Source organism: Neoarius graeffei, chromosome 3 (assembly GCF_027579695.1).
Source record: "Neoarius graeffei isolate fNeoGra1 chromosome 3, fNeoGra1.pri, whole genome shotgun sequence".
Taxonomy (NCBI): Eukaryota; Metazoa; Chordata; class Actinopteri; order Siluriformes; family Ariidae; genus Neoarius; species Neoarius graeffei.
This window is the reverse complement of record NC_083571.1, coordinates 28,769,707-28,841,795: the sequence shown is the minus strand read 5'-3', so window position 1 is coordinate 28,841,795 and position 72,089 is coordinate 28,769,707.

Here is a 72,089-nt window from a genome sequence, read left to right as displayed (position 1 = left end):
ACATGTAAAGGTGTCTGTAGCGCTCCTGTGGATCCTGCAGCTGTGACGGACGTCTGTGCTTTTGACTGGGCCCGTTTTGAGGATCAGATGTGAGACTTGCTGCTTTTGCATAAACAGCTTTAAAAGCCTCCTCTGATCTCCTCTCTTTTGCAAATGCAAGAAGAACTTCAATTCGCTGTTTGCAGTACAGCACATCCATTACCCTCTGCTGCACGATGTCAAAGACCACATCAGTTTCTGAAAAGATCTGTTCATATGTACTGTATGCAATATGAAAACAGTCTCAAAATCCTCCAGTGTCCTGATGTAGCCTTTGGCAGCGCTCAGTGTGTCCTGGTCTACAGTGTGGTCCGCTACAATGCTTTCAAAAGTCTGCAGGAGCTCATCATAATTATTGGCCACGGTGCTCACAAACCGGGATATAAAGTTCCACCTGGTAGGAGCATTTCTTGGTAAACAGGAGCATCCTGCAGACTCAAGAAATGCTACCCTCTTTGTGGATTTTGAAAAAAATGTGGCTAATCCAGAAAGAGAAGCGAAGAACACCCTGCATTCAGTCAAGCAGTTGGCCCCCTGAGACAAAACCAGGTTTAGTCTGTGTGCATAACAGTGAACAAACACTGCACTTGGAGCCACTTCCTTAACTTTAGCCTGAAGCCCATTAAGGCAGGAAGCCATCACAGCAGCCCCATCATATGTTTGAGCCATAAGTTTGTTTTTGTAGTTGTAGTGTTGCATCTCTTTATGTAACGTATCAAACACGGACTGGGCATCCCGCCCTCCGAAACATCAAAGAACCCGATAAATCGCTCCTGGATTTGCCCTGCTGTGTCGACAAAGCGAACTATCACTGACAGTTGAGCATGACATGAAATATCAGTTGTCTCATCGACTTGCCATGAAAAAAATGGAGCAGACTGAACTTCATTTTTAATCTCATCAGTGACAGTGGCTGAAATCGCACAAATTAAGTCATTTTGGATGGTATGGGACATTCCAGAAAACACAGAAGATGACTGGAACTGTGTTTCAACTACAGAATCATATTTGGATAACGTCGCTATGAACTCTCTGTAATTGCCCTTATTCGCAGATTCACTGCTCTCATCATGCCCTCTGAAGGACAGCTCTTGACGGCCGAGCAGTGAAGTGACATCGATAAGCTGGTTTAAGAATGCCCTGTTCTTTTGTACAACTTCATTGTGCTTCGCGACCTGGATCTGAACACCCTCATTCACGGCATGCTCAACTCTGACTCTGCCGAGACAGCTTAGGCGGGCGCACGAATTCACATGCTCATTGCTGATCTCGTGTCTTTTATATGCCCTTGTGAAATTGTGCAGGTCATCAAAGCCCACGTTTGACCAAATCACGGATCCGGGTTTAATCAAGAGGCATGGCCAACAATACATTTTCCTCATCACTGAACTTGCTGTTAGCCAATTCACTTTCTCGTACCAGGAGAGCTGAAAGGAATGAGTATTATTCCCTACCTTTTTCACCAAGTCAATTTGAGGCATTGGTCTACCCTGCTCTTTAATTTTAATTTTTTCCTCGAAAGGAAGACTGGCAAATGGCTTCGCCAAAATTAAATCAACAATGCTTGCCATCCGTGGGCAGCTTTCTTGCTAGCTGACTAGCCCCCTCAACTTCAGTCACTCAAATAAACGAAATTTCTGGAACTAAGAAAGCAAACTTGACAACACTATATTTACACTTTATTTACAATGAAGATATATACAAACTAAAAAAGCTGGTAGAAACCGTATGTAATGAATGAAATGGAAATGTAAGCTGATCTCTTACAATACACCACAGCACTTGCGAATCCGCATGGGACTGAACTGAAATTCACCGCTGCCTGTCTATAGTTGAAATGAGCTGTCAATCAAAGAAAATATCCGTCCGCCTTCACCAATCACCAGTCTCCTCGCGGAAACTGCCATGTCCCTCCCACTGTGAGGCTCGGAGTCCGTGGGCAGGCATTTTCGCAGTATTTGTCCAATAACCGTCTTGCATTTTGAGATTGACAAGCGCATAGCTCCCAAATGCTGTTGAAGTACATTGAGGCTGGGAGTCCGTGGGACTCCGTGGGCGGGCATTTTCGCAGTATTTGTCCAATAACCGTCTTGCATTTTGAGATTGACAAGCACATAGCTCCCAAATGCCATTGAAGTGCACTGAGGCTGGGCTGCATCGCGCTGTCACGAGGGGGAAAAACTCACGCACACATTAGGCGAACTGGGGAAAGTTATAACGGAATTATTTCGCACTGTAGTTGGGTTGAGCATATATTTCTATGATTCTGGATCTGAAATAGCAATGTTATAAGGTCGGCTATAACATAAGCCTAGGGCAATTCATCCTACACGATGTGCGTCATTTTTAGAGGAGGCTGAGCCTCCCTCGTTGTCTTAGAGCAATCGCCCTTGGGGTTGCATTAGTGCATGTGGCATGGGCAGCTAACATCTGGAAAGACACCATCAATGCTGAAAGGTATATCCAGGCTCTAGAGCAACATATGCTCCCATCCAGACGACGTCTCTTTCAGGGAAGACCTTGCATTTTCCAACATGACAATGCCAAACCACATACTGCATCAATTACAGCATCATGGCTGCGTAGAAGAAGGGTCCAGGTACTGAACTGGCCAGGCTGCAGTCCAGATCTTTCACCCATAGAAAACATTTGGCGCATCATAAAACGGAAGATACGACAAAAAAGACCTAAGACAGTTGAGCAACTAGAATCCTACATTAGACAAGAATGGGTTAACATTCCTATCCCTAAACTTGAGCAACTTGTCTCCTCAGTCCCCAGACGTTTACAGACTGTTGTAAAGAGAAAAGGGGATGTCTCACAGTGATAAACATGGCCTTGTCCCAACTTTTTTGAGATGTGTTGTCATGAAATTTAAAATCACCTAATTTTTCTCTTTAAATGATACATTTTCTCAGTTTAAACATTTGATATGTCATCTATGTTCTATTCTGAATAAAATATGGAATTTTGAAACTTCCACATCATTGCATTCCGTTTTTATTTGCAATTTGTACTTTGTCCCAACTTTTTTGGAATCGGGGTTGTACATATTGTGTGATATTATATGGACACAAGTGTTTTACTGGGAAATACAACACTCATATTTTTCATATGTGCTACATCCAGAACATGGAGATTCAGAACCATGACATAAATCTCTACATGTCACCTGTGAGGAAATCGATTAATTATTTTGATAAATTTGGGTACTTTTGGTTTGTGAATGTGTCTATATAATAAAAAGAAAATTACACGTTGGCTTGAAGATATGAAGTTTATCTTCTCGTGTTAAAAAACTTGCATTTTTCATACAAAATACATTGTGGATCCAAGTGACATATTTCCCGATATTTCATGCCGATGACGTCACTCCCAGTGTTTTCCGACTGATTAGACACGCGTTGTCAAAATGGCGAACCAGTTCAAAATTAAAATTCTTTTGATTAACTTGCTTTTTTTTGTTGATGTGTCCAAATAATATAAAGAATATTACACTGTGGTGCAAATATATGAAGTTTATCTTCTGTTGAAAAATATATTGCACATATCTGTGTAGATACTCAGTCATCCAGGTACATAGTAATTGTCACTTTATTCACTCGTGATATATACATTCACCGTACAAAGATAAACTTCATATCTTCGTGCAACCATGTAATATTCTGTATGTATCTGTTCATAAGAACATTGCAGACCCTGTAGACTTGGTAGATGTAGTAATGTACTGTAGAGTAATCTCTTGTGAGTTATGTTATAGTGCTTTACAACATTAGTATCTGCATTATAACTGTATTTAAAAGGCAACTCGAGGTACTGTATATGCATTTTCAACAGAGGGGGCGGAGTCTGTTGGGTGGGCATTGAAGGCTTCTGTAATGAAACTCTTGTTACTCTATTATTTTTAATATGATTGTTATTAGTTATGGAGATCATTGCATGTACTTTATGACTAATCAGAATCAGAATTACTTTATTAATCCCCAGAGGGAAATTCAAATTTGCTACCAAGCTCCTGAATCAGAGAAGAAGTAAACGTGTCTAAAAAAAGAAGATAAAATCATCTGAAAAAAGAATAAATAAAATAAAATAAATTTAAATAAGTTCAATAACTTAAGTAAAAGCAAAATGAAGTGATTTTATATACAATGATTCCTATATACATATATTGCACCTGAGTTAAGGATACAGTATACATGGTAAGACAGTGTACCACAGTTATACAGTGGCATGTATATGGATGTAGCTTTGCTGTGCATTGCCTCTTACATGCCACATTTAATTGCTGTTCTTCCAAATAACATCTTGCACATGCTTCTGGTTGATTGACTGACTTATTCTTAGTTGATTGACTGACTTAGACTGACTTAGTTCTTCAAACAGCTCACTTGCAAGCATCATAAAGCTTTATGAAAACAGGCTTGACAGAACCTGTTACTGAAATGTCTTATTTCTCCAACTCCTGCTAAGGAGCAGCATCTTTGTAAATGGAAGGAAGCCTTTCAGGAATACTTGCACAGATTTTCCAGAACATCACACATGTATTTCTTGGCCATTGAGTCCAGGTGGGGAGCTCATTTTCAGCAACTCACACACACACACACACACACACGCACGCACGCACGCACCTTCTGATCTCTTACATTTTTTTACAGGATACTTATCAAATTCCGAGACTTGCCATACCAATATGACCTTGCTCTGGGCGTCCGTACTTTTCCGAGCAGAAGCACTTGGGAAAGTCCATTCGGAACTTTCAAGCCCAATGGATTGCAGCACAGTCTTGACTAATACACCATTAATAATTATTAAATTGCCTTAAATTTGAATGATGATGATATGATTATTCGTAAGAGAATGCATCCGCTGTTTTTAAACCTAATCTATATTAATCTATATTAACCAACGGGTCTGGTTGGTTTCCATGGACAACAATTTAGTTACCTGGTAACTATAAGATATCAAACCCCAGAGATGCAAGCTACACACACTCCTTTGTTCATCAACATGGCTTTTTAAACTACTACAATTTCAATCACTGCTTTTTTTTTTTATTTGCATTTTCTATACCATCCCAACGTTTTCTGATTTGGGGTTGTAGTTCAGAATGTGTTTGGGAGGTTTGGTTGCCATGGAGAAACATTTCACATGTTCAAATTCTGTAATTGTAGCATGATAGATAGATAGATAGATAGATAGATAGATAGATAGATAGATAGATAGATAGATAGATAGATAGATAGATAGATAGACAATGTGATTGCAGCTTTCCCTCCTTGAGGACATTTTACACAATCAACTAACTGCTGTCTAAAGATGACCACCGAACTTTTGAGGGTATAAATAATTAAAAACTATGCAAATCACAGGACTTAACACACATTCCAGATGAGATGGCAGAACATGCCATCAAAACACATCGTGCAAGACTGTCGCATGGCAACTACATAAAGCACCTCACAAGTACATTAATGCTAAATCCAACTGTTCACTGAGATATATTTGGCTCTTTGGGAGAGAAACTCAAACCAGATGACACTGGAAAAAAAAAACTTAATTTACTGTACATGTGAGAGAAAGGAAACATCAATGAGTGCGATATTTAAAATAATAATAATAATAATAATAATAATAATAATAATAATAATAATAATAAATACAATTTATGGATGTATGGAAAACACTTATGGAATTATTTTGCTCCAGTCTTTGATCTTTGTTCCACTGAAATGCAATATTTATTTTTCCCTCACTAAATATAACAGCTAGAGCGGCGGCTGCAATTATTGACACCTTAACGATCTTTTGGCCATTGCAATAGCAGAAAAGACTTTCAATACATAAATTGTGCATGAATAATCACTCAAACTTCCACTGGAAAAAAAATGAGTTGATTCCCGATTACTTAGCGTATCAGATCACGTGACACCATTCCACAAGTATCAACACCTTTGTCCACAGTTATTGACATCGTTCCACAATTATCAACATCCAGATAATTATTTATAAAAAAAAAATCGGTATGTAGTATTAAATTAACAAAACATAGTTTTTATTGAAAATTTGTTTTACATAGACTTATATTTAGTACAAAATATCTTTTATATAAATATATCGATGTCAGTGTTTATGTAAATGAGGAAGTAATTCTAATGTTTGTAAATAAATTAACTGATAATGTTTAACCTGTGTCAGAAAATATTTTTGTTCCACTTTCTACCCACTTTCTAAGTATTTTTGTAGATCACATTTTGTTAATCATTCATTGTTGTTTGTATTGATTTCTAGTTTTGTAGTTTATCAATAAATGTCAACAGGCAATTGACATTGTAACTACATGAAAATCCAGGTCAAAGATCACATGTCATTCCTTGAACCAAAATATAAAATGTCTACTGATATTATAATATGTGGTAGATATTTACAACAAACTGAAAAAAAAAATTCTCAATGGAATAGAAAAATCTGAATAATTCAAGCTTGTAATTTTTTATATGCTCGGGATTTAATTCTGGTCTAATTCTATTTATTGCAATAGGATTCCAAATACTCTACAAGCATTCCATTCTGTTATGAATCAGAAAAAATATATATAAATCACGGCACTTTTATTTTGTTAAAGTATTTCATCTACTTCAACAATGTTACACAAAAATCGATACACGACAGCTGTAGATGTCACTTAATTCCACAGGGTGTTGATAATGGTGGACACCGGTGAAAGTGATCACTATTATCGACACCTCAATTCCTCAAATACACGTTTAGATACAAAATGGTGACTGCCAAATGAAAGAGTAAGAAACAAAGTAGGTTTCGACAAGGAGATCATGAAATATCAGTGAATCTGATCAGTAAAAACATGTCCATTTCCACCATCCTTACCTGTGATGATAGCGTCTGGGTTTTTCTCAAATTACTGATCGTGCTAAAAAAAATCAGACGACAAGATCAAAGGGCGAGGGGGGATCTTCCGGTTGATTAATTAACCAATAATAACTGTTGTAACTGAAACTCACCTTTTAAAATTGTTTTTTATTGGTAAATCTGAAAAGGTGTCGATAATTATGGACTGTCGATAATTATAGCCACCGTTCTAGTTCAAAGACAGTGTAAGTTCTGGTGAACGGGGAAAGGGTTTTCTAACTAAAATATAAACTTACATTGAAGGAAAAACTGTTACTTTGCTAAAATATAAGCTTATGTTGAAGGAGAATATGTTAGCTTGCTAAAATATAAGGAGAAAGGGTTAGCTAACAAGCTTAGGTTCAAGAAGAAAGGGTTAGCTTGCTAAAATATAAGCTAAGCTTGAAGGATAACATGTTTTCTAGCTAAAAATATAAGCTTATGTTGAAAGAGAAAGTGTTAGCTAGCTAAAATATAAGCTAAGGTTGAAGGAAAAGTGTTAGCTTGCTAAAAATATAAGCTTACATTGAAGGAAAAAGTGTTGGGTAGCTAAAATATAAGCTTAGGTTCAAGAAGAAAGGGTTAGCTAGCTAAAATATAAGCTGCAGTTGAAGGAGCACATGTTAGCCTGCTAAGATATAAGCTGTGATTGAAGGAGAACATGTTAGTTTGCTAAAATATAAGCTTGCATTGAAGGAGAAAGGTTAGCTTGATAAAATCTAAGCTTAGGTTCAAGAAGAAGGGGTTAGCTAGCTAAAATATAAGCTAAGCTTGAAGGATAACATGTTCGCTAGCTAAAAATATAAGCTTACATTGAAGGAAAAAGTGTTGGGTAGCTAAAACATAAGCTTAGGTTCAAGAAGAAAGGGTTAGCTATCTAAAATATAAGCTGTGGTCGAAGGAGAACATGTTAGCTTGCTAAAATATGAGGAGAAAGGGTTAGCTAACAAATATATAAGCTTAGGTTCAAGAAGAAAGGGTTAGCTTGCTAAATTATAAGCTAAGCTTGAAGGATAACATGTTTGCTAGCTAAAAATATAAGCTTATGTTGAAGGAGAAAGTGTTAGCCAGCTAAAATATAAGTTAAGTTTGAAGGAAAAGTGTTAGCTTGCTAAAAATATAAGCTTACATTGAAGGAAAAAGTGTTGGGTAGCTAAAATATAAGCTTAGGTTCAAGAAGAAAGTGTTAGCTAGCTAAAATATAAGCTAAGGTTGAAGGAAAAGTGTTAGCTTGCTAAAAATATAAGCTTACATTGAAGGAAAAAGTGTTGGGTAGCTAAAATATAAGCTTAGGTTCAAGAAGAAAGGGTTAGCTAGCTAAAATATAAGCTGCAGTTGAAGGAGCACATGTTAGCCTGCTAAGATATAAGCTGTGATTGAAGGAGAACATGTTAGTTTGCTAAAATATAAGCTTGCATTGAAGGAGAAAGGTTAGTTTGATAAAATCTAAGCTTAGGTTCAAGAAGAAGGGGTTAGCTAGCTAAAATATAAGCTAAGCTTGAAGGATAACATGTTCGCTAGCTAAAAATATAAGCTTACATTGAAGGAAAAAGTGTTGGGTAGCTAAAACATAAGCTTAGGTTCAAGAAGAAAGGGTTAGCTATCTAAAATATAAGCTGTGGTTGAAGGAGAACATGCTAGCTTGCTAAAATATGAGGAGAAAGGGTTAGCTAACAAATATATAAGCTTAGGTTCAAGAAGAAAGGGTTAGCTTGCTAAATTATAAGCTAAGCTTGAAGGATAACATGTTTGCTAGCTAAAAATATACGCTTATGTTGAAGGAGAAAGTGTTAGCCAGCTAAAATATAAGTTAAGGTTGAAGGAAAAGTGTTAGCTTGCTAAAAATATAAGCTTACATTGAAGGAAAAAGTATTGGGTAGCTAAAATATAAGCTTATGTTCAAGAAGAAAGGGTTAGCTAGCTAAAATATAAGCTGCGGTTGAAGGAGCACATGTTAGCCTGCTAAGATATAAGCTGCGATTGAAGGAGAACATGTTAGTTTGCTAAAATATAAGCTTGCATTGAAGGAGAAAGGTTTGCTTGATTAAAATCTAAGCTTAGGTTCAAGAAGAAGGGGTTAGCTAGCTAAAATATAAGCTAAGCTTGAAGGATAACATGTTCGCTAGCTAAAAATATAAGCTTACATTGAAGGAAAAAGTGTTGGGTAGCTAAAACATAAGCTTAGGTTCAAGAAGAAAGGGTTAGCTATCTAAAATATAAGCTGTGGTCGAAGGAGAACATGTTAGCTTGCTAAAATATGAGGAGAAAGGGTTAGCTAACAAATATATAAGCTTAGGTTCAAGAAGAAAGGGTTAGCTTGCTAAATTATAAGCTAAGCTTGAAGGATAACATGTTTGCTAGCTAAAAATATAAGCTTATGTTGAAGGAGAACGTGTTAGCCAGCTAAAATATAAGTTAAGTTTGAAGGAAAAGTGTTAGCTTGCTAAAAATATAAGCTTACATTGAAGGAAAAAGTGTTGGGTAGCTAAAATATAAGCTTAGGTTCAAGAAGAAAGTGTTAGCTAGCTAAAATATAAGCTAAGGTTGAAGGAAAAGTGTTAGCTTGCTAAAAATATAAGCTTACATTGAAGGAAAAAGTGTTGGGTAGCTAAAATATAAGCTTAGGTTCAAGAAGAAAGGGTTAGCTAGCTAAAATATAAGCTGCAGTTGAAGGAGCACATGTTAGCCTGCTAAGATATAAGCTGCGATTGAAGGAGAACATGTTAGTTTGCTAAAATATAAGCTTGCATTGAAGGAGAAAGGTTAGTTTGATAAAATCTAAGCTTAGGTTCAAGAAGAAGGGGTTAGCTAGCTAAAATATAAGCTAAGCTTGAAGGATAACATGTTCGCTAGCTAAAAATATAAGCTTACATTGAAGGAAAAAGTGTTGGGTAGCTAAAACATAAGCTTAGGTTCAAGAAGAAAGGGTTAGCTATCTAAAATATAAGCTGTGGTTGAAGGAGAACATGTTAGCTTGCTAAAATATGAGGAGAAAGGGTTAGCTAACAAATATATAAGCTTAGGTTCAAGAAGAAAGGGTTAGCTTGCTAAATTATAAGCTAAGCTTGAAGGATAACATGTTTGCTAGCTAAAAATATACGCTTATGTTGAAGGAGAAAGTGTTAGCCAGCTAAAATATAAGTTAAGGTTGAAGGAAAAGTGTTAGCTTGCTAAAAATATAAGCTTACATTGAAGGAAAAAGTATTGGGTAGCTAAAATATAAGCTTATGTTCAAGAAGAAAGGGTTAGCTAGCTAAAATATAAGCTGCGGTTGAAGGAGCACATGTTAGCCTGCTAAGATATAAGCTGCGATTGAAGGAGAACATGTTAGTTTGCTAAAATATAAGCTTGCATTGAAGGAGAAAGGTTTGCTTGATTAAAATCTAAGCTTAGGTTCAAGAAGAAGGGGTTAGCTAGCTAAAATATAAGCTAAGCTTGAAGGATAACATGTTCGCTAGCTAAAAATATAAGCTTACATTGAAGGAGAATGTGTTAGCTAGCTAAAATATAAGCTAAAGTTGAAGGAAAACGTTAGCTTGCTAAAATATGTGCTGGTTGAATCAAATTAGATTAATATTGTTTAAATCAGAATCATACACTGTTCAAAGTCCATCTGAAATGTTAGCAATAAAATGGAAAACAATAAAATGTAATGTGAGCAATAAAATTTTCCCTCACTGCAGCTAGCACTTTCCATCTTCTATAGATGTGCTAATTTTCCCCATCTGCTTTCGGAAAGTGTAGTCTGTGAAAAACACTGAAACAGCTTGCAACAGAAATGGGGGAAATTGTGCAATAAAAATCCTAGTTTTAAAAATCTTCACTCTGTTATGTTCTCAATATATGTGCTATAAAATACAAGTGCTGGCTGAATGGGGGAAGTTAGCTAGCAAGCTAAAATGTCAAGCTCTGTTGAATGGTAAAAGATTAGCTAACTAGCTAAAATATAATCTCTGTTGAATGGTATAAAATTAGCTAGCTAGCTAATATATAAACTCTGTCAAATGGTATAAGATGAACTAACTAGCTAAATTATAAGCTTTGATTAAATGGGAAAAATTAGCTAACCTATACATTTGGGTTAAAGGGGAAAGAGTTAGCTAGTTAGCTGAAACATAAGTTCTGGAAGGAAAGTGTCAGCTAGTTACAGTGGTGCTTGAAAGTTTGTGAAGCCTTTAGAATTTTCTATATTTCTGCATAAATATGACCTAAAACATCATCAGATTTTCACACAAGTCCTAAAAGTAGATAAAGAGAACCCAGTTAAACAAATGACACAAAAATATTATACTTGGTCATTTATTTATTCAGGAAAATGATCCAACATTACATATCTGTGAATGGCAAAAGTATGTGAACCTCTAAGATTAGCAGTTAATTTGAAGGTGAAATTAGAGTCAGCTGTTTTCAATCAATGGGATGACAATCAGGTGTGAGAGGGCACCCTGTTTTATTTAAAGAACAGGGATCTATGAAAGTCTGATCTTCACAACACATGTTTGTGGAAGTGTATCATGGCACGAACAAAGGAGGTTTCTGAGGACCTCAGAAAAAGCATTGTTGATGCTCATAAGGCTGGACAAGGTTACAAAGCCATCTCTAAAGAATGTGGACTCCACCAATCCACAGTCAGACAGACTGCGTACAAATGGAGGAAATTCAAGACCATTGTTACCCTCCCCAGGAGTGGTCGACCAACAAAGAGCACTCCAAGAGCAAGGCGTGTAATAGTTGGCGAGGTCACAAAGGACCCCAGGGTAACTTCTAAGCAACTGAAGACCTCTCTCAAATTGGCTAATGTTAATGTTCATGAGTCCACCATCAGGAGAACACTGAACAACAATGGTGTGCATGGCAGGGTTGCAAGGAGAAAGCCACTGCCCTCCAAAAATAACATTGCTGCTCATCTGCAGTTTGCTAAAGATCATGTGGACAAGCCAGAAAGCTATTGGAAAAATGTTTTGTGGATGGATGAGTCCAAAATAGAACTTTTTGGTTTAAATGAGAAGCGTTATGTTTGGAGAAAGGAAAACACTGCATTCCAGCATAAGAACCTTATCCCATCTGTGAAACATGGTGGTGGTAGTATCATGGTATGGGCCTGTTTTGCTGCATCTTGGCCAGGATGGCTTGCCATCATTGATGGAACAATGAATTCTGAATTATACCAGTGAATTCTAAAGGAAAATGTCAGGACATCTGTCCATGGACTGAATCTCAAGAGAAGGTGGGTCTTGCAGCAATTCAATGGCCCTAAGCACACAAGTCATTTTACCAAAGAATGGTTAAAGAAGAATAAAGTTAATATTTTGGAATGGCCAAGTCAAAGTCCTGACCTTAATCCAATGGAAATGTTCTGGAAGGACCTGAAGTGAGCAGTTCATGTGAGGAAACCCACCAACATCCCAGAGTTGAAGCTGTTCTGTATAGAGGAATGGGCTAAAATTCCTCCAAGCCGATGTGCAGGACTGATCAACAGTTACTAGAAATGTTTAGTTGCAGTTATTGCTGCAGGGGGGGGGGGTCACACTAGATACTGAAAGTAAAGGTTCACATACTTTTGCCACTCACAGATATGTAATATTGGATCATTTTCCTCAATAAATAAATGACCAAGAATAATATTTTGTCTCATTTGTTTAACTGGGTTCTCTTTATCTACTTTTAGGACTTGTGTGAAAATCTGATGATGTTTTAGGTCATATTTATGCAGAAATACAGAAAATTCTAAAGGGTTCACAAACTTTCAAGCACCACTATAGCTGAAATAAGCTCTGGTTTAAAGATAAACGGTTAAGGCCTGGTCCCACTGGCCGATGGACACAAAACATATGCAAAAAGGACACAGCGGACCAGCAAAATTTCGGGGATGGCTCTATCCGTTTTCATCCGCTCCAGAAATGGACAAAATTGGCGAAAACAGAACGGAAAAGAACGGACGTGGGTAGTATATAGCGGGGATGTTAAACGCATGTTCATAGGAAGCCTAGCGGATGAAAGCGGATGGAAGTGGATGACAGCTCCGAAGGGGTTACCAGTGATAACTGAGAAGCGGACGCATAGCAGAAAGAGCGGATGCATAGCGGGTGAAGGGGCTGCATCACGTACGCCTAACGGAAACAAAGGGGATGCTGCGCGGATGTATATCGGATGCAGACCGTTCACTGCGCTAGGTGTCCTTCTACATACTCTAGACATACTCCAGACATCCTAAATATACGAGATACATCCCAGATATAAACGCTTTGTCCGTTTTGAATACTTTATATACGAGATGCATACGCTTACATCCTTTCTATTTCCGTGCTACTAACGATGAATAGACGTTTCATGTACCTTATCTTTCCTCCCTCTTTCCATTTTCAGCTGCAGCGGATGTGAGTTGCGAGGATGCCCAGAGGATGCAGAGAGGATACAGCAGACGTTTAACGGATGATAACGGACATAGAACGTTTGTTGCTCGTATATGTCGTGGATTTACATCGTACACGGCGGAAAGTTCATCCGTTCTAAAAGTTTTGTGCAGCTCAAAACTTTTTGCGCGGATGAAATCACAGTGGACGGATGCTCGATGGATAGAGCGTATGAAGCATGTATGCAATGAGTACACAACGGATGCATAGCGTTTTCCAACGGATGGCAAAGATTTTTTTACGTTTTACATCCTCTTTGCATCCATAAGTGCAGTGGGACCGGGCCTTTAGCTACTTCACTAAAATATAAGCTGTGAAGTGTAAGGGTTAGCTAGTTAGTTAGCTAGCTTGCTAAAATTTAAGCTCTGTGGAGAAAGAGTTAGCCAGTGACATAAAGTATAAGCTCTGGTCAAAAGATGAAGGTTTCTGCATTTTTATTTGCACATTATAGTTCCAGACTAAAAGCTGGTAAATGCATCAGAACAATAAAAACACATATGTAGAATTATATAGTGGCAAAAAAAAGTGAAACTAATTAACAGTATATTATATTTTAAATTTTTCCAAGGACACTTGTTGACAGATTAGCACACTCCTGGCAACCTCTCAGCAACTTCATGATAAATCCATCTGGGACACTTTTACAACAGTCTGGAAGAATTTTCTCCATATGCTGAGTGCAGGCTGCTTTTCCTTCACTCTCCAGAACAAGTCTTCCAAAATGATCTGTTTTGGGTTTGGGTCAGGTGACTATGCAGCTCTGGATAATGCTTCGCCTTCATATAAGACCTTCTTTAGAAGAACTTCATAAATCATCATCACTGCCCAACTGAACAACTGAACAAGTAGGCAAGGTAAGAAATGGTATTTCCAGTTCTCTCCAGAATTATTGGCACCCCTTCATATGAAAAATAACATATAAAAAGAATATCATAGTAACTTTTTTTTTTCAAAAACAATATAGTAGTGGGACAGCATGGTGGTGTAGTGGTTAGCGCTGTCGCCTCACAGCAAGAAGGTCCAGGTTCGAACCCCGTGGCCGGCAAGGGCCTTTCTGTGCGGAGTTTGCATGTTCTCCCCGTGTCCATGTGGGTTTCCTCCGGGTGCTCCGGGTTCCCCCACAGTCCAAAGACATGCAGGTTAGGTTAACTGGTGACTCTAAATTGACTGTAGGTGTGAGTGTGAATGGTTGTCTGTGTCTATGTGTCAGCCCTGTGATGACCTGGCGACTTGTCCAGGGTGTACCCCGCCTTTCGCCCGTAGTCAGCTGGGATAGGCTCCAGCTTGCCTGTGACCCTGTAGAACAGGATAAAGCGGCTAGAGATAATGAGATGAGATGAGATTGTGTGCTGTGGAACAGTGAGAGAAATTCATCACTGAGTCTCTTGCTGTAATGTCCAACATGGACGGAAATGCTTGTCATAAATTATAAACACTTCCACACAGAACTTCTTTGTATTCTTAAATTTGTGCATGTGGATAGCCCTCTTCAAATCAGCCATCTGAACTTGTGATTTGTGACATGACCCTGGATCCTCCAAAAGGGGTGGAGCCTAAAGGAGTGGAGACTTCAACCCAACCCCCTCCCCCCAAAATAAAAGAAAGTTTTACTCAAAGTTACACCCTTGTGTGAAGTTGTTTTAAAGAGAAAATGATATGGCTAGTCAATTACATTGTCCTCCCATCTGTGTCTTTTAGGCTCCAGTCACATTACAGCTCACGATGGGTTTGTGAATACTTGGCAATGAAAACTTGGCAGCATCACCACCAATCACGCGATGCACAACGAATGTTCTCTGAGCTTCATGTGTTGTTTTTCAGTGTGTCTCCACCTTGCCAGTGGCCAAAAACATCATGGAAAAAGTTCAATGCATGCATTGAAATTTGGTGGTGATGTTTTCATCAGCAAACTACCGGTAAAGGCCCCGTCACACTTATTTGGAATTAGCAGGAATCAAGTAGAACCAGCCGGAATGAATATTTTTTCAAAATTCGTGCCACATTCAGGTGGGAATTTCAAACTGACCAACATTCTTACAGCTTTGTAAGAATGCCATTCAAATACTTAGAATGCGCTTTGAGCCCGCCTCGAATGATTCTTGCACATTCCAGGTGTATTAGCTTTCGAATACAGTTCAAATGTAGTTGGAACACAGTAGGAATACCTAGAATGCTGTTAGAATGCAGTAAGAATATTAAGAATGCACTTCGAATGCCATACGAGTGCGGTTCAATTGCTGCCCGAATACCACCCGAAGTCTGGTCGGAAGGTGCCTCGAATGCTGTACGAATTCACCTCAAATGCAGTCAGAACGCTCCCGGAATAGCTCCCGAATATGTTTCAAACGGGGCAAGTTAGCTGTCCATTATTTATCATTGGAATTATTTTTTTGAAGTGTATGTTTTATGTTTGTGGGCTAAATTACTGTAACTTTATTCTAAAATAATAATAGGAAATATTACTGGGCAAATTATTCACACAAACAACATGTTAGATTTCAGTGGCACATCTTTATTTGTTAATGGAAGACAGGCAACAAACCACACAAATCCTGTACAAAGTATCTGTCCTGAACAAACACTATCCACATAATGCCAAAATTTCACAAAAATAAAACTACTCCTGGCCTCCATCACCCTGTTCTGACTGCTCAGACTGCTGGGTAGGTGTGGGAGAGTGCACAACTGAACGAGGGGTGTTGAGTTCTTGGTTGCCATCATCCTGATTGGTGTTGAGTAGCTGGGTGAAGCTGTTGTAGGAACCACTGCTGAAGCCATTCAGGCCTCTGAAGTTCCCCATGCCCTGGCTCTGGATGGATGTTGATGACGTCTAGCAGTGGGGTGCTGGAGCACTCTGTGGTCTGATGGGAGGCTCTTGATGGAACTGTTGCTGCACCCAGCTTGCCTCCTGGGAGCCCAAGACAGAAGTCAGTCGGTGGTTCTGTGCTGGCCATAGTGGCAGATGAGGCTGCCAGCCCATTGAAGGACACTGTTGGCTGCTGGGCCCTGGGATAGGTGCAGGAGCATAGGGTCGACGACGATGATGATGATGATGGTACACCAGTTAAAAGTTTGGAAACACCTTCAAATTCGATGTTTTTATTTTTTAAAAATTTTTTCCTACATTGTAGAACAATACTGAACTCATCAAAACTATGAAATAACATATGGAACATATGGAATTATATGGTAAACAAAAAAGTGTTAAAAAACAACATGTTTCATCTTTTAAATTCTTCAAAGTCATCACTATTTACCTTGATAACAGCTTTGCACAATATTGGCATTATCTGAACCAGCTTCATGAGGTAGTCACCTGGAATGCTTCTCAATTAACAGGTGTGTCTTGTCAAAAATGGAATTTCTTGCCTTCTTAATGCATTTGACACCATCAACCAGTAAAGAGTAAATAATAAAAATACAGTAAATAGCCCTGTTCGACAACTGTAGTAATCCATATTATGTCAAGAACCACTCAACTAAGTAAAGAGAAATAACAGTCAATCATTACTTTAAGACACAAAGTGTCTTTTAGTTAATTAAAATAAAGAAAAAACATCAAATTTGAAGGTGTTTCCAAACTTTTGACTGGTACTGTATGTCTACGTGGGAGGTGCCTGGTGAAACTCAAACTGGTACTTCTGCAATAGGCTTCTGACTTCACTCTGGAACCTCAGCCACATGGGGGGAAGGAATGTGTAGGTGACCTCCTTCATGAATTCAGCAAAGGTGTCTTTCTGGTGTTGCAGGGGTGACTTCTCAGCTTTGGAGAGCTTGTTCAGCAGCTGTCTTTGCAGTTCAGCAATGTTGCTCCTGGTAGCCTCAGTGTCATCAGTAGCCCTGGACCCCCCAGGAAGTGTCTGCATCAGACTGAATGGCTGTAGGGGGATGATGATCAGCGGCATCAGACTCACACTCAGACTGGGGAGCTCCTGCTGTTGCAGCCAGAGCTGCCCTGGCTTGGACCTTGGCCTTCATCTGGGGAAGAAACAATCATATAAGTAAAATGTGAAAATATGTGGACAATTGTTGCAATTTCATCATCAAAATGAAAACATGAAATAATGAAATAAAATACTTACACTGACAGTGACCCTCTTTTTGACTTGGATGATGAGGTGGGGCCTGAGAAATTAGCAGTCCCTTGCAGTCAATTCAATATTTCCAGAACCTGAGGGAGTCTGCTTCAGCTTGCCAAACCTTGATCTCATGTTGGCGTACCACTTCTTCAGCAGGTCACTGGTCTTGCCCATCTCCCTGGCCTTCTGCTCCCACAGTGCATCCTTCAGGCCCTTCTTGATGTAGTTGGGGTGCTTTTTGTTGAGGATGCAATCTTGCTCAGGGGCCTTGAGCCAGTCAACCATTTCCTGCTCCTGCTCCTCAGTGAAGCCAGCTATCACTGGCTCCCTCTTGCGCTTCTTCTGGGACTTGGCAGCTTCACTGGGAGGAAGCTCATCATCACTGTCAGAGGAGGACTGTTCTGCTGGCTGATGGACCTCTGCAACTGTGTCTGTCTGGGAAGCAGGGGGAGGGGCTGTGGACTCAGCTTCAGACTCTGAAGCTGCTGGGGCATATTCAACAACAGGAGCTGGCTTTTCAGGGGCTTCTTGGGCTGCAGCACCTGTGCCCCGTCTATGGCCACGGCCAGTGGTGGAGTTCTTGACCTTGGCTCCCTTCTTCCTTGGTGGCATGACATTTGAAACTTGGGAAACTTTTTAATTAAACTTTTTAAAACAATGAACAAAAGGTTGCTGTTGAACAGGCGGCTCCTCAATGCAGACTGAAGCTCCAGCGGCAGCTAGCTGCGTTTTTATGCGATTCGGTGGCGTTCTTAATTACTTCTGGACTCATTCGAGGGCCAATCAGGATGTTCCGACTGCATTCGAGATGTATTCGAGCGGCGATCGAAATATTCAGATGGCATTTGAAGTGCATTCTAGCTGAACGATTTTAATATCGAAATAGATTCCGGCAGCAATCGAGATGCACTTGAGGTGCATTCTGGCTCATTCGCGGCACATTCGGGACATTCTGGCAGGATTTGAAGTGGCTTGCCATTTCGATTTTTCCCTCGAATGTGATCAGAATGTTTGGGATGCCATAAGAATATTTAGAATGCAGCCAGAATGCAATTAGAATACACTTCGAATGTCGTTTGATATTTCTCCTCTTTGAATGCACCTCAAATGTTTTGAGCATGAGCAAAACATTCGGGCTGGCCACAAGAATGGGCCTGAATGTTTGGAATGCACTCAGAATGCAGTCAGAATTTTTAGAATGCACTTCGAATATCCCGGAATATACGAAGAATTTTCATTCCTACGGCATTCCGGCTCATTCCGCCTCTAGTGTGACTGCCCTATTAATGGCACATACTTGCAGATGGGTTTAAGCATATTTCCCGAAGCTTGCAGAAGCATTGCCACCACATACCTCATTTTCATCGCTAACCCATTGCAAAGCATCACAAGTTGTAGTGTGACCATAGCCTTAGCAACCAGATATGCTAGTTTTGTTCTCTACACTACGTTTTAGCTAGCTAGCTAGCTAGCTAAAGTTAGCAAACTGTCCTCATACCTTTTGCTTTAAGTGAAACCCAGCACCAGCAGTGCACTGTATAACTGTAAAATTATACTGGAGAAATGCTTTCCCATTCAAAATATACAAAATATAAGGTCTGGCTGAAGGGAAAGGGATAATGTTAGCATTGGTATTAACTAGCTAGATAAAATATGAGATAGTTTCATGAGGAAAGTGCATGGACCACGGAATACATTTCAAATTGGTGAACACACAAAAAGTACAAAATGTCTCATCTCATCTCATTATCTCTAGCCGCTTTATCCTGTTCTACAGGGTCGCAGGCAAGCTGGAGCCTATCCCAGCTGACTACGGGCGAAAGGCGGGGTACACCCTGGACAAGTCGCCAGGTCATCACAGGGCTGACACATAGACACAGACAACCATTCACACTCATGCCTACGGTCAATTTAGAGTCACCAGTTAACCTAACCTGCATGTCTTTGGACTGTGGGGGAAACCGGAGCACCCAGAGAAAACCCACGCGGACACGGGGAGAACATGCAAACTCCACACAGAAAGGCCCTCGCCGGCCACAGGGCTCGAACCCAGACCTTCTTGCTATGAGGCGACAGCGCTAACCACTACACCACCGTGCAGCCCCAGTACAAAATGTGTATTTTCTTACTCTGATGTGGACAGGACATACAATTTAAAGGAGAACTGAAGTCATTTTTAAACTTGCTTTATTTCTTAATTAACGTGTTATTCAATTACGTTTTCAGTTTTAGTAACCTTATATCGTGACTCATATTGGCAACTAATTGCAATTAAATATTATACTTATCAGCCTATTCAGTTTTTAGACATGTTGAATTTAATTTGTTTGGTCCATGGCAGGCGTCACTTATCCACGCGATCTTCACGAGACTTGTGCAAGACTTCGAAACGTGAAATGTCAGACAGGTGTTAGTGCCGGCATTTTGAAAACTGTTTTCCAAACGAAATATTGCACAAAAATGATTTAAGTGATGATTACTGCTTACTTTTTTCAAACATTCCTGATTGCTATCAAAACAAGCAAAACTTCCAGCTTGATTACATCAGCATTCGAAAGAGGGTGCACATGTCTTTTGACAACGTTGGCAGATGTTGGTCACTTTGATTTCCACTGTACATTTTACTTCCATCCTATGATGTCTCACACAGGTCTCAACGAATCTCGTTTACGGCCATTGCTTTGACATATACAATGATGCTCTGAACACTTACAGTAATGCTCTTATAGCTGAGGACTACAGTTGACTTGCTAACTTTAGGACTGCAGTTGTCATGAACAGTTTTGCACTAAGGTTTCCATCAGTTGAAGAGTTAGAACATCAACAAAACTGACTTCATGTTAAAACTGTTAATGTTATAATCATGTTGTCTGTTGTCGCCCAAATGAGTATGGGTTCTCTTTTGAGTTTGGTTCCTCTCGAGGTTTCTTCCTCATGTCGTCTGAGGGAGTTTTTCCTATCCACCGTCACCACATACTTGCTCATTGGGGATAGATTAGGGATAAAATTAGCTTATGTTTAAAGTCATTCAAATTCTCTAAAGCTGCTTTGCGACAATGTCTATTGTTAAAAGCACTATAGAAATAAACTTGACTTGACATATGAACTGATATATTACTGTACATAGCATATTTCAAACAGTCATAACTTGCTATAGCAGTGACAAAATAACTATCAAAAATGCATTCCTATATTTAATAAAATGAGATAAATAGAATTTTGATAATAAAAAATTTGCCTTCAGTTCTCCTTTAATAAATTTTTTTAAATGTGCTCGTGTTAAAACCCTTTCCAAAATGAATGGAGTGAGGAAGGGACTGTTTAAAGTGTATGACATGGGCAACTATGTAAGCCTATGGTCATACTATGTAAGCCTATGGTCATTCTCTCCCCCCCCCCAATCTGTCCCTCTGAGTTACATGTTGATCCTGGGGTTGAGATGCTGGCCTCTTCTGCCCCTCGGACCTGCTTGATCCATCCTGGTGCCCTGTGTCTGGTCGGAGTTTTATCGCCCCACTCCTGTGAAGGACGGCCCCATGAGGACAGTTGAGGGTTATACCTGTTAAAACTGTTAATATTATAGTCAGGCTGTCTGTTGTTGCCCAAATGAGGATGGGTTCCCTTTTGAGTCTGGTTCCTCTCAAGGTTTCTTCCTCATGTCGTCTGAGGGAGTTTTTCCTTGCCACCGTCGCCACAGGCTTGCTCATTGGGGATAGATTAGAGATAAAATTAGCTCATGTTTTAAGTCGTTCAAATTCTGTAAAGCTGCTTTGCGACAATGTTTATTGTTAAAAGCGCTGTACAAATAAACTTGATTTGATTTTGATTTGATACTACAGCTCGTGATGCTTTGCGGTGGGTTATCGATGAAAATGAGGTCTTTGGTGGTGATTTTGGTGATATTCCCAAACCCATCTGTGAGTATTCATGGCTTAGTTTGCCAAAGAAAACATTGCCACCAAATTTCCAACTGAAAATTTTTGCAACGTTTTTGGCAACTCATGAGGCGGAGATACACCAAAAAACAACTTGCAAAGCTCAGAGAACATTTGCCATGTATCGCACGATTGGTGGTGATCCTACCAATTCTTCATTGTCCAGGAATTCGTAAACCCATCATGAGCTGTAGTGTGACCAGGGCCTAAGATTCTACCAAGATTATAGTCATATATTTGCAGGATATCTAATGTATTGCAGTTTTAGGATACAGTATGGATACATTTATTTCTATAGCATATATTTTACTATGCAGTGTATGATAATATGTAGCTACTGATGGATTCACAGTTTTTTAGATTTAAAGAAGTTCAAAAGGAAGTACAGCCTGAGCCCCACCAGGCCTACTGGTACCATGGCCCATGGGAAAGGGTTAGATAAAATACAAGCTCTGGTTGAAAGGAAAGGCATTAGTTAGCTAGCTAGTAAGTGCTGGTTGAAGGGGAAAGGGTCACCTAGCTAGCTAAACTACTAGGTCTGGTTGAAAGAAAAAGCATTAGCTAGTTAGTCATGATGCAAGTCCTGGTTGATGGTAAAAGATCAGTTTGAAAGGAAACTCATAAGCAAATAAGAAATATAAGTTAAACTAAAAAATATAAATGCTGGTTGAGCTCACAGTGTGGTTTGGGACCCAGGAATGACTTCTCTCTCTCTCTCTCTCTCTGCGTGGTGTGTGTGCATGAGAGAGATGGTAAACTGAGTCAGTGTCCTTGCCTGTGTGCTCTGGAGATTGCTAAAGTGCTCTTATTTTAGACAAGAGCGCTCTCTGAAGACTCACAGCTCTGCTATCTGAAACCTTGCTAATGGACAGCACATTGTGTGTGTGTGTGTGTGTGTGTGTGTGTAGGAACGTACTTGCACATGCCTTCATTTCTTTCAAGTATTTCTACATTGTTCCAAATATAAACCGGTTATCTGAGCACCAACATCCAATTAAATATTTGTTGCAGGGTTGTAAAGCAATGACACAATCCATATCTATTTCTGTCTCTGATTAATCCTCTAAAGATCTGTATTTGGATTTAAACTTGAAGCAGGCATGGCCCAAACTAGAGGAAGTTTTATAAATGAACTATTACACTACGCCCTTGGAAATTGCAAACAGTTCCTCGACCTCTGCTACCGGTACATCACTCAAATTCATGTTTGTTTTTAATGATTTTTGTTTGTATCTACGTGTATTATTTTCTAACAAATTTAGTTGGTTCTATTTCTGAAAATTTAAACAAACTAGAGTAGTAACCTAATTTAGCCTATGGCAATCCTGACCAGATGGCGGCGCCATGGGGCAGTGGTTAGCACTGTCGCCTCACAACAAGAAGGTTCCATGTCGGACCTTGACCAACAAGGGGCGGAGTGTGGAGTGGAGTTTGGAATTTGCATGTTCTCCCCGCCTGGCGACTTGTCCAGGGTGTACCCCACCTTTCGCCCATAGTCAGCTGGGATAGGCTCCAGCTTGCCTGCGACCCTGTAGAACAGGATAAAGCGGCTAGAGATAATGAGATGAGATGAGATGTTCTCCCTGTGTCTGCGTGGGTTTCCTCCGGGTGCTCCGATTTCCCCCGCAGTCCAAAGACATGCAGTTAGGTCAACTGGCTACTCTAAATTGTTCATTGATCAAGCTTGGAGAGGGATGGGCTCCACTAAGGTGGGGTTTACATTAGACCGTATCAGCGGATCATCAGATTAACGTTTTTAAAACGAGTAGCATGCACACAGCAACGCCAATACACGATTCGCGTGCACACAGCAACGCCAATACACGGATACGCTCGGCTCCGCAGGCATCCTGCGCTCCAAATCACTCCGCCCTGAACAGCGAGTGCCCTCTGGAGGGTGCGTACTCCGGCCCTGCACAGCTCACAGAGCGCGCGAGTGGAGTGCACGAGCAGTAATTTGGGACTGAGCCGCTGTGTGTGTGATCTCAGTGCATGTCGGGCATGCGCGTCACTTACCACTTGCAAGTGGAAGGATGGCAAGCCTAAAGACAATCATAACTACACAATGGGCAGTATTTGCATCAGTATTTGCAGTATTTTTGTACTTTTATACTCTTCAATGAAAGGTGATACAAGGCAGAAGTCCACGCCGTTTTTCAGCAGTCGTGTCACATGACCAATGCCAGTGAATCAGGAAGGTGAATGTCACAGTGACATTGTCCAATGACGACGCCAGCTAGAGCTCAGCACAGCGTATCCGCGTATTCTCAATGTTTACACAGCACCGGACCAGACACGATCTGGATTGAATACGTGGACCCTGGCGGATTCCGGTTTCCCGGCATTTCCAGGCGTTTTAATGTAAACGGACAGTGCATCCGCGAAGAAAATGAGACAGATACGGTCTAATGTAAACTTGGCCTAAGTTTAAATGTCCTAGACATACACCAATGATGGACTGTTAAAATGTCATCAGTGGTGCCTTTACAGCCCTTGCTGGCTATGGGGAAGAAGAAGAGCCCTGACCAGGCAGTTACTGAGGATGAGTGAATGCCGTAAACATATTGCTAAGTGCTGCATGTTCATGTTAATAAGCATGGTCTTTGTTTTTTTCAGAAAAGCTTCATATCTGAATGACTCAACTAAGCTTTCCAAAAGTGGTGCAAGGGTTTGTTTAGAACATCTGATCATTCCAAATAATGTATGTATATTCATTACATCACAGGCATTTAGCAGACATTCTTATCCAGAGTTCCAGATGGATGTACAACATACCCAGAGCAGCCTGAGGAGCAGTTTGGGGTTAGGTTTCTTGCTCAAGGGCACTTCAGGGCACATCCAGGGCATCAAACCACATCCAGGGCATCAAACCAGCAACCGTTTGGTCCCAAAGCTGCTTCTCTAACCATTAGGCCATGACTTCCCATATTAGTCCTGTATTCATATTCGTATGTTGCATTCCTAATTCATACACTATGCATATTATACAAATGTATGTAAATTAGATGTAATACTGAGTTATTGCTTCCTACTAGCATGACACACACAATATACTGTACAAAATCTATTGAAAAGAAAATTCCGGCAAAGAATTATGAAGGTCACGAAGAACAATTGAACTACCGTATGACATCTGAGGAGTCTAGGTGACAGACAGCTTTATAGAGTGTGTGTGTGTGTGTGTGTGTGTGTGTGTGTGTGTGTGTGTGTGTGTGTGTGTGTGTGTGTGACATTAAGACAGAGCTAGGCCATCTGTTGTTGTTCCGGAGCTGACTGGGGGCCAATCTCACACAACTGTAATTTGCTGATGCCTTCAGACATATGGTGGACATTATAACATTACCTCTGGTAGTACTCCTGCACGCACGCACGCACACACACACACACACACACACACACACACACACACACACACACACACTGCTGGCTACAATAAACAAAATAAATATGTATGAATATGAAAGCTGACACATCTGTCTTCTCGCTCTCTTACACGCACACGCACACACACACACACACACACACACACACACTGAATGTAGACTTGTACTTGAGTCCCTGAAAAATCCATTTAAATACAGCATGTATGCCTGTGTACTGAGTGTGTAGAATTTACATCACTGCTGCAGTCTCAAAGCCATCCAGTAATACTCCTCATTCATCTCCATAGCAACCTGGGATGCTAAATCAAGTGCACAGACTGGGAATTTAGTCGAGGATTAAATGCGTTTTGAATTTGAATAATGACTTTCGAGTGAGATCTCATATTCCCTCCTTTGTGCTCATACTAATGCAGCAAAAATGTGACATTCTACTCAGCCACTATGTAACTATATATAATAATCAATAAGCAGATTTCAGATCCTGCTAATTATTGCCATTTGGCGTTATATGGAAGGTTAAAGAAAAAAATTCAACACTAAGAAGATCAACAATATACATATAAAAGCTGGGAAACACCACTTGGCCTTAACAAGAGAATAAATTGATGAAAAGACTTCCACAGATAAAGTGACAGGGTATAAACAGACAAAGGACTCAACACAGAACAGGTGAACACCATAGACAAGCCAATGAAAGAACAGGACCAAAACAGAAACAAAAACATGGAAATGTAAACAAAAGCATATAATTTGAACATTAAAACTAATATTTGTCACTCTGGGAGCGATAATGTATGATAAGAAAGGAAATTCATAACTAAATACTTTTATAAAATAAATAACGCACACATTAATAAAAAAAAAACCCACCCAAATTATAAAGAAAAAACATTTTGCCTTTGATCTTACATCTAATTATCATTTGAACAAAACAAGAAATGTTATTTTCTCTTCAAGAATTACTGACATCCCTCAGGAATATTTGAAAGAAATTCAAACTAAATGTCATTATTACTTCCAGCAACTGTGTTGGAGGAGGTTATGTTTTCACCTTTGTTTGTTTGTTTGTTTATTTGTTTGTTTGTTTGTTTGTTTGTTTGTTTGTTCCCAATGTAACTCAAAAAGTAGTGAACAGATTTGGATGAAATTTGGTGGAAAGGTGGGCCATGGGCCAAGGAACAGTTGTTTAAATTTTAATGCAAATCCAGATATGTATGTGGATCCAGGATTTTTTTTTGTCTGTTTTCAATGTAACTCAAAAAGCAGTGAACAGATTTTTGATAGAATTTGGTGGACAGCTTTAGTATTATTTGAGGTTCAGGTGATTTGATTTTGATGTTGATCCACATCCCTGATTAGTAAACATCTGGCTATTCTAATATGTGGCTTGGTGGAGGTATGCACTCTACTGAGTGCCCTTCTAGTTTCAAGTGTTGTCATTTGCTCTTAACCATTTCCTGTTTTCTGGGGGTACAGATACAAGGTTGCACACATTTTAAAAAACATTTTTTTAATCCATTACCATGGGGAAAAGGCATAGAAAGAAATAATAGAATACAAAAGAGACAGTTGCTGGCCTGCACAATTCAGGTGATGAATATAAAATTTTTTAAGCATTTAAGCAGTTAAAATGACCATTAAGCACAATTAGGGCTATATGAAAATGTTTGGCTGTCTGAAAATAGTAAATTTGCCATGGATTGGATTCATGAACACGTGGTTCCCCCAAACAGTAATGAGGATGTTGAAAGAAGAAAAAAAAAATAGGCCAAAGATCTGATAACATTATTACAACACTATAAAATATTGAGACAGACATTTGGGGTTATTCTGTGGCTTGTGTTTCAGGGTGTAACACCAGGACCCCAAGACACCACTTTAATTTAGCAACAACCCAACACAAAATCCAAAATCATTGTCATAAGGAGAGTAAAACACAAACATACCAGACAATGTAGTCAGAAACAACACCGTGATCAAAACATATTGGCAATCACTACATACAAGGCTAAGAACTTATGCATGTGCAAAAGTTGGCAAGATTTCACAATGAATATTAGTTTGAGTGTGTTTTATATACTGTGTAACCATTAAGTGTATGTGAAGTAGTTTGGCACTTAGCTGGGGTGAAGATGTTAATGTCTCAGCCTGGTATAACACGTGGAATCTTGTGAAGATTGATGACATCATGAATTCTACTAAGAACCAGGATATTACAGCTTATATTGCTTGCTTCTGTCAAGAGATTCTGACTTGGTCAAAGGAAGTGCTTTCAACAAAATCTTTCCAAATCAGCGCAGAAATGGTAAAAGAATCATAAAGTCAATAGTTTGCAAAGACCAACTCAGGCTCTTAACCAGTCCCCCCAGGATTTCGCGGGCCTTTTTTGTGATTGTTGCGGGCTAAAATGTCTGATGTTGCGGGGGTTTTTCCAAAAAATTGCGGTGAAAGTTGCGGTGTTTTTTAGGTTTTTGTTGCGATTACATTGCAGGAGGAAGTAAAAGTTGCGAGAAATTGTTGCGATTTTCTATTTTTGTGATTAAAATTGAGTGATATGTTAAATATTAAGTTATTACTGAAAAACTATTGATTAAAAAAACAAAGACACTGAGAAATTGTCCTATAAACATCTTTACCAATATAAAAGATTACCAGGACTACAAAAATGCAGAAAAATAGGCTTTACTTATCCAAATGCACCTGTTGGTTCAAAAGTTAAAGTGCATAGAGCCTCACAGCACAACATGAAGTTACCTTAAAATATAATATAAATGCCTCAGCTTTCATGTAAGAAAAAAAAACTATTAATACTAGTACTGTGTGCAGGCAGTCTCTCTTGAAGACTAAATTAAACAATAATTATAAACTAATAAAATAAATGGCTCAGGCTTCATAGAAGAAAAAAAAAACAATTTGAACAGAATCTCACAGTATGATGCTGAAGCTGCCTAAACAATGGAAAATAAAATACCATTTTGGCAAAAATGTTGGCATCCATTAATTTCTTGTATTAAGTAAAAAAATAATGTAAAGTGCACAAAGTCCTTCACTGTAAACATAACACACTTTCAGTAACTGAATTTAAGCCTATATAAACACTGACTCACACATGCTGCTTCTCTTGAACGTATACACGGAAGTAAGGCGAAAGGTAGTTTGTCAACGTCACCCAGTGGCGATCCTAGAGTGATTTACTCCCCGGGTGAAACCCCCTGCTGGCGCCCCCCCACCCATCTTGTTTTTTTTTTCGGGGTTTTTTTTGGGGGGGACCTTTTTTTTGGAACCTTTTTTTTTTCACGCCCGCGCTCGTGCCGCCCCGCGTTGGGCTCTGTAATTAGCCAACAGAATGTTAACAGCTTTACATGGTTGTTTAAACATTTATCGTCGTGTGTTGTACGTCGCGGACATGGCCCGTTATAAATTTGCTGTTACCAGAATGGCAATGATCAAGTCGTAATGTATTACTTAAGACTCTGTGTAATGTCATAGTAGTGTAGTACTATGGTAGTAAAGTCTTTTTGATGACTAGTGCAACATTCCGCTGGCGGGATTGTGCATATTATGGGGCTACGACAAGCACACACACTGATGACGTCACCTGCGCAACTTTGGTATTGGGCTTCCCTATCCAAAATGTTCACCCCCCCCGCCCGTCTTGGTTTTTTTCGGGGGTTTTTTTGGGGGGCCCTTTTTTTTGGGACCTTTTTTTTTTTCGCGCCCGCGCTCGTGCCGCCCCCACCGTGATGCCGCCCCGGGCGGCTGCCCGGTCGGACCGCCCCCAGGACCGCCCCTGACGTCACCTCAAGACGACGCCAATGATTGGTCAAATTTGCGGGAAAGTTGCGGTGATTGGATATAATTGCAACAACGCCCTGAATTCGCGGGGATTGGTTGAATTTGCATTGAAGTTGCAAATCGCAACATCGCGAAATCCTGGAGGGTCTGCTTAACCATTTTAGAATCAAGAAGTTACTTGTATTGCTGGCACCATTACACGGTGATAGAAAAGCAAATTCAGTATTCTTAGACTTTCAGGATGTTGTCCAAAGTCACCAAGTGAAGGATAAATCTGAATGTAAGCATAATGTTTTTGATGACTTTAGGTGGATTTGACTGATAAACTTGCAGCAGTTAACAGGTTTAAAGTCGGTTATGTCAGTCCTGCACGCTGTGGCGTTTGCACCTGAAGAACTCTCAGGTGTGCCCCGGGCTGTGTGTGCATCGAGCAGACTCTTGCATGTGTGCCATGAACAATGGACACCTGAACATAATTAAGGAGCTATATGTGCACCTATATAAGGACTGTTTAGATGCACTACTGGTGTGAAGTATTACGCTACGTCAGTACACATTATCGAGCCTTTATGGCTGTGTTTGATTTCCTGATTCCTGTTACTCGTTCTTGTTTTCTCGCTGCCTGTGATATCCTGCTTATGCCTCGCCCAACCCTTTGCTTGTTTCTTGTTTCGGATTTTGCCTGCCAATTTGGACTGTTTGCCTGTGTGTGTGTGTGTGTGTGTGTGTGTGTGTGTGTGTGTGTGTGTGTGTGTGTGTGTGTGTTTTTCACTGTAAATAAACCACTTCTGCACATACTGTACATCTGCCTCCTACCTCATACCTGACAGAATACTTCGCCAACAATGGATGTAGTGGAAGTAATACAGTTTGTCATTCCATGCATCTACGGGGTTCCCTTATCTCAGCCCCTCACCTCATATTTCCAGCAACATTATGGAATGGAAATCCCTGCACCATACTATAGAATATATCACCCTAGGGCAGGGGTTCTCAACCTTTTGCAACCTGGGCCCCACCAAAGCTGGTTCATTGCAGTTGGGGGCCCCTCTTCTCGCCCTGCCCCCATCCCCCCCCCCAAACACACTCACCCGCAGTGACGCCACCCGACCTACAGCACCTTATATCGACCGATAGATAGATAGATAGATAGATAGATAGATAGATAGATAGATAGATAGATAGATAGATAGATAGCCCTGGGCTAGATTATTATTATTATTATTATTATTATTATTATTATTATTAGTAGTAGTAGTAGTAGCAGTAGCAGCAGTAGTAGCATTATCCATAGTAGACTAGCAGTAAGAAAACAACAAAAACAACAAATTATTTGGGTAGAGCTGAAATGGGGAAAGCAAAAATACAGTGTGGGATAGTAGTCTTTAAAAAGACTGTTTGGGTTTTGCGCTGTATCGATGGATTGATGATAGTAGACTAGCAAGAGTCGGCACGAGTTAACTCGGCAAGAAACCAGACTAGTGTGTGTGTGGCAAGCACTCACACGGTGACCACGGTATGCAGACTCACTCACGTGACGTTGCGTCATGTTCACGTCACGGGCTTAAAATAACCTACACACAAGATTTTATGATAGATTGATGATAGATTTTATAATAGTATTGATTTGTATGTAATAGTCCAATGTCCTGCATTTTGACATGGGTAAATGTGTTGCATCTGCTTAGCTACTATAGCCTGTTAGCCCCAGATTTTTTTTTTCCTCCATACATGAAGCCTACTCGCGACCCCCCTGGAGTACCTCCATGCCCCACCAGGGGGGCACGACCCCCCGGTTGAGAACCACTGCCCTAGGGGATTCAGCCTGCAGTGTAATCTGTTCTATGAGGCCTTCAAAGAACCCAAACCATCATAACCAATCTGGGTGAGTCTCATGCTCAAGTGGACAGCTGGATGAGCTCACCAATGGGCGGAGTACCTCAGCAGAGTAGAGCACCCGTGCCAGTGGAGCTCACAGACTTTCTTAGCCATGCTCCAGTTCATCTTTGAATATTTAGAAGAGGAGGACTCCCATGATTTTTTTTTTTTTTTTTGGGGGGGGATCACGCCTATGGCCGACGCAGTGGCAGTGGGGGAAGCCGGTGCTCCAGAGCTCCCTCTAGTGGCTGATGCAGTGGCAGCGGAGGAGGCCGTTGCTCCAGAGCTCCCTCCAGTGGCCAATGCAGTGGCAGTAGAGGAGGCCATTATTTCAGAGCTCCTTCCAGTGGCCTTTGCAGAGACAGCAGAGGAGGCTGTTGCTCCAGAGCCCCTCCTAGAGGCTGTTGTTCCAGAGCTGGTTTCTCAGCTTGCATCAGAGCCAGCACCTGAACCAATGCCAGAACCAGAGCCTGCATCAGAATCAGTGCCTGAACCAGAACAAGCACCTGAGCCAGAGCCAGAGTCTGAACCAGCGCCTGAGTCTGAGTCAGCCCCAGTGCCAGAGCCAATGCCAGCATATGTTCCAATGCCAGAGCCAGCATCAGAGCCAGCGCCAGCTCCAGAACCAGTGCCAGCACCAGAGTCAGAGTCATCACCAGTGTCTGCTCCAGAACCAGATGATGGAACTGCCTCAGCTGGTAATGAGGACGTCGTCATCCCACTGCCACCCAGCCATAAAGTCATCATCATCCTGCTGCCGCCCGGCCATGAAGGCGCCATTGTCCCGCTGCTGCCTGGCCAAGAAGGCATCATTGTTGTCCCACCACAGGTCCTGACCAGGACCATAGCAATGTGCTGACAGAGCTCAAGCCCATGCCTGAGTTCAGTTCAGAGTCCAAGTCAAGTCCAGAGTTCGAACTACAGTGAAGTCCAGAGTCTAAGTCAAGTCCAGAACTCAAGCCAAGTCCAGAGTTTGAACTAGAGTCAAGTCCAGAGTCCAAGCCAGAGTCCAGCCCAGAGCTTGAGTCATCCTCAGAGCCCGAGTCCAGTCCAGAGCTCAAGTCATCTCCAGAGCTCAAGTCCAGCCCAGAGCTTGAGCCCACTTTCAGTCCTGGATCTGAGCCAAGTCCAGGGTCCAAGTCAAGTCCAGAGTCTGAGCGTGCTTCCTGCCCACAGCCCAAGTCCAGCCCACAGCCAGAGTCATCTCCACAGCTTGAGCCCAAGTCCAGTACAGAGCTCAAGCCCAAGTCCAGTCCAGAGCCAGAGTCATCTCCAGAGCTCAAGCCCGAGCCATTCCAGAGCCCGAGACCAGTGCAAGTCAGGAGTCGAAGTTTTGTCCTGAGCCTGAACCCAAGCCCCCACCGGAGCCAAGAAGGATGGATTTTCGCTCCCGGAGGGAGCTCTTTTTTTGTGTGTGTATGTGTGTGTGTGTGTGTGTGTGTGGGGGGGGGGTGTTCTGTCAGTCCTGTGTGCTGTGGTGTGTGCAACTGAAGAACTCTCAGACACACCCTGGGCTGAGCGCACATCAAGTGGACTCTTGCATGCATGCTGTTAATGACACACACCTGAACATAATTAACCCCTTGACTGCCATCCATAATTAATTGTGATGTGCCGGGCATATAGGACAAAAATAGGTCAAAATTAGGATATTTTGATAATCTTTCTCTAACTTGTTCAGAACTTTATATTTTTAATATTTGTATAGAAAAATCACAAAAAACACTGTTGTAGAGTAAAAATAACTTTAGTAATCAAAAACAACTTCAAAAACATCCCCCAAAAAACAAGACAACGGGTCTTGTCAATGAGAACCTGTCCATAAACATGAATTACTAGTACTTGAAAACACAATGTACACCAAGGGTCCATGTATTCCAAGCAACTGGGTATCATTTTTATGATGGTCTTTGGTATGACCCAACTGTGAATAGAACCATACATGTCAAGTTATATGGTTTCCCCATATTTTGTATGGGAAAATGCAATTTTTTTGGCTAATATGGCGTGCACTGATTTTCATATGGGAAAATTACGTTTTGTATCAGAGATTTTTCCGTTACTCTGAGAATTTTCTTAGCATCCACCATTTATTTTTTCAAACACGCATGCCGGACTATTTTCAATTTATGTGGTTTTATAGTTGCACGTGGTTTTCTCTGTCATTTAAGTCCATCAGCTCAGACTGCCCAGACTTCTGTGACGGCTGCAGAAGTTATGTTCTGCCAATTTCTCGTGGCACACAACATCCCCCCGACTGTGGTAGTCCATTTTTCGCAGGTAGCGAAAAAAAAAATGTTTCTCGATTCAAAGACTGCACAGGTAAGCATTTGTTTTTATTTATTTATTTTTAAAGTTTTTACTGTTTGCATGTAGGAAAGCTTCCTCCATTATGATGATAATTTAGGGAGGCGATACTGGGAGTCGCCGTTTATACAATGACAACTGTAGTTACCCGGCAATTTCTGGTTTCGCTTCCCTAAACATTTTAATTGCTGATAGACATTATATGTAGGCACAGATGACCAACACCCATTACTACCATAAGTTGTCAGTAAACTGGAAAAGTATTGAATGAGGAGTAATGGTGGTAATGACCGTTGGTAACCTGTCTCCAAAATGTGTAGTAGGGGATGGAAGCAATTTAACACCATCTACATGTTTGCCATGCTCTGATTTTCTTTTATTGACCAGGAAAATAATAGATGTATACTGGGGAAAGGTCTTCAATATAAAAACTGCTCTGGGTGTTGCCAGATTTCCAATGCTGAAACAACTTTTTACTGCTTTGCTGTGCCTCCCACATAGCAATGCAGATAGTGAGAGGGCTTTTTCATTGGTTAGGAAAATTCATACTGAGGACAGAAAAAATATGGCTGCAGACACATTAACTGCATATTTGCAAATTACTGTAAAATGAACTGTAATGAGGAGCTACAACTGCTACCCAAGCAGTGATATTATATCTAGTGCCAAATCTGCAACATCTTTGTACAACAAAAAACACTCCAAAAAGGAATAAGATTTAAATTCTTGTCATAAATTACTGGGAAGATTTTCAATTTAATTTCATAATTTATTAATATTTTCACTTATCCTTGTTTACATAATATACTTGATGTGGTTCAGTCATCTTTAGTTGGATCTAACACTGCTTGTGGTGTCAACGCTTTTTTATTAAATGGAACTTTTACTAACCTTCATTTACTGTTTGACATGATTATATATAATTTATTACATGTAACCTAGGCGGCACGGTGGTGTAGTGGTTAGCACTGTCGCCTCACAGCAAGAAGGTCCGGGTTCGAGCCCCGTGGCCGGCAAGGGCCTTTCTGTGTGGAGTTTGCATGTTCTCCCCGTGTCCGCGTGGGTTTCCTCCGGGTGCTCTGGTTTCCCCCACAGTCCAAAGACATGCAGGTTAGGTTAACTGGTGACTCTAAATTGACCGTAGGTGTGAATGTGAGTGTGAATGGTTGTCTGTGTCTATGTGTCAGCCCTGTGATGACCTGGCGACTTGTCCAGGGTGTACCCTGCCTTTCTCCCGTAGTCAGCTGGGATAGGCTCCAGCTTGCCTGCGACCCTGTAGAACAGGATAAAGCGGCTAGAGATAATGAGATGAGATGAGACATGTAACCTACTATTTTAATTAACATTCCTACTTAGTACTGCTGTTATATTTCAAGTAATTTTCTTTGGTGGAATGCAATATTGTAGGTGATGTCAACACTTGTCAAATATAACTTTGTGTAATTTTTATGAACTATTTAATATTAATACATTTTATTTGCAAAATTTAAATCAATAATTCTGGCATTACTGATACAATGTATATTAAATAATTAAGTTTATAGTTTATAGTTTCAGTCATTCTCTTTACACTGCAAAAAATGATATTTTAGCAAGTGAAAATATCTTGAAAATAGTTGAAACTATCTAACATTTCCTATTAGAAGAATACAAGACACCAATTCTGAGATTATTAAACTTAGTTCTAGATTGCAACCAATTTATTCTAAGATGTCTTATCAAGTAAAAATATCTGTCAATGCAGCAAGATAATTTCACTAGTATTAAGTAATTTTCTCGTCAAATTCAGTTTTCAATGTTTTGCAGTGTACTAGATAATTGTTTACTTGACTGTACATATAGTCCTTTTTAATTCAGTTTTCTCTGGGATCTAAAATTACTTTTTTAGTCAGTACATGCTTATTTGATCCCTTTAACTTGATTCAGTGTGATAAATATGCCTATTATAATAGGAGTGTATAATGTGGAATAAAACAATCAGTGCTTTGGATTATATATTGGAATTTTTTTCTCATTTATAAGGGCTCATGGGTGTATGTAAGGGAAAAGTACAGATTTTGTAAGGGCATGGGTAACTAAAGGTTGACATGTATGTAGAACTCTTGATCTTCCGATCAAGAGGTGGACACGCTAACCACTAGGCCAACGCACAGTAATGTGCCACTGTGAAGTAAAAGTAATGTGCCATGTAAGGTACATAAAAGGAGGTGTTTATGACGAGTAGCGTACGTCATAAGGCACAGCGGTAAAAGATTTCATGACATACGTGACTCGTCCAAGGGCACTGAAGGGGTTAAGGAGCTACAACCCTGATTCCAAAAAAGTTGGGACAAAGTACAAATTGTAAATTAAAGCCGTTAGCGGCCTTGACGGGCCCTCGCACGTGTGGTTCTGCAACCCAGGACATTCCGCCACCCAACAAAACAGTCACGTCATATATTCATCAAATGTTCAAAGGTGATGTGCATGTTGCAAATGCCATGACTGCTTGATGGATGAGAGATAGACAGACAAAGACTGTGTGTGTGTGTGTGTGTGTGTGTGTGTGTGTGTGTGTGTGTGTGGTGGGAAAATGTAGATTTATATATGTACAAAACTATACATGTGTCTCCTCCTTATCTCTATCTCATGCTGTAATTTACAGTTACAGGCCATCAGGCTTTTGAACCACGAATTATAATCACCATCTACGGTACCTCTATATTTCCATCAGGCTTTTGAACCATGGATTATAATCACCATCTACCTCTATATTTCCATCAGGCTTTGAACCACGGATTATAGTAGCAATTTTGCACAAGACATTGCACAGTATATCTACCTCTATGTTTGCACATTGTTTATTTGGCTCTCCTTTTTTAAAAAGACATTGCACAGTATATCTACCTCTATATTTGCACACTGTTTTGTTTGCCTCTCTCTTTTTTTAAAATGTTATCTTCATTTTTCACTCTACCTTTATATTTTGCATTCCATATGCACTTTATATTTTATATTTCATATATTCCTTTTTATATTGGTAAGCGTAGTTTGGTCGGGCAGTTGCAAAATAAGAATTTCATTACCCAATAATAAACCGCTGTGTCTGTTATTGTGTATATGACAAATAAAAAATCTTGAATCTTGAATCTTAAGTCATCTTAGCTTTCCTGTGTCTGCAGTGTGTGTGTGTGTGTGTGTGTGTGTGTGTGTGTGTGTGTGTGCATGTAGAGTTTTCATATGTCTGCAACAAAATGCACAATGATGGCAGGTCACTAATATATAAATTTAGGCACTGCCTAAAAGCGGAGATCCCATCTGTTTCTGGGTTGTAGAATTTTCTTATAGCCTAGCCAGCCTCTTTTGTTTTATTTCTTTACTGGCTAGCACTGGCCACTAGGCGGTGTGTGTGACTGGTAATTACTAACACTGGCCACTAGGCGGTGTGTCTCATCTCATCTCATCTCATTATCTCTAGCCGCTTTATCCTGTTCTACAGGGTCGCAGGCAAGCTGGAGCTTATCCCAGCTGACTACGGGCGAAAGGCAGGGTACACCCTGGACAAGTCGCCAGGTCATCACAGGGCTGACACATAGACACAGACAACCATTCACACTCACATTCACACCTACGGTCAATTTAGAGTCACCAGTTAACCTAACCTGCATGTCTTTGGACTGTGGGGGAAACCGGAGCACCCGGAGGAAACCCACGCGGACACGGGGAGAACATGCAAACTCCGCACAGAAAGGCCCTCACCAGCCACGGGGCTCGAACCCGGACCTTCTTGCTGTGAGGCGACAGCGCTAACCACTACACCACCGTGTACGCGGTGTGTATGACTGGTAATTACTAACACTGACCACTAGGCGGTGTGTATGACTGGTAATTACTAATACTGACCACTAGGCAGTGTGTATAACTGGTGGTACATGTACATGGACAAACCACAAAAAATCGACTTGATGGGTTTACCATTTTTTCTTAGGTATGGTGCTCCGCTGGAGCTCCACTATTTTTGTGTGTGCGTGTGTGTGTGTGTGTGTGTGTGTGTCTGTTTGTCAGAGGGAGAGAGAGAGAGAGAGAGAGAAAGTGTGTGTGTGAGTGTGCTCATGTTGCGTGTGCATGTGAGTGCATACTTGTGAGAGAGTGTGTGTATGCATAAATATGCATATGACTGTGTGTGTATGAGTGTGCACAGAATTTTATATGTTATATCATCAGACTCATGATATCCAATATTTTGTAAAGTTTCAGATCAATCCATCAATGAATTGTACATTTTCCCCATTTCCTGCTTGGCCAGATGGTGGCGCTGTGCTAGGCATCTGAATTACACATGTGAATATCATCACAATCATAACACACAATATTTTGTAAAGTGTCAGATCAATCAGTTAAGGCATTGCCAATTTCTGGCACATTTTCTGCTTGGCCAGGTGGTGGCGCTATAACAGGCAGGCCCATTGGGCATCAGGTTATCATCTCTCATCTCATCTCATTATCTCTAGCCACTTTATCCTGTTCTACAGGGTCGCAGGCAAGCTGGAGCCTATCCCAGCTGACTACGGGTGAAAGGCAAGGTACACCCTGGACAAGTCGCCAGGTCATCACAGGGCTGACACATAGATACAGACAACCATTCACACTCACATTCACACCTACGGTCAATTTAGAGTCACCAGTTAACCTAACCTGCATGTCTTTGGACTGTGGGGGAAACCGGAGCACCCGGAGGAAACCCACGCGGACACGAGGAGAACATGCATACTCCGCACAGAAAGGCCCTCGCTGGCCACGGGGCTCGAACCTGGACCTTCTTGCTGTGAGGCGACAGTGCTAACCACTACACCACCGTGCCGCCCTGTCAGGTTATCATAATAATCATCATATCTATTGAAGTAAGAAGTGTCCGACCAAACAGTCAATGCACTGTGGCTTTCTGACATGTTTCCTGTTTATGTGGCAAGATATTAAAATCATAAGGCCATTTCAACATATTACAAGATATCAAAAATCCCTTCGCAATTTAATATCAGCAACATCTTGGCATCACGTATAACAAATTTCAAATGAATCTCATGAACTGTCTAGGAGGAGCATGTTAAAATTCATCATGTGTCAAAACACACATATTCAAAACCCTATTCTTTCCTTGGCCAGTTGGTGGCGCTATACCAGACAAGCCCATAACGGCTAAAGAGTATCAGAATCAGAATCATATTACAAGATATCAAGTTCAACATTCAGCAATATCTTGGCATATTATATGTTATAATATTTCTACATATTACATATATCTTGGCATCATGTTTGCCAAGTTTGACATGAATTTGATGAACTGTCTAGGAGGAGTACGTAAAAAGTGACCATGTGTAATTTCACTCCAAATGGCCTTATGACATCATCATTCCAAAGTTCTACCCATTCATTTCAATGGGAAATAGAAAAAGGGGCGCTATGAAGTCCCTGGGCCATGCCCGGGGCCAAAAGTCTGTGGCTGAGTAGCGGTGACAATGACTGATGTGTGTATCAAATTTCATGAGTTTTCGTGCATGGGAAATGCTTCAAATAAGGCCAAACGTGACAGAAAAATAATAAAAATAAAAATAATAATAATAATCCTTTGATAAACAATAGGATCTTCACACCGAACGGTGCTCGGGCCCTAATAAAAACGGAATGCAATGATGTGGAAGTTTCAAAATTCCATATTTTATTCAGAATAGAACATAGATGACATATCAAATGTTTAAACTGAGAAAATGTATCATTTAAAGAGAAAAATTAGGTGATTTTAAATTTCATGACAACACCACATCTCAAAAAAGTTGGGACAAGGCCATGTTTACCACTGTGAGACATCCCCTTTTCTCTTTACAACAGTCTGTAAACGTTTGGGGACTGAGGAGACAAGTTGCTCAAGTTTAGGGATAGGAATGTTAACCCATTCTTGTCTAATGTAGGATTCTAGTTGCTCAACTGTCTTAGGTCTTTTTTGTCGTATCTTCCGTTTTATGATGCGCCAAATGTTTTCTATGGGTGAAAGATCTTGACTGCAGGCTGGCCAGTTCAGTACCCGGACCCTTCTTCTACGCAGCCATGATGCTGTAATTGATGCAGTATGTGGTTTGGCATTGTCATGTTGGAAAATGCAAGGTCTTCCCTGAAAGAGACGTCGTCTGGATGGGAGCATATGTTGCTCTAGAACCTGGATATACATTTCAGCATTGATGGTGTCTTTCCAGATATGTAAGCTGCCCATGCCACACGCACTAATGCAACCCCATACCATCAGAGATGCAGGCTTCTGAACTGAGCGCTGATAACAACTTGGGTCGTCCTTCTCCTCTTTAGTCCGAATGACACGGCATCCCTGATTTCCATAAAGAACTTCAAATTTTGATTCATCTGACCACAGAACAGTTTTCCAATTTGCCACAGTCCATTTTAAATGAGCCTTGGCCCAGAGAAGACGTCTGCGCTTCTGGATCATGTTTAGATATGGCTTCTTCTTTGAACTATAGAGTTTTAGCTAGCAACAGCGGATGGCACGGTGAATTGTGTTCACAGATAATGTTCTCTGGAAATATTCCTGAGCCCATTTTGTGATTTCCAATACAGAAGCATGCCTGTATGTGATGCAGTGCCGTCTAAGGGCCCGAAGATCACTGGCACCCAGTATGGTTTTCCGGCCTTGACCCTTACGCACAGAGATTCTTCCAGATTCTCTGAATCTTTTGATGATATTATGCACTGTAGATGATGATGTGTTCAAACTCTTTGCAATTTTACACTGTCGAACTCCTTTCTGATATTGCTCCACTATTTGTCGGCACAGAATTAGGGGGATTGGTCATCCTCTTCCCATCTTTACTTCTGAGAGCCGCTGCCATTCCAAGATGCTCTTTTTATACCCAGTCATGTTAATGACCTATTGCCAATTGACCTAATGAGTTGCAATTTGGTCCTCCAGCTGTTCCTTTTTTGTACCTTTAACTTTTCCAGCCTCTTATTGCCTGTCCCAACTTTTTTGAGATGTGTTGCTGTCATGAAATTTCAAATGAGCCAATATTTGGCATGAAATTTCAAAATGTCTCACTTTCGACATTTGATATGTTGTCTATGTTCTATTGTGAATACAATATCAGTTTTTGAGATTTGTAAATTATTGCATTCCGTTTTTATTTACAATTTGTACTTTGTCCCAACTTTTTTGGAATCGGGGTTGTATATGTGCACCTAAGGACTGCTTTGACGCACTATTGGTGCGAAGTATTACGCTACGTCAGTACATATTACCGAGGCTTTACTCCCAAGTTTGATTTCCTGATTCCTGTACCTGTTCCTGAATGTTTTCTCACTGCCTGTGATATCCTGTTTGTGCCTCGCCTGACCCTTTGCTTGCTTCTTGTTTTGGATTTTGCCTGCCAATTTGGATTGTTTGCCTGTGTGTGTGTTTTTCACTGTAAATAAACATCACGTCTGCACATACAACCACCTCCTACCTCATACCTGACAGGTTATTAGTACAAACCTTGCTTTTTTTTTTTTTTAATTTAGCCCTTGTTGGCCTTTTTAAAAAGTTCAGTGAAGTTCAATGAAGTGAAAATGCATGCAGAAGCACGTCACATTTAGCCATCAATGATGTTTTGAAAAAGAGATATTTTAATTTGCAGTCACCACCGGCAATGGTGACAATGCATGAGTGGACACATAGTTCAAAAAATTTAAACCTATCAACTACATGATTAATCATGGAGGCACTTGTGGTGCCCAACCAAATTTCACTGAGGGCCAGGGCCACCCCAGGCCCCAGCCCAGACACTTCTCTTCATAACTGAACACAAGAATGAACAAAAAGACCAAAGGTATGTTCAGTTTTCATGGTCCATTTTTTTCATCATCCTTATCATCCTATAGAACTGTACATACATTATTTATTTATTTCAGGCTACTAGTGGTGTCATGTGAGTGCCAGAACCATGGAATACTAAAGAAACCTGCTTATGATGTAATGAAGATTGGCGACCTGCCCAGGATGAAACCCACCTCTCACCTGAAGTCAGCTGGGATTGGATCCAGCTTCCCCTGTGACCCTGATGGATAAGTGGTATAGATAATGGATGGATGGATGGATTGATGGATGGATGATGTCACTGATCGGTAGATACTGTTTATGTAGACTGAAACTGTGATGACACTGTGCAAGCTCAGGATAAAGTGCACTAGTATTCATAAACACACACACACAACTTGCCATTCTTGCTTTGCTATCATAGCAGTGTAGAAGTTGCCAGATTCAGTGGTCAATCGATGGAGCAAGCATCGTATTATGTTTTCTTTTTTTTTGTGAGCAAGCTGAGGGAAGCCAGAGATACTCACACAATTCTGGAACTTGCTGTCTGCCTGAGAACGAGGAACTCATTCGAATGAATAATGCATCAGCCCGCTACTGGATTGTGTTTCCTTCTCTGGAGTTTAAAGATACAAAGCTTTACAACTTAGTCTCAATGCAAGAAGAAAGTGAGAATAAAGAGAAGCTTTACCCTCTATGGGATTTTGCCATATACAACATAAATGATGCAAAGTGTTTTTTACCCATGTTTTTCAAAATAATCATTACATTACCAGATCTATTAAGAGTTTTCTCGATACTCATCACTCGATTATGAAATTATGGGAAAATATTTTTACAGGCCTCATACATGTATGTCATTTGACACATTGTGTACCTATTTTAAAAGGCAACCATGTCTCTAGAGTGATGTAAAGGCTACAGTGATTTTCTATGCATTCTTCTAATTCATCAAAACTGAAAATGTCGGCATTCTTTGTCAGAGAGACGGATTGAATTCTCTGCTCAAACTGTGATAGCCTTCTTTTTTCTAAATTTCTATAAAACCATCATTAAAAAAACATAACTATTCAAGACTGACGAGATGTTTTAAAATAAATCTAGTAAACAGTAATGCAATTGAACAGCTTTTCAAATTCTGGATTCTGATTGGTCGAGAAAGTGTTGATTAATTTTCTATAACTTTCTATAACCAGCTACAAGGCAAACATGTTTATACTGTATCAATGTGCTTGTTCTAATAGGTCATCATTTCTATTGTAACAGGGACTTGTACAGCAGATGCTCCACATAAACAACAACAAAAAACACGTCGTCATTGACATTATAATGGTCCCTGTGTGGAGAAGTTTATTTAGTATTTATGAAAGGAATATTTAGTGTCAGTGCTTTGAATAGTCAGAAGTACAGCTAGAACTTTAAATAAGTTTCTTCTTAACTGTTAGCTGTTATAACTGGAATTAACTTTTGCTAAACATTAAACATAACTATCAACAGATCAACTGTGAATCTAGTTTGTATACAAGTACAATCAGGTTCAATGTGCAGTTCTCCATCAGGTAATGGAATATACATTTCACAAAAGAAAGAGCTAGAATAATAAATGTATGATGTATTGCTATGGTACAAGAGGAATAAATATTACACTTTGGGGCTTGCTGTTGTAGGAAAATAATCTTCTGTTGATAGTAGTAATCATTAGACTTCATTTAGTTTTGGAGTTTTGGAATCAACTTTTTTTTTTAGCTCCACCAACTTTGTTGGAGGAGGTTATAGTTTTGCTTACATTTGTTTGTTTGTCTATTCCCAATGTAACTCAAAAAGTAGTAAACAGATTTTTGATGAAATTTGGTGGAAAGATGGGCCATGGGACAAGGAACAATTGATTAGATTTTGATGCAAATCCAGATATGTCTGTGGATCCAGGATCCAAATAAGTATGCAGAGCCAGGATTTTTTTTTTGTCTGTTCCCCGTGTAACTCAAAAAGTAGTGAACGGATTTTGATGATATTAGGTGAAAAGGTGGGCCATGGGCCAAGGAACAATTGATTAAATTTTGATGCAATACTAGATATGTATGTAGATCTAGGACTTTTTCGCCTTTTCCCAACGTAACTTAAAAAATGGTGAACATTTAGTGAACACATTTGGATGAAATTTGGTGTACAGCTGTAGTATTATCCTAGGTTCAAGTGATTTGATTTTGATGTTGATAATACGATATGTGGCTTGGCAGAGATATCCACTCTACCGAGTGCCCTTCTAGTTTCATTCTTTTTTCAGTACAAGGGAAAAGTAAATTCATGTTTATGGGAATTTTGAAAGCTTGGGTTCAAAAATATCAGCGTATTCCTTTAATTCCTGATACAGTAATAAATATGTGTATTCTTAACTGTATTTGATATCATTTTGCCTGTTTGAATTAATTACATTGTTTTCAGCACTGTATATATTCGGCCTTGGAAGTGAGAAAGACAGTATGCAAATTAAAGTTTAAATATTTATTCAAAACCTTCCTATCTTAAAAAAATACAACAGTAGATTCCAGAAAAGATGCTAAACAGAAATATATAGCATGAGGATGTTTGGAGCTGTGCATATTCATCACTGTCTTGGATATCTCAGAGGAAATACTGAGTGTGTCTTCCCTCCTGCATCTTCTTTTCACCTTGACTGGCTGGCTAGGACGAAGCAAGCCTCTAAGCCCTAGAGGACACCTAACTTGTGTATGTATGTGTGTGTGTGTGTGTGTGTGTGTGTGTGTGGGGGGGGGTTAGGAGGGCGATGGTGGAGCTGCGTTATTGGCAGCTGAAGGGGACTTGTCGCTTCCTGCGGGCCTTTGACGTCTTCATCTTGATATTTTCAAATCTCTAGCTCAAATCCCAGACAAGGACAGAGACGGATTAGCTCCCCGACATGCTTGCACACACACACACACACACTTGGGCTGCACAGAGGGGGGGGATAGTATTCCTGTAGTTTATGACTATAGGTGACATTCACAGAGTAATGAAATGAATTACGAAATAAGGCGATGCTTCACAAAGCTGTAGATCTAATTAGATGCAGGTGAAGCATTACATTAGTCACAGGTGTGCTCAGTTCTATTATCGGATCAGAAAACTAATCTCGTGCCGCGCAAGATGCAGATGAAGCATTTCACAGCTGAAAATCCTCTGTTGTGGTTCTTTAAATGCAATTTTATGAAATTACACTACTAAAGGTCTTGAAAAAGGAATGCAACACCAGAATGCAATATAATGTGCCTTTTTTTAGTCTCACTGAGGCAATTTGTTCCACTGTAGTACCTTGACACTACACCAGCATAATATATCAGTATATACATGACAGTATAGTGTACTTTTTAAACTTTTTAAACAACTGTTTACACTTTTTGAACTTTTCACTGCTGGTAGATTCTCCATTTTCCAATTAAAATAGAGCCTTGCTCATTGCTCCCATTAAAACAAAACAAGGGAGTCGAGGTGGAGGCTGTAGATTCCTAAAAGTACCTCAGGCTGTGGCTGGACAGCAAGCTGGACTGGACTTGCAACACCAATTACTTATACAGGAAGGGACAGAGCAGGCTATACTTCCTTAGGAGGTTGCGGTCCTTTAACATCTGCAGGAAACTCCTGTGGATGTTCTATCAGTCTGTGGTCGCCAGTGTCCTGTTTTACACCGTGGTGTGCTGGGGGGCAACACATCCAAGAAGGACACATTGAGGCTGGACAAACTGATCAGGCGGGCCAGCTCTGTGGTCGGCATGAAGCTGGACTCTCTGGTGACGGTGGCAGAGAAGAGGTCTATGGACAAACTATTGAACATCATGGACGATGCCAGTCACCCTCTGCACACTGTCATCAGCAACCAGAGGAGCCTGTTCAGTGACAGAATGCTCCTTCGCAAGTGCAGGACGAACAGACTCAAAAACTCCTTTGTCCCTCATGCCATCAGACTGTACAACTCCTCTCTGGGGGGGGAGGAGGGGTAACAGGAGGACAGAGGACGGGAAGGAGCAGTAGCCTAGCCTAACAATAAGCAATACTGGACAATGTGCAATATAATGTGCAATACAGTATCTTTCCTGCTTCCCCCCCCCACACACACACTTACCCTAACCCCACTTCTCCCCCCTTCCTCTCTTCCCCATATCTTCATCTCATCTCATTATCTCTAGCCGCTTTATCCTTCTACAGGGTTGCAGGCAAGCTGGAGCCTATCCCAGCTGACTACGGGCGAAAGGCGGGGTACACCCTGGACAAGTCGCCAGGTCATCACAGGGCTGACACATAGACACAGACAACCATTCACACTCACGGTCAATTTAGAGTCACCAGTTAACCTAACCTGCATGTCTTTGGACTGTGGGGGAAACCAGAGCACCCGGAGGAAACCCACGCGGACACGGGGAGAACATGCAAACTCCGCACAGAAAGGCCCTCGCCGGCCATGGGGCTCGAACCCGGACCTTCTTGCTGTGAGGCGACAGCACTAACCACTACACCACCGTGCCGCCTTATCTAGAAGTTTTTCTCTATTTCTTTTCTCTGTTTATCTGTAATGATGCTGCTGGAATCTTAATTTCCCTGAGGGAACCCTCCCAAAGGGATCAATAAAGTTTTATCTAATCTAATCTATCTAATCTAAAACAAACAAAATGATTTTTATGAGGTCAGTTTGCAGTCACATCATGATACACGAACAATTCAGTGATCACAACATGGTAACTTGAAATTTTTAGCTAAACAACCCATGTGCAAATCTATCCAGGTAGCTAACTTCACTCATGCAAATGTTGAATAAAAGTGTAACTGTTATGGTTTGGCTGAAAATATGACAAATCATCACTCAAAATACTGAAATCTGCTTATCTGCGTGTGACAAAAGTGAGCTAGTTTGCAAGTAGTTAACAAGCCAGATAACTAGTATACAGCATGTACTAATGTTCCCACGAACAACATATACAGTGCCTTGTAAAAGTATTCATACCCCTTGAACTCTTTCACATTTTTCCACCTTACAACCACAAACTTAAAAGTTTTTTTTTATTGAGATTTTATGTGATAGACCAACACAGAGTAGCACATAATTGTGAAGTGAAGCAAAAATGATAAATGGTCTTCAAAATTTTAAACAAATAAAAATCTGAAAAATGTGGTGTGCATTAGTATTCAGCCCCCTGTACTCTGATACCTCTAAATACAATCCAGTGCAATCAATTGCCTTCAGAAGTCATCTAATTAGTTAATAGAGTCCTACAGTGTGTAATTTACTCTCAGCATAAATACACTTGTTCTGTGAAGGCCTCAGTGGTTTGTTAGAGAACACTGAAGAACAAACAGCATCATGAAGACCAAAGAACTCACCAGACAGGTCAGGGATAAAGTTCTGGAGAAGTTTAAAGCAGGGTTAGGTTATAAAAAAAATATCCCCAAGCTCTGAACATCTCAAGAAGCACTGGTCAATCCATCATTCAAAAATGGAAAAAGTATGGCACAACTGCAAACCTACCAAGACATGGCCGTCCACCTAAACTGACAGAGCGAGCAAGGAGAGCACTGGTCAGAGAAGCAGCCAAGAGGCCCATGATCACTCTGGAGGAGCTGCAGAAATCCACAGCTCAGGTGGGAGAATCTGTGCACAGGACAACTATAAGTCGTACACTCCACAAATCTGGCCTTTTTGGAAGAGTGGCAAGAAGAAAGCCATTGTTGAAAGACAGGCATAAGAAGCCATGTAGGGGACACAGCAAACATGTGGAAGAAGGTGCTTTGGTCAGATGAGACCAAAGTTGAACTTTTTGGCCTAAATGCAAAGCGCTATGTGTGGCGGAAAACTAACACTGCTCATCACCCTGCACACACCATCCCCACTGTGAAACACGATGGTGGCAGCATCATGCTATGAGGATGCTTTTCTTCAGCAGGGACAGGGAAGCTGGTCAGAGTTGATGGGAAGATGGATGGAGCTAAATACAGGGCAATCCTGGAAGAAAACCTGTTGGAGGCTGCAAAAGACTTGAGACTGGGAAGGAGATTAACCTTCCAGCAAGACAATGACCCTAAACATACAGCCAGAGCTACAATGGAATGGTTTAGATCAAAGAATATTCATGTGTTAGAATGGCCCAGTCAAAGTCCAGACCTAAATCCCATTGAGCATCTGTGGCAAGACTTGAAAATTGCTGTTCACAGACACTCTCCATCCAATCTGGCTGAGCTTGAGCTATTTTGCAAATAAGAATGGGCAAAAATTTCAGTGTCTAGATGTGCAAAGCTGGTAGAGACATACCACAAAAGACTTGCAGCTGTAATTGCAGCAAAAGGTGGCTCTACAAAGTATTGACGCAGGGGGGCTGAAAACTAATGCACATCACATTTTTCAGATTTTTATTTGTTTAAAATTTTGAAGACCATTTATCATTTTCATTTCACTTCACAATTATGTGCTACTCTGTGTTGGTCTATCACATAAAATCTCAATAAAAACCTTTTAAGTTCGTGGTTGTAAGGTGGAAAAATGTGAAAAAGTTCAAGGGGTATGATTACTTTTGCAAGGCACTGTATACCTGTAGCACATTTTTACAGAAGCAGTAAACAGTGTCAGTAAATTTACTGTTCTGATATTCACATCATTTAGTGATTTGCTTTTTCATTTAACATATATTGCTGTGGGACAAGGGAAATTAAAAATGAAAAATTCTCAACAAAAATAACAGTAATCTATTGTTGACATAAAGACATGTTATGACACTTTCCAGGCTGAGTTTTGTATTTCTCTGGATTGTCACTCACATAATATTTTTACAGCATCTGGCACACCAGAGTGAATCTCATTCCACACATGAATATGAACCTGCGATTTGAATTAGAGTTGAATGTACTGTTATAGAAAATTAGGCAATACCTTCTGACCAATCAGCATTGATATTTCAAGTGTTGTGGTGTACAGTGCCTTGCAAAAGTATTCATCCCCCTTGGTGTTTGTCTTGTTTTGTTGCATTACAAGCTGGAATTAAAATAGATTTTTGGGGGGTTAGCACCATTGATTTACACAACATGCCTACCACTTTAAAGGTGCACATTGGTTTTTGTTGTTTTTTTTTATTGTGACACAAACAATAATTAAAATGAAAAAACAGAAATCTGGAGTGTGCATAAGTATTCACCCCCTTTTGTATGAAACCCCTAAATAAGAGCTGGTCCAACCAATACACTTCATAAGTCACATAATTGGTTGATTAAGATCCACCTGTGTGCAATCAAAGTGTCACATGATGTGTGTATAAATCAACCTGTTCTGGAAGGACCCTGACTCTGCTAAACTACTAAGCAAGCAACATGAGAACCAAGGAGCCTCCAAACAGGTCAGAGACAAAGTTGTGGAGAAGTATAGATCAGGGTTGGGTCATAAAAAATATCCCAAACTTTGAATATCCCAGGGAGCACCATTAAATCCATTATAACAAAATAGAAAAAATATGGCACCACTACAAACCTGACAAGAGAAGCCCGCCCACCAAAACTCACAGACCGGGCAAGGAGGGCATTAATCAGAGATGCAACAAAAACACCAAAGATAACACTGAAGGAGCTGCAAAGATCCACAGTGGAGATGGGAGTATCTGTCCATCGGACCACTTTAAGCTGTACACTCCACAGAGTGGGGCTTTCTGGAAGAGTGACCAGAAAAAAGTAATTGCTTAAAAAATCACATTTGGAGTTTGCCCAACAGCATATGGCAGACTCCCTAAACACATGAAAGAAGATTCTCTGGTCAAATGAGACAAAAATTGAACTGTTTGGCCATCATGGGAACTGCCATGTGTGGCGCAAACCCAACACCCTGAGAACACCATTCCTACAGTGAAGCATGGTGGTGGCAGCGTCATGCTGTGGGGATGTTTTTCATCTGCAGGGACAGGAAAGCTGGTCAGGACTGAAGGAAAGATGGATGGCACTAAATACAGGCCAGTTCTGGAGGAAAACCTGTTTGAGTCAGCCAGAGGTTTGAGACTGGGACAAAGGTTCACAGTCTAGCAGGACAATAACCCAAACATACTGCTAAAGCTACACTGGAGTGGTTTAAAGGGAAACATTTAAATGTCTTGGAATGGCCTAGTCAAAGCCCAGACCTCAATCCAACTGAGAATCTGTGGCATAACTTGAAGATTGCTGTACACCAACGCAACCCATTTAACTTGAAGGAGTTGGAGCAGTTTTGCCTTGAGGAATGGGCAAAAAATCCCAGTGGCTAGCTGTGCTAAGCTAATAGAGACAACCCCAAGAGACTTGCAGCTGTAATTGCAGCAAAAGGTGGCTCTATAAAGTATTGACTTTTTTCTTTTTCTTTTTTTTTGGGGGGGATACTTATGCACACTCCAGATTTCTGTTTTTTCAACTTAATTATTGTTTGTGTCACAAGAGAAAAAACAATGTACACCTTTAAAGTTGTAGGCATGTTGTGTAAATCAAATGGTGCTACCCCCCCCAAAAAAAAAAATTCCATTTTAATTCCAGCTTGTAATGCAACAAAACAGGACAAACACCAAGGGGGATGAATACTTTTGCAAGGCACTGTATTCAGACTTACAGTGCCCTCCACGATTATTTGTACCCCTTGTAAAGATTCATAAAAAGGGTTAGAAAAAAATCCACCTTTGGGTGAAGTTGTTTCATCTCGCACTGAAAAAATGGGAAAAAGCTGACATTTAATTGACCAACTGGAACTTTTACAAACTTGCCTGGAAGAGGACCCAAGTTTACTTTGCCCCCATGTACAGTGAGGAGGAGGGTAAGAGAGGCAAAAAAAAAAAAAATCCTCAAGAATCACTATTGGTATACAAGAAAAAGTAAAATCTTGGGGTTTCCACCATCAGATTCCACCTCAATGCCAACAGATTATTTGGAAGGTGCCAGAAAAAGCCTTTTCTGTCAGTTAACCACAAACATAAGCACCTGAAGTTTGTGAAATGCTACAACAACTTTGACTGGAACCATGTTCTATGGTCTGATGGAACAAAAATGGAGATTTTTGGCAATAAACACTCAAGGTGGGTTTGGTGTAAAAAGAAGGATGGCTATAATGAAAAGAACCTGATCCCAACTGTAAAATATGGTGGAAGTTCTGTGATGTTTGGGACTGTTTTTCCTCCAAAGGCCCTGGACACCTTGTTAGGGTTCATAGCATCATGGACTCCATGAAACACCAGGACATTTTAAATCAACATTTGGCTGCCTCTGCCAGGAAACTAAAACTGGGTCATCACTGAATCTTCCAGCAGAACAATGATTTGAAGCACATGTCCAAATCAACACAAAAATGGTTCAAGCTTCTGCCCTGGCCATCTCAGTCCCCTGACCTGAACCCCAGTGAAAACTTGTGGGGTGAGCTGAAAAGGAGAGAGCACAAGAGAGGGCCCCGGACCCTGGATGACCTGGAGAGATTGTGTAAAGAGGAATGGTCTCTGATGCTCTGCTCTGTATCTCCAACCTTATAAAATGTTATAGGAGAGACTGCTGTTTTACTGGCAAAGGGAGGTTGTACAAATTATTAAATGCAGGGAAGCCAATAATAGTGTCACATGTGTGGCACTCTTGATGAGGGATTTGTTTTTCTCTAAATAAATTTATTTCAACCCTTTTTACTGATCTTTACAGGGGGATAATCATAGAGGACACTTTATATATTATATGTGTTGTCTTTAATCAACCAAAATTGGCGTCCATAAATTTAATATGTGCCTTTTGGTTGGACAAATTTGTGCATGTGAAAGACTTTCAAGTTTCGTGACATTGCATTGCCCATTGGAGATGCAAAATTCATGGATTTGCATACATTAAAACAGTAAATCCTGAATCAACATATTTACATTAAGGGCAGAATTTCCACTTGAGTAAAAATATAGAAATTTAATAAAAAGCAAATACAAAGTAAGATTTCTATGAAGTACAACATAAGCAGGGTAGTTAAGGGTAGTAAGGGTGGGGCTGCGGCTGCATCATCATAAAGGGGAGTTTCAATTTGCATAATTATGCATATTCGTCGATTCTGCCTTTCTTTATTTGAGAGTAAAGCTATTTAACCAGTGTCATTTTAATAGTTTCAAATCACACGCTTTAAAACACCAGGAATAATAACAAAAGCGGAATAATTATCCTTTTAATAAGTCCGTGTGAAATATTCCAGCACTTTCCATCACTGCTGTGGCATTTCACATGCAGGTATTATTGGGATATACTAAAAACAGCACCTCTTATCATACTGTGAGTTACAGTTCACAATATTTCAGGAAGCAAACTTAAAAAAAAAGACACAGCTTGGCATAACTAAAAATCTGAAACTTTTATTCCACATTAAGCATTTGGCAGATTAATTTGTGGATTAATTCGATGACACGCTGACTGCTTTGAAACAAAGGCTCCATATGTTCTGCACATATGATACCAGGACAAATGAATATTTGAAGTGCTCCCGATAGTGCTTTTAATTTCCATTTTAAGTAAATTTTATTTATATTGAAAACAGAGGCTTTGCTGATTCCATGCTTGAGCAATTGTAATGCCACTTTTCCTCTTTATAAATATGGCAAATTAATGAATCTGATACGATCCTTTTTATTCTCTAGTGAAGTGCAATTATACATATAGGAGGTGTGTGTGTGAGAGAGAGAGAGAGAGAGAGAGAGAGAGAGAGAGAGGAGGAGGAGGAAATTACTTATAGGATATAAGGGAGTGTTGCAGTCTATCATAATTATCTCTTATATGCATAAGCTCATTTTTCTTCTTTTGATTCTGTGTGACATGAGATGTGAGAGCAGCTCAGGAGACATAATATGTCTCTCTCTCTCTCTTGCATACACACACACACACACACACACACACACACACACACACCTTTCTGCTGCTCAATTAATATTGCTCTACGTGTCTGCATGCCACTTCTGACCTTTTCTTTGGCATTTTTATTCCTTTCCTAATTCCAAGAAGCAAAGTCTCTGGTCACATATGTAAGAACAGACATGAAAATGTCAATTTGTTGGAATATGGACATTACATTCCTACAATTTGTATGAAATATTCGTTATTATGGTTAAGCAAACATCACTTTAGCGTTTCTAAAGACCAAATTCATGCAAGAGTGAATTTCAACAAAAGGAAGTCATTTGTTAGAAATGTCATACATTTTTTATGAGATTGGATGGTCTGAAGATTTAAATTTAGGGAACAAGACAGGATAGGTCTCTGTCTTAGGTCTTTTGTACAATTTGTATGAAAATCAATTTTCATAAACGTTTTAATTGAGAAGCCTACACAGGTATTTATAAAAGCTTATTAAAACAGGTATCAGCTGCCATAAATACATAAATGCTGCATTTGTCCATTCTGATTAAGATTTTTTTTTTGAAGCTGACATGGCACCGAAATCAAAACTTTGTCACAATTTCATGACACTGTAATGACATGGTTTGCACAAAACCTGTCACAATTTCATGACATTGTAATGACAGAATGCACAAAACACTATAATTTCATGACAACATAATGACAGTTTGCACAAAACTTTGCACAATTTCATGACAACGTAATGAGTGTTCACACAAAGATTATAAAAATTTCATGACATTGTGAGGACAAAGTTCGGACAAAATTCATAACAATTTCAGAACACAGAAATGACAGAGGCCATATCAAACTTCTAGCAATTTCATGATACAATAATGACCATCAGCATAAAAATCCTAACAATTTCATGACATCGTAATGATGGAGTCGACATAAAACTTTTCTTGACTCTTTAAAGTCAAACATAACCCACAAACTAAACTCAGTTTGCTGATCATGGCAAGTGCCCTGATGTGCCCCCCCCCCCCCCCCCCCACACACACACACACATTTAAATTAAAAATATAACTTTAAAACAATTTACCCATTTTAAAAGTTATGATATTGCTAAAAAAAAATAGGCTTCCCTGGGCACAGCCAATTGCACTAAAACGAAATAACCGCTTGTGACATAGCTTTCCCACTAGTACACAATTTCCCTTAGTCACACAGAATCATCAAATAAAGGCTTCTAATTCTAAAATATATATATATATATATATATATATATATATATATATATATATATATATACACCCAGGTGCCACTGCTCTCTCTCTCTCTCTCTCTCTCCATTGCTTCAGATGGGTTAAATATAGAGAAAGAATTTCACTGTGCTGGAATATGTGACAAATAAATGACTCTAATTCTAAAACTCTAATCAGAAATGTTCTGTACCCATGTGATTTTTACTGGCAACAAAATAAGCAAATCAGCAGAACAGACTTCATTTTTATAAAGTTTAAATCTCACTCAGTGAGAATGTATACACAGTACTGACGCAGATACTAGTACAACCCCAATTCCAAAAAAGTTGGGACAAAGTACAAATTGTAAATAAAAACGGAATGCAATAATTTACAAATCTCAAAAACTGATATTGTATTCACAATAGAACATAGACAACATATCAAATGTCAAAAGTGAGACATTTTGAAATTTCATGTCAAATATTGGCTCATTTGAAATTTCATGACAGCAACACATCTCAAAAAAGTTGAGACAGGGGCAATAAGAGGCTGGAAAAGTTAAAGGTACAAAAAGGAACAGCTGGAGGAACAAATTGCAACTCATTCAGTCAATTGGCAATAGGTCATTAACATGACTGGGTTTAAAAAGAGCATCTTGGAGTGGCAGCAGCTCTCAGAAGTAAAGATGGGAAGAGGATCACCAATCCCCCTAATTCTACACCGACAAATAGTGGAGCAATATCAGAAAGGAGTTCGACAGTGTAAAATTGCAAAGAGTTTGAACACATCATCATCTACAGTGCATAATATCATCAAAAGATTCAGAGAATCTGGAAGAATCTCTGTGCGTAAGGGTCAAGGCCGGAAAACCATACTGGGTGCCCGTGATCTTCGGGCCCTTAGACGGCACTGCATCACATACAGGCATGCTTCTGTATTGGAAATCACAAAATGGGCTCAGGAATATTTCCAGAGAACATTATCTGTGAACACAATTCACCGTGCCATCCGCCGTTGCCAGCTAAAACTCTATAGTTCAAAGAAGAAGCCGTATCCAAACATGATCCAGAAGCGCAGACGTCTTCTCTGGGCCAAGGCTCATTTAAAATGGACTGTGGCAAATTGGAAAACTGTTCTGTGGTCAGACAAAACAAAATTTGAAGTTCTTTATGGAAATCAGGGACGCCGTGTCATTCGGACTAAAGAGGAGAAGGACGACCCAAGTTGTTATCAGCGCTCAGTTCAGAAGCTTGCATCACTGATGGTATGGGGTTGCATTAGTGCGTGTGGCATGGGCAGCTTACACATCTGGAAAGACACCATCAATGCTGAAAGGTATATCCAGGTTCTAGAACAACATATGCTCCCATCCAGACGACGTCTCTTTCAGGGAAGACCTTGCATTTTCCAACATGACAATGCCAAACCACATACTGCATCAATTACAGCATCATGGCTGCGTAGAAGAAGGGTCCGGGTACTGAACTGGCCAGCCTGCAGTCCAAATCTTTCACCCATAGAAAACATTTGGCGCATCATAAAATGGAAGAAATGACAAAAAAGACCTAAGACAGTTGAGCAACTAGAATCCTACATTAGACAAGAATGGGTTAACATTCCTATCCCTAAACTTGAGCAACTTGACTCCTCGGTCCCCAGATGTTTACAGACTGTTGTAAAGAGAAAAGGGGATGTCTCACAGTGGTAAACATGGCCTTGTCCCAACTTTTTTGAGATGTGTTGTTGTCAGGAAATTTAAAATCACCTAATTTTTCTCTTTAAATGATACATTTTCTCAGTTTAAACATTTGATATGTCATCTATCTTCTATTCTGAATAAAAAATGGAATTTTGAAACTTCCACATCATTGCATTGCGTTTTTATTTACAATTTGTACTTTGTCCCAACTTTTTTGGAATCGGGGTTGTAAACAATCCCGTTGCTATCACACGATTCTTGCCATGAAAAAAGATCACTTTTCTCAGTGAATAAAAACAAACAAATGTACGTCACAAAAAAAACCGAGGAAAGTTTTTACTTTTGAAAAAAAAAACCTGTGAGAAGTTGGCAATGGAGTTTATAGGCAGCAAAACAGCCTCCTGGGTGGGTATGTTTACTTGTGTGTATGTGTTCACTGCTTCAACGATCAAGCTCATTTTTACACCCAAACTCTTGACAGGTGGCATCTTTAGGGTTGTTTACAACAATTTAGAAGCGATGGATCCACTAGATCTCAGCCTCGGTAAGTCATGTAGCATGTAAATGATGTCACAATCTTGGATTCTCTCACATAATTTGTACTCAGAGTGTGATATTTAAACCTCAGAGAGTGTAAGATGTCAGCACTCAGGGACATTGTTTTTCTTTTTAAATAAAAACTGTGCATAGTGTACAGGTACAAATATGAACAAGTGAACACTAATTGTATGGATATTATCTATCAGTTTAAAGGAGTTTATTTTTGGGTTAATGACAGAGTTCACACAAACCTTAGAATTTTTTGTCACTGAATGACATCACTGAGTCCACACATTCACTATAATCACAACAATCCACTCTAGTACATATATACATCCACAAACGAAGTACATACTGACTGATTTGATACACAAAACAAATAAAATTTGAAAATGCAAGTATGCTACCAGGACAATGTCCTACAAAGTCAGCTGATGCCTGTTGGAAAATGTTTATGGAGGTTTATGTCAGTTGTTACTGAGGGCTCGTGTAGGCCTGTGAACACTGCTCTGAAGTGAAGTTTTTTTGAATGGGATGGTAAGAACAGCACATTATAGGAACACTGTATTGCTGAGATTTTGTGTGAGAGGAGGACTTCATTATTATGCACTATTATGCTGACTATAACTCGAGCTTTTAGAAAGAAAGATTCAAACCTGCAGCTCAATGCACTAAAGCATAAAGGTGCAGGAAGAACAGAGAGAGCCACAAATAAAGACAAGCACTGGAAGAAAGAAACGTAAAACTGAATACCAGGTAAAAACACTAGTCTATACACATTACCAGAGGACCACCCTCCACTGAAACCCTAGCAATGTAATAGGCAAGGCCGAAGGCTAGAGAAACAGAGATCGGTGCCACCCAATGCACCTCAAGGGCCTGGTTAGTACTTCGACAGGAGACTGCCTGGGAAGATGAGGTCCTGGCACAGGATGGGACTTTGACTTTTTTCGATACACATACATGAGTGTTTTTTACAGTGTGAGTCTGGTAACATGACAGATATCTTGATTTTGTCAGAATAAACACTGTACAGTCTTTCTCCAAATAAGTATTCCTCAAGACATGTTTTAGAACAAACATCACCCCTATTATTAATCTTTTTTTTTCAGGCAGAAAGTTAAAGCGAGACTGGCTTTCTTTTTCATAAAATCGGTGAAATTTAGTTCCCTCTGAAATTTGGTCATTGTGATATATGTTTATTTCTGTAATATCTCACAAAATATCAGGCCATTCTGTGGCTGGGAAGTTATTTAATTTGAGGGGATTCCCAAGCAAATAATGTGAATGAAATTGCTTGCTTCGCGCAGTCAAACAGACAGAAGAAGTCCGTGTGCGCATGCACAGATTTACCTTTGACCGTGCACTGACAGTTACATCATTCTGTCGCTAAACGAACAGCTGATCACACCAAGGTGCTCGCTGACCACCGATATTTATTAGTTTGGTCCTGCATTTCCTTTCCTTCGCAACATAACATCTTTTCTTCTCGCCTTCCATTACTGTAGTCGGTCTTTCATGTTTCATTCACACACTCACATCCTCCATTTTTCTCTCCTGTTTCAAATTTGTGTCCCACAATGCCTTGCGCAAACGGGGAAAGCCCACCATGTGATGCATGACGTAGTATCCTGAATTGGGTCATGCTGAAGCAGGCAAAAATAGCGGAAAATTTAGGGCCATGTGGCCCTAAATTCATTAATTCTTCTATTTAAAAAAACCCCGAATAATATTGGAAGTCTGTGATTTGAATTCAGTAGCTTTCTGTCCACTAAACAAAAATGATGGGTGTCAGGGAAAATTCTTTTTATGACCTACACTTGAAAAATCTGAAAGGCAGTCTATCTTTAAAGGGAAAAAAAAGTTGTTTAAAGGTGGTGGTCTGGATGTTATTGATAAAGCAACCTGTTAAAAAAAAGTTAACCTACATACAAGCTACATACAGTACAGGCCATTTCTGAATTAGATCTGAATCAGATGCTCATCAGATAAATAAAAATTACTGGTAGAAATACGGAGGTGATTATAGAAAATCATGTGCGCTGATAGGTCAAGAGTTTTGGACTATTTCCTGATAATCATCTCAAGCGACTCAGCAAAATAGCAGCCAATCACTTTGTGACTGGAAGTGAGGAAGAATTGCAAATTATGAAGGAAAATGCTGTTCCTAAAAGCACTAAAGATGGTACAAATTTTGGTCTAAAACTATTAAAAGGTAAGGTGGAATTATGATTTATTTTATCTATTTCAAAATAAAGTATTTTTTGTGAGTTGGTGTAGATAAGTGACACAAGCCTGTGCGCATGCCACAAGCCTAAAAGTCTCTCATTTCATATGCATGCCGCATTTGAAGTTTGAAATAAATGATTTTTTTTTTAAATATGATTTTTAAAATCTTTTTGAAATAAATCACTGGTGTATTTATACTAAAACAATTATCTACCTCAGGCCCAGTGAATATCGGTGAATTATACCTCGACCTTATCTCGATTATTATTCACCAGTATTCACTTTGTCTTTCATGAATAATTGTTAAATATAACTTTTCAACAGCAATTCTGAATCCAGCAACATGTCCAGATTTGCTTTATGATGTCTTTAAAGTCAAGTCAAGTCAACTTTATTGTCAAATATGCTATACATGCTCGACATACAGCACAGATGAAATTTCAGTCCTCTCTGACCCACAGTGCAAACAGGCAATGCAATAAATAAAAATAAAAATAGAATAATTGAAAAAAAAAAACAATATAACCAGTATAAACACTATAAACACTCTAGATAGGAACTAGACATAGACTAAACACTCAGACAAACAAAGCAGTATAAATAAACAGTATAAACACTAGATAAGAAGAACTAGACATAGTTCACTCAGAACATAGAACACTCAGACAATATAAACAGTGTAAACACTAGACAAGAACTAGACAAAGACTAAACACTCAGACAATATAAGCACTCTAGATTTGAACTAAACGTAGACTAAACACTCATATATACTGTAAGAGACCCTACGTGTGGGTGGAGCACAGAGGACGGCAGGACAGAGATCAGGTTTTATAAATGGGCTTTATTGCCACACTTTTCAGTCTAACAATAATATTCACAGACACACAACCGGCGTCTGGTTCAGGGTTGAGCTCCTTCTGCTCTCACTCTCCCTCCTGATATAGGGCGCAGTCACTGGGAAGACACACAAACAGGTTAATTGCTCTCAGGTGACGTGATTCTGCCACTTACCTTCCCTGACTCCGCCCTCCTGTCACAGACCGGCGCTTGACCACGCCCCCGCTGCCACATACCCCCACCGCCCGACTCAGGCCGGGCGGCTGTCCGGCCTGCAGCCGACTCCCCCCCCCCTTGACGGGAGAGGAAGTCCGCCACGACCATCTGCGCCCCCGGCCTGTGGACCACCTTGAAATTAAAGGGTTGGAGCGCCAGATACCAACGGGTGATCCGCGCGTTGGCATCTTTCATGCGGTGGAGCCACTGGAGGGGCGCGTGGTCCGAACAGAGGGTGAAAGGGCGCCCCAGCAGGTAGTACCGGAGGGCAAGAACCGCCCACTTGATGGCCAGACACTCTTTCTCTATGGTGCTGTAGCGCCCCTCACGCACCGACAGCTTCCTGCTGATATACAGGACAGGGCGGTCCTCCCCCTCCACCTCCTGGGACAAAACCGCCCCCAGCCCTCTGTCCGACGCATCGGTCTGCAACATAAAAGGGAGAGAAAAGTCAGGGGAGTGTAGAAGTGGCCCCCCACACAGTGCAGCCTTTACCTCTGAGAAAGCCCGCTGGCACTGCTCCGTCCACTGGACCGGATCTGGTGCCCCCTTTTTAGTGAGATCAGTCAGCGGGCTGGTGACGTCCGAATAATTAGGTATAAACCTGCAATAATAGCCAGCCAGCCCCAGGAACTGTCTCACCCCCTTTTTGGTCTTGGGCCTCGGGCAGGCCGCAATTGCTGCCGTCTTATTAATTTGGGGACGCACCTGCCCGTTGCCCAAGTGGAAGCCCAGATACCGTACTTCCACCCGCCCAATCGCACACTTCTTTGGGTTGGCTGTGAGCCCCGCTCGCCTCAGCGACCTAAGGACGGCCCTCAGATGTTCGAGGTGCCGCTGCCAGTCATTGCTATAGATGATTATGTCATCTAAATATGCTGCCACATATGTGGCGTGAGGGCGGAGGACTCTGTCCATCAGCCGCTGAAACGTTGCGGGGGCCCCAAACAGCCCAAACGGAAGGGTGACGAATTGGTGTAAACCAAACGGTGTGGAAAAGGCCGTTTTTTCTCGGGATAGTGGAGTCAAGGGGATCTGCCAATATCCCTTCGTTAAATCCAGTGTCGAATAAAAGCGAGCAGTGCCGAGTCGATCGAGCAACTCATCAATACGAGGCATTGGGTACGCGTCGAATTTAGACACCGCGTTGACTTTTCTATAGTCCACACAGAACCGGACCGACCCGTCGGCCTTGGGTACCAAGACCACCGGGCTGCTCCAGTCACTGTAGGACTCCTCGACGATGCCCATTTCGAGCATGGTCTGAAGTTCTTCCCGAACCACCTTTTTTTTGTGTTCAGGTAGCCTGTAAGGGCGGCTACGCACTACCACCCCCGGGGGCGTCTCTATGTGGTGCTCTATGAGGTTAGTGCGACCGGGCAGGGGCGAGAACACATCCGAAAACTCAGTCTGCAACTGGGCGACCTCCGTGAGTTGGGTCGGGGAGAGGTGGTCTCCACAGGGGACCGGAGAGGTACGTGATGCCAATGTCCCTTTTTGAACCTCCGGCCCCAGCTCCGCCTTCTCTGGAACTACCGACACCAATGCCACGGGGACCTCCTCGTTCCAGAGTTTAAGCAGGTTGAGGTGGTAAATCTGTAGCGCCCCACCCCTGTCCGTTCGCCTCACCTCATAGTCGACGTCCCCGACTCGCCGTGTGACCTCAAAGGGTCCTTGCCACTTGGCGATCAATTTGGAGCTCGACGTGGGCAACAGTACGAGTACCTTATCTCCCGGAGTGAACTCTCTAAGGCGCGTACCCTTGTTGTACAGGCGGGCTTGCCGTTCCTGGGCCTGCCGCAAATTCTCCTGAGTTAGGTGGGTGAGCGTGTGGAGTTTTGCGCGCAGGTCCATAACGTACTGAATTTCGTTCTTACTTTGTGAAGGTCCCTCCTCCCAATTTTCCCGCAGCACGTCCAGGATGCCGCGCGGCTTACGCCCATATAATAATTCAAACGGGGAGAACCCCGTGGAGGCTTGGGGGACCTCTCGCACTGAGAACAGCAAGGGTTCGAGCCACTTATCCCAGTTACGTGCGTCCTCACTTACGAATTTTTTAATAATATTTTTGAGGGTGCGGTTGAATCGTTCCACTAAACCGTCCGTTTGTGGGTGATACACGCTGGTGCGGATCGGCTTAATCCCCAATAACCCATACAGTTCGCGCAGTGTTCGTGACATAAACGTAGTGCCTTGATCAGTCAGAATCTCTTTCGGGATTCCAACTCGGGAGATGACGCGGAAGAGTGCCTCTGCAATACTGCGTGCTGAGATATTGCGCAGAGGCACTGCTTCCGGGTATCGCGTTGCATAGTCCACCAGAACTAATATAAAGCGGTACCCTCGTGCTGACCGATCTAATGGCCCGACGAGATCCATCCCAATTCTCTCAAACGGGGTCTCGATTAACGGTAGAGGGCGCAAAGGCACTTTTGGAATGGCCGCTGGGTTTACTAACTGGCATTCGCGGCATGCCGTACACCACCTACGGACATCGCCGCGAATCCCCGGCCAATAGAAACGGGCCATTATTCGGGCTAGTGTTTTATCCTGCCCCAAGTGTCCAGCCATGGGATTAAAGTGAGCCGCCTGGAATACCAATTCCCGGCGGCTCTTCGGAATTAAAAGCTGCGTGATGCGCTCTTTAGTTTGAGTGTCCTGCGTCACTCGGTATAATCTATCCTTCATAATCGCGAAGTAGGGGAAGGACGGGGTGGCGTTCGGCTGGAGCGTTTGACCATCGATTACTCTCACTTGGTCAAACGCATGCCGCAGAGTCTCGTCTCGCGACTGCTCTAATGGGAAATCCGCGAGGGATTCCCCAATAGAGAGAGGAGGAGCCGGCGGCTCCTCACTCTGACGCGGAGATGACGTAGACGGCTCTGTGACAGCTGCTCCCGCCAAAGCGACACCGGGACCTCCCCCTGTCAAATGGCAGGACCCACTCTCGACTAGGAGTGTCATTAAACCCCGAAATCCCGGCCAATCAGTCCCCAAAATTAGAGAGTGGGTAAGGCAAGGATTAACCGCCGCCTTTACTATGAATTTTTCCCCTCTGAAAATAATGTGGACCGACACCAAAGGGTAGCTGTGAACATCCCCGTGCACACATAACACCTTCACCCCTTGTGCTCCCCCCAATGCCTCGTTTTGAACCAGGCTTTGGCGAATTGAGGTCTGATTACAACCAGAATCCACCAACGCCTGATATGTAGCCCCTTGGATACTCACCGGTATGCGATACGCTCCGGCCCGATCGAGGGCGGCCTCTGGCGCGTCGGGGATCCGAACCACCGCGCCCACTTCCATTGCCGTGCACTGCTGTTGATGGTGGCCCGGTTCCCCGCAGTGCCAGCAAACCGGCCCGGGCTTTCCCTCTGCACCGGTGATCTGGGGCTCACTCACCTGAGGTGGGGGAGAGACAGACACAGAAGGGAGAAACGGGAGGGCACCACGGGTGCGGCGGGCCGGCTGGGGGGGTGCCGGCCCCCGCCTCCGCGGAGGGGGAATGGGGCGAGGACAGGACACAGGAGGAGGGGGAGAGAGAGAGAGAGAAGAGGAGAGAAGAGATGCCATCTGCTGTCCTGCCGCCAGGACAGCCGCCAGATGATCCTCCGCCAGCTCGACTGCCTGATCCAGCGACGCCGGGCGGTGGCACTGGACCCACTCCGCGGTTCCGGCTGGTAAGCGGGCGATGAACTGTTCCAGTACCACCTGGTCGACGATTCCCTCGGCGTCGCGATCGTTGGCCCTCAGCCACCGCCAGCAGGTGTCCCGGAGCTGCTGGCCGAACGCGAACGGCCGGCCGACTTCCTCCAGTCGCAGCGCGCGGAAGCGCTGGCGCTGTTGCTCCGGTGTGCGCCCCACGCGCTGGAGGACGGCCCGGCGGAGGTCCGCGAAGGCCAGCCGGCGGTCGGCGGGGAGCTGTAGCGCGGCCAGCTGTGCCTCTCCTGTGAGCAGGGGGAGGAGGCACGCCGCGCGCTGCTCCATCGGCCACCCCGAGGCTTCGGCGACCTGTTCAAACAACGTGATGAACGCCTCGGGGTCGTCCTGCGGGCCCATCTTGGTGACAATGAGGGGAGACGGGCCCGCGGCCGGAGCGCTGGTGGACCCCGCCGACGCGAGGAGATGCCGGAACGCCTCGCGATCTTCCTGCTGGGCCAGCACCAGGGCTTCGAAGCGCTGCTCCTGCTCCTTTCGGAGCGTGACGAGTGCCTGGTGCTGGCTTTGCTGAGCCGTGGCGAGGGCGTGGACCAGATCGGCGAACGGGGAGGATTCCATGGGGCTGCTGGTTTGGTGCTCCACTGTCCCGGGTTTCGGCACCACTGTAAGAGACCCTACGTGTGGGTGGAGCACAGAGGACGGCAGGACAGAGATCAGGTTTTATAAATGGGCTTTATTGCCACACTTTTCAGTCTAACAATAATATTCACAGACACACAACCGGCGTCTGGTTCAGGGTTGAGCTCCTTCTGCTCTCGCTCTCCCTCCTGATATAGGGCGCAGTCACTGGGAAGACACACAAACAGGTTAATTGCTCTCAGGTGACGTGATTCTGCCACTTACCTTCCCTGACTCCGCCCTCCTGTCACAGACCGGTGCTTGACCACGCCCCCGCTGCCACATATACATACACACACATATACAGTGCCTTGAAAAAGTATTCATACCCCTTGAACTTTTTCACATTTTTCCACCTTACAACCACGAACTTAAAAGTTTTTTATTGAGATTTTATGTGATAGACCAACACAGAGTAGCACATAATTGTGACGTGAAACAAAAATGATAAATGGTCTTCAAAATTTTAAACAAATAAAAATCTGAAAAATGTGATGTGCATTAGTATTCAGCCCCCCTGCATCAATACTTTGTAGTGCCACCTTTTGCTGCAATTCTTTTGTGGTATGTCTCTACCAGACACAGACAACCATTCACACTTACAGTCAATTTAGAGTCACCAGTTAACCTAACCTGCATGTCTTTGGACTGTGGGGGAAACTGGAGCACCTGGAGGAAACCCACGCGGACACGGGGAGAACATGCAAACTCCACACAGAAAGGCCCTCACCGGCCCCGGGGCTCAAACCCAGGACCTTCTTGCTGTGAGGCGACAGCACTAACCACTACACCACCGTGCTGCCATATATATATATATATATATATATATATATATATATATATATATATATATATATATATATATATATATATATATATATATATATATATATATATATATATATATATATACACACACACACACACACACACAAATAAACAAACAGTCAAGGGCACTTGAGGTATAGCAGGTAAACATGAAACATGAAATAAGCAGTATAAACAAACTAGCAGCTGTTAAGATGAGGTAGTGCGGAATAGTGCAAATGAGCGAGGTAAAGTGAGATGTGCGGTCCCTGAGTTCAGTGTGTTAATGAACGATGAGATGTGTGTGTGTGTGTGTTTGGGGGGGGGGAACTGTGAGGATGACATGTCAGATGCTGAAGGGGGGCAGGGGGATGTGCAAGCAGAATCTGTGGCAGGGGGCAGAGGGGGGAGGAGGAGGGGCAGAACAGGGAGGGAGTTGAGCCTCCTGACCGCCTGGTGAAAGAAACTGTTCTTGAACCTGCTGGTTTTGGCCCGGAGACTCCGCAGTCTCCTCCCCGATGGCAGCAGGCTGAAGAGGCTGTGAGATGGGTGGGTGGGGTCACCTGCAATTCTGATGGCTTTGTGGGTTAGGCAGGAGTTATAAATATCCATTAGAGAAGGGAGAGACACACCAATGATCCTCTCAGCTGCTCTCACGATGTGCTGCAGAGACTTGCAGCAGGACACGGTGCAGGCACCGTACCACACGGTGATGCAGCTGGTCAGGATGTTCTCGATGGTGCCTTTGTAGAAAGTGTGCATGATGGGGGCCGGGGCTCTTGCTCTCCTCAGTTTGCGGAGGAAGTACAGACGCTGTTGGGCTTTTTTGGCCAGTGATGCGGTGTTGTTGCTCTAGGACAGGCCTTCAGAGATGTGCACACCCAGAAACTTGGTGCTGCTCACCCTCTCCACTGCAGCACCATCGATAGATAGTGGAGCATGCTGGGTGTGCTCTCTCCTGAAGTTCACAACAATCTCCTTCGTCTTCTTCATGTTCAGACGGAGATTGTTGTCCTTGCACCACATGGCCAAGTGGCTCACCTCACTCCTGTAGATTGTCTCATCGCCATTGTTGATGAGACCCACCACAGTCATGTCATCCGCCAACTTGATGAAGAGATTTGAGCTGGATGTTGGTGTGCAGTCGTGGGTCAGCAGAGTGAAGAGGAGGGGCCTTAGCACACATCCTTGGGGGGCCCCCGTGTTCAGTGTGATGGTGCTGGAGGAGTTGCTGCCGACCCGTACAGTCTGTGGTCTCCCCATCAGGAAGTCCAGCAGCCAGTTGCACAGGGAGGTGTTGAGTCCCAGCTGGTCCAGTTTATGAATGAGCTGCTGAGGAATGATTGTGTTGAATGCTGAGCTACAGTCTATGAAAAGCATTCTGACATGAGAGTCTTTTTTTCTCCAGGTGGGTGAGGGCTGAGTGGAGGGCAGTGGAGATGGCGTCATCGGTCGAACGGTTGGACTGATATGCAAACTGGAAAGGGTCCAGGGCGGGGGGGAGGGCAGACTTGATATGCCGCATGACGAGCCGCTCGAAGCACTTCATGAGGATGGGAGTGAGTGCGACAGGGCGGTAGTCATTGAAGCAGGATGGAGACGGCTTCTTCGGGACCGGGATGATAGTGGTGGTTTTGAGGCACGTGGGGACAACAGCCTGGCTCAACGAGATGTAGAAGATGTCTGTAAAGACATCTGTGAGCTCCTCGGCACAGTCTCTCAGGACACGACCAGGAATGTTATCAGGACCCGGGGCTTTCCGTGCATTTGTCGTCCTGAGAGCTCTCCTCACGCTGTCTGGGGACAGCGTCAACACCTGCTCGCCGGGAGGTGGTGGGGTCTTCTGTGCCGTGTTGCTGTTGTCTGCCTCAAAGCGAGCGAAGAAGTCGTTCAACTGATTCAGCAGAGACGTGGAGTTGTCACAGGTCTGCGGTGAGGGCTGTGTCATTTGTAATCTTTGAAACGGTTTCCAGATCTGTAACAATCGTGTAATTTTAAAGCTACCTTAAAGAAATCCCTGCAATTTTTATATTGTTTAATTTTTATAATGTTTATATTTCTAATCACATAAGGTCCAATCCCACAGAAGAGCTACTGTAGCACAAACTGCTGAAAAAGTTAGCGCTGATACCTTTCTGTTTTAGCCAGCATTAACTTTTTCAGCAGTGGGATCAGATCATATGGGGTAGCCTTTGTTCCCCATGTGAATCAATGAGCCTTCGATACCCATGATCCTGTCGCTGGTTCACCAGTTATCCTTTCTTGGATCACTTTTGGTCGATACTAACCACTGCATACTGGGAACACCCCACAAGATGTGCCATTTTGGAGATGCTCAGACCCAGTCATCTAACCATCACAATTTGGCCCTTGTCAAAGTTGCTCAGATCCTTACGCATGCCCATTTTTCCTGCTTCCAACACATCAGCTTCAAGAAATGACTGTTCTCTTGCTGCCTAATATATCCCACCCTTTGACAGGTGCCAATGTAATGAGATAATCAAATGTTATTCACTTCACCTCTCAGTAGTTTTAATGTTATGGTTGATCAGTGTATATCATATTTTCATATAATTTGTATGAATACAGAATGAAAGCTCCATTAAAGAGTGGACTTGAGTATTAACAGGAATCTTGATCTGGTCCAGAAGACACATTCTTAAAATAAAGAACTAAAATAATCACAAACTAGGCCAATGGGGTAGGTCCTGATCCCTAGCATGGCCTCACACACTCTCTGAAACACAATACACACTTTTTTTTCCTATCTACCATTTTGGAATCAGTGCAGATTAGCATAACCAAAGAGGGGAGGCTAACTTTCTTGATCTGCTCGTTCGTCATCTATCTTCATTCTCTGGGTGTCATGGCAACGTTCGTCCTTGCCAAGGGCCTGTCTTAAATATTGTATGATCATTAGTGTGTATTGTATTAGTGTGGCTCTCCAGTGGCACTGAGCTTTGATGGAGTAAAGGATGTGGAAGCAGGAGGATCAGTGACAAATGAATGCACTGAAAACCAACCACATTGTTGGAACTTCAGGAATTACAGTATGTGGAAAAAAAAATATATTATGGGCTGCTTTATGACCTAGATGAACAGCACTTTTATTATTTTAGGTGTGTGTTTTAAGGGATTTATAATTGAGGCAGAATTCAACCCAAGCAGAAAGTTGAGCAGTCAAAAGGGTTTTTTTTGTTTGTTTCTTTGTTTGTTTGTTTTTTTGTTTTGTTTTAATAAAAAAAAAGGAAGTAGCTCTCTGGCAGACCTGAGATTTGAAATCGCAACCTTTCCAATCATTAGCACAGAACTGCTGTTGCTTAGTCTGCCTCTCTTGCATAGATTTTCTCACTTTCTGTCCCTAAAACCGAACGTCATATGGATAATTAGCTGGAAAACAAATTGTCAATAAAACGAGCCCAAATCAAAAACTTAAAATCAGACTCTCCCATATCCAAGACTTACATTACCAGATATTCTATAATATTTACACAATAACATGGTATAAATAAATACAACCCCAGTACCATAAATTTGGGACACTGCGTAAAATGTCTCATTCATCTCATTATCTCTAGCCGCTTTATCCTTCTACAGGGTCGCAGGCAAGCTGGAGCCTATCCCAGCTGACTACGGGCGAAAGGCGGGGTACACCCTGGACAAGTCGCCAGGTCATCACAGGGCTGACACATAGACACAGACAACCATTCACACTCACATTCACACCTACCGTCAATTTAGAGTCACCAGTTAACCTAACCAGTTAACCTAGTCTTTGGACTGTGGGGGAAACCAGAGCACCCGGAGGAAACCCACGCGGACACGGGGAGAACATGCAAACTCCACACAGAAAGGCCCTCGCCAGCCCCGGGACTCGAACCCAGGACCTTCTTGCTGTGAGGCGACAGCGCTAACCACTACACCCCGCCTTTCGCCCATAGTCAGCTGGGATAGGCTCCAGCTTGCCTGCGACCCTGTAGAACAGGATAAAGCGGCTAGAGATAATGAGATGAGATGAGCACAAAGACAACACATCAATTGTTGAAACTAAGAAATGTTATTGTTTTTTGAAAAATACAGTGCTGTGAAAAAGTATTTGCCCCTTCCTGATTTGTTCTATTTTTGCATATTTGTCACACTTAAATGTTTCATGTCTTCAAACAAATTTTAAAATTCGACAAAGATAACCCAAGTAAACACAAAATGCAGTTTTCAAATTATGATTTCATTTATTAAAGAGAAAAAGTTACCTAACCCTACCTGGCCCTATGTGAAAAAGTAATTACCCTCTCAACTAATCAACTAATTCACCCCAACCAATCAAACAATTAAACAAATTTAATTGATAATTGGGTTCAGTTTCACTAGCCACACCCAGGCATGATTATGGCCAGACCTGTTCATTCTAAATGTCACATAAATAGAACCAGGCTGGCAATGTGAAGTTGGCTAATAGAGCTTAAAAAGATGCCACAAAGTAAAGAGTTACAAGAACAGATGTGCAACAAAATAGTTGAAATCTATCAGTCTGGAAAGGGTTACAAAGCTATTGCCAAGGCTCTGGGACTCCAGCAAACCACAGTGAGAGCCATTATTTACAAATGGAAAAAACTTGGAACAGTAGTAGTGGCTGACCTTTCAAAATTCAACCAAGAGCACTTTGACGAGTCATCCAGGAGGTCACAAAAGAAGCCCGGCGATCATCTAAACAACTGCAGGCCTCACTTGCCTTAGTTAAGGTCAGTGTTCATGATTCTACAATAAGGAAGGCACTGAGCAAAAATGGCATCCATGGGAGAGTTGCAAGGCGCAAACCACTGCTGACCAAAAACACAAGGGCTCATCTCACATTTGCCAGAAAGCATCTTGATGACCCCCAAGACTTTTGGGATAATATTCTGTCGACTGATGAATCAAAAATAGAACTTTTTAGAAGACATGGGGCCCAGTACATCTGGCATAAGGCGAACACAGCATTCCAAAATAACATCATACCAACAGTCAAACACGGTGGTGGTAGTGTGATGGTCTGGGGCTGCTTTTCTACTTCAGGACCTGGACAACTTGCCATAATTGATGGAACCATGAATTCTGCTCTCTACCAGAAAATCCTGAAGGAGAATGTCTGCCCATCAGTTTGTGACCTAAAGCTCAAATGCAGCTGGGTTATGGAGCAGGACAATGATCCGAAGCACACAAGCAGGTCCACCTCTGAATGGTTCAAGAGAAATAAAATTAAGGTTTTGGACTGGCCTAGTCAAAGTCATGACTTGAATCCAATTGAGATGCTGTAGCAAGACATTAAACGGGCAGTTCATACTCAAAAACCCTCCGATGTGGCTGAATTGAAATAATTCTGCAAAGAGTGGGCAAAAATTCCTCCACAGCAATGTACAAGATTCACTGCAAGTTATCACAGATGTTTAATTGCAGTTGTTGCCACCAAGGGTGGCCCAACCAGTCATTAGGTTTAAGGGGGCAATTACTTTTACACATGGGGGATGCAGGTTTTGATTAACCATTTACTTTTAATAAATGGAGTGATCATTTAAAAGCTGCATTTTGTGTTTACTTACATCGTCTTTATCTCATATTAGACTTAGTTGGATGACCTAAAACATTTAAATGTGACAAATAAGCAAAAATGGAAGAAATCAGTCGGGGGGATACTTTTTCGCAGCACTGTATATGCTCATTTTGAATTTGATATCAGCAACACACTTCAAAAAAGTTGGGATGGGGCATATTTACCACTGTGTTGCATCACCTCTACTTTTCACAAGACTCTATAAACATTTGGGAACTGAGGAGACCAATTGCTGTAGTTATGAAAGAGAAATGTTGTCCCATTCTTGCCTGATATACAATTTCAGTTGCCTAACTGTTCGGCGTCTCCTTTGTTGTATTTTGTGCTTCATAATGCACCAAATGTTTTCAGTGGGAGACAGGTCTGGACTGCAGGCAGGCCAGTTTAGCACCCAGACTCTAACTACAGAGCCATGCAGTTTTAATATATGCAGAAAGTGGTTTGGCATTGTCTTACTGAAAGAAGAAAGGCCTTCCCTGAAAACGATTTTGTCCAGATGGCAGCATATTGCTCTGAAACATGCATATATTGTTCAGCATTAATGATGCCTTCCCAGATGTACAAGCTACCCATGTCATGTGCACTAATGCACCCTCATACCATCACAGGTGCTGTTTTTTGAACTGTGCACTGATAACAAGCTGGATGGTCCCTCTCCTCTTTAGCCTGGAGGACATTGTGTCCATGATTTCTAAAAATAATTTCTACTTTTGATTCATCAGACCTCGGGACAATTTTCCACTTCGCCTCAGTCCATTGTAAAAGAGCTCAGGCCCAGAGAAGGTAGCTGTGTTTCTGGATATCATTTATATCTGGTTTTGACTTGCATTTGTGGATGCAGTAATGAACTATTTTCACAGTCGATGGTTTTCTGAAGTGTTCCTGAGCCCATACAGTAATTTCCACTACAGACACGTGTCTGATTTGAATGCAGTGTCATCTGAGCATGTCACCAAGGCTTTACTTTACCGAAATAAAAGATTTAACAGTTACATGCTATCTAGTTAACTCATAATTTCACTCATTTTGGAGTCTTTTGTTAGTAATTTATCAACACATCTGAGGTAATTTTTGATGTTCCTGACAGGATGCTCTTTTTATACCCAATCATATTATTGACCTGTTGCCAATTAACCAAATTAGGGTTTTTTTTTAGCATTACACAACTTCCAGACTTTTGTTGCCTCGTCCCAACTTTTATGAAATGTCTTGCTGACAAATTCAAAGTGAGCATATATTTTTCAAAAAACAATAACATTTCTCAGTTTCAACATTTGATATGCTGCCTTTGTACTATTTTCAATTAAATATAGGGTTTCCATGATTTGCAAATCGTCATTCCATTTTTTATTTGCGTTTAACACAGTGTCCCAATTTTATGGAATTGAGGTTGTAGATAGATGAATAGATAGATACATAGAACACTTACAAATGTCACAGTTAGAGGTAGCCCATGTCATGATACCCATGTAGCTAAGGGTGCTTAACTGCACTACCCATCATCCCCAGTACGTCACATGCCTCACTAATCACGCTCACCTTTGTCTCATTATGCTTTGGTAACACCACTATTTGAGTTCTAGTTTTTCAGAATCTTACCGACAAGCTGTTGTTGTAGCTGTCGTTTTTACCTCATTATTGCTTACACTCTGTATGGCTCTTGCCTCGTATCCACAGTTCATGGATTCACAGTACAATAAATTATCTGCACTCGCATCCAGATTGAGTCCCACTTCCTGACAGCTCAACTGTGTGAAACCTGCAGTGCTGGCAACCCAATCCCAAAGATACCGAACAACACAACATTGAAAATAACAACTCAGTAAAAGATTTGTCTGTTAACAAAACAGGGTTTACTCCAAAACAGAGTTAACAGTCAAAACAACAATAAAAAAGGAAATAAATAAAAAAAACACCTTAACATTTCTATATGAGTTTGCAAACTACAGAAGGATTCAGGGTTATGGCTATACGTAGATAGGACAAACAAGACATAACAGAAACTGATGAGAGGCTCTGTGAGAAACATGTGCAAAATCCAAGCTGATTTTTACCTGTCTGAAATGCAGGACAGGCAGCACAGTGGTGTAGTGGTTAACACTGTCGCCTCACAGCAAGAAGGTCCTGGGTTTGAGCCCAGTGGCTGGCGAGGGCCTTTCTGTGTGGAGTTTGCATGTTTTCCCTATGTCTGCGTGGGTTTCCTCCGGGTACTCCGGTTTCCCCCACAGTCCAAAGACATGCAGGTTAGGTTAATTGGTGGGTCTAAATTGACTGTAGGTGTGAGTGTGAAATGGTTATTTGTCTCTGTGTCAGCCCTGTGATAACCTGGTGACTTGTCCAGGGTGTACCCTGCCTCTCACCCATTTAGCTGGGATAGGCTCCAGCTTGACTCCTACCCTGTAAACCAGGATAAGCAGCTACAGATAATGGATGGATGAAATGCAGGACAATAACTTATTTATTTATTGTCTGACAGAAAATTGTTTCCAAATCTCATCTCATTATCTCTAGCCGCTTTATCCTGTTCCACAGGGTCGCAGGCAAGCTGGAGCCTATCCCAGCTGACTATGGGCGAAAGGCAGGGTACACCCTGGACAAGTTGCCAGGTCATCACAGGGCTGACACATAGACACAGACAACCATTCACACTCACTCCTACGGTCAATTTAGAGTCACCAGTTAACCTAACCTGCATGTCTTTGGACTGTGGGGGAAACCAGAGCACCTGGAGGAAACCCACACAGACAACATGCAAACTCCGCGCAGAAAGGCCCTCGCCGGCCACGGGGCTCGAACCCGGACCTTCTCGCTGTAAGGCGACAGTGCTAACCACTACACCACCGTGCTGCCCTGTTTCCAAATCGAAGGGTGAAATTTAAAGGAATAAAGAAAATCTTTAATGAGTGTATAATAAATACCTATGTATTTGTGTACGCGATAGTGTTATTCTGTTCCTAAAAGGAATGGGTATTTTTTAACACTATGGTGCCATGTAAAAGTATTTGCCCCCTTTCAGATTTCCTCCATTATTGCATATTTGTCACATTTAATTGTTTCAGCTGCTTATATGAAATGTAAAATATAATACATAAATGACAGCAACCAAAGTGAAAACATAAGTTTTAATTTTTGTCATTTATTTAGTAAACAAAATTATCAAGTACTGGTATTGCACATTGCT